Below are 71,772 nucleotides of genomic sequence, written 5' to 3' on the forward strand. Positions count from 1 at the left end.
TGAATGAACACACGAATGAACGAAATGGTGATATTTCAGGCCTTGGGTTGGAGAGAAAGTTGGGGGCAGCATGACCTCCTTCATGTAACTCAGAAAGCACCTGCCACGGAGGCAGCTTGGGGACGGTGGCCACTCCGCCCCCTGCCTCAGGCACAAAGTGTGCACACTCTGTTCGTGGCTTGATGAGAACCCCGGGGCCGCTCCCGGTGCTGGCCAGGCTGAGGCTCAGCAGCTTGTTGTCGGGGGAGGAGGAGCCCTCTCTCTCCCTTTTTCTTTTTCTTTTTTTTCTTTTTCTTTTTCTTTTTCTTTCTCTCCCACCCTCATTTCTCTTTTGTTCTTTTCTTTCTTTCTTTTTTCTTCTAAAATAGTAAGTAGGTTTGGGGGCTTAAGGAAAGCTTATGTCCTCAACAGCACTCCTGGGGAAGATGGGCAGGGAGAAGGCTTCGCTCCCTACTTTGCTGCCCTTCCTGCCACTAAAGCAGTCTTTTCCATGGCCCTATCCCTTTCCAGAAGTCCTGCCTTTCCATTACTCCAACCCAATAGAGAGAGAGGCTTGTTGAAGTGGCAAGGAAGGGGGTTGCCAGGGAGTGGTTACCTATTCCTATGCCATGTAAGAAAGCACCTTGAATTTGGTGGCTTAAAAACCCTGCCATCGAATGTGCTCGTGGTTCTGGGGTCAGGATTCTGGAAGGGCCCAGTGGGGGAAGCAAATCCCTACTCCATGGGTCTGCTGGATCAGCTGCACTTCGCGGGAGCCCGGCTGAGACAACAGGAGCCCCCCTACTCCATGGGGTCTCTCCAGCAGACTGGAGGGGCTTTCTACATGGCAGCTCAGGGCCCCCAGGGATATAAAATTGGAAGCTTCCAAGCTTAGGCTGGAGCTGGTAGAGGACCACTTCTGCTGGCTTTAACTGGTTAAAGTGGGTCCCAGGGCCTGCCAGAATCACAGGGGCGTGATTAGTGGGAGGCGTACTCCAGTGGGTGCCACTGGTGCAGCAGCCTATCCGCCACGAGCCAGGTCTAGGAAAAGAACAAGAAGGGGTATTCCAGGCCTGATAGGACTCATTTGTCTGAGTGCTGGACCCTGGAATTAGACAGATGCAGGCTCTTGTCCTGGCTTGGTCACTTCTCAGCTGCCTGATTTTCCTTGAGCTTTGGAGGTCCCCCTCACCCTGGCCTCTTGCCTCTCCGACCTCCAGTTCTGCTCTTGTCACCTGTATAGACAGGCAGGGAGCCCTAGGCTGGGGTGGATGCCTGCTCGGGAATGAGCTTCCTGTGTTTCTCTTCCTGCTCACTCTTCCTCTGTCCCAGGCTTGCCCCCCACCCCAGCCCTCTTGCCTGCCACCTTCCCCAGACACCCAGATCTGCTCCACCTCAGAGGCATTGCCGTTTACCCCTCATGTGTTCCATTTCCTTTTTTACATGTCCCTTCTGTCTCCTGCCACCTGAGTAGAAGCCGTTTGAGTGTAGGATCTGAGCCCAGAGCAGTTGGGAATGCCTGTTGAGGTGAACGAGGCAGGTTGGCATGGACAAAACCGGACAGATGGCCACTGTGGAGACCGCACCTTCCCAGCTGGGAGGCCCTGAGGTAGTGGTAACAATAGCCACTTAGGTCTCCTGCCAAAGAGGCTTCAATAGGCCAAGGAGTTGTTTGGTGAGGCAAGAAGCTAGAGAGTGAGGGAGGGGAGAGGCCTAAGGTAGGTAAGGTAGGGGCCGGGGGAGGGGTTCTCTTGGACCCTGTGCCTTGCAGACAACCATGTCCCTTGGTCTCCTTTTCTCCTTCCTCAGGGTCAGTTCAGGTCCCTTCACAGATAAAACCACAGGGTTGGAGAGTGGCACAGACCGGCTGGAAGTCCACCTGATGCCAAGGCCCATGCTTTCCCCCAGCCAGCACTGCCTTCATCAAGGCTGTCTGCACCTCCTTCACTGGCAGGAAGAGACATCACCTTTCCCGTTCCAGATGGAGGCGCCCCAAGGAACTGCCATGCCATAGCCTGGAAAGCAGGGTAGCTTGAATAGACAAAGGTGGTTCTGGAGGGCATGAGAAATGGCATTCTTTATTCATAAATAGAAACATAAAATTATCAGAAATAGTTTACATGGCCAAAAAGGGGCATCAAAAATAAAATGAAGCTGTCAAAAGCAAATCAAACCAAACCAAACCAAACCAAGAAACAACCCAGAGAAAAATAACTATGTACATAGTCTTCCAAATGCCAGTCTATCCAAAGCCAGCCTTGGCTGGAGGTTCCAGCTTTGCCTGCACTCTCAGCACAAGAGCGACCCCATTAGAAGCATCCACTGTACGGGGTGCACAGCCTCCTGCCATGGCAGCTCTGGCTCAGGAGAACTCAGGACCCACAGGGAAAGCCCTCTCCCAAAGCTGCTGCTCCATCAGCAAGAGGTGGCCCAGGCTTGGCTGGGACAAGAGCAGGGCAAGGAACAGAGGGTCAGCTAGTGTTTCTCAGGGGGCAGCTAACCCTCCCCAGGCCCTATAGAGCTCAGTGCCTATGGAGGCCAGAGTGCACCCAGCAGGAGTTAACCTGAATGACACAGCAGCCAGCAGACATATCCCCAGGGGGAGCCCTGAGAGTCTGGTCCTTGCAAGGCCAGGAGGCAGAGTCCCCTTCTCGGTGAGGTGGTCCTGGATGCTGCTCTGTCTTCGTAGGCAGCCCGAGCATTTTCAGGCCAGGCAGCCTTTGGAAGAGCAGAGCAGGTTCATCTGAGTGAGTGAGCAAGCATGCCAGCAGGAGCATTCAGAGCGAGGGGCAGCAGGCTCATGCTGGCTGGCCCTGGGCCAGGCCATATGCTCTGAAGCCCCTGACATCTGACTTCCCAGTCCCCGCTCAGCCTCTGTTGTTCAGAGCCTCCTTCCGGAAAGGCTGAGTTTGGCATGGTCCAGGAATAGTGAGGATGTTTTTCCATAGGGAAGGGAACAAAAGTCACATGGCGGTAAGATCACTAGGTTACAGGACCCTGTTGCACTCTGGTGCCACCGTGGGTCACCGTGGGGCCTTCAGTTGCCCCCTCCCGGGGTGGGGGGCATCCATGGGTTGGCCTTAGGCAAGGAGTCAGAGTCCTTGGTATGGTCACACCATGGTGGAGCACAGACCTTGCCCCTGAGTGTCTTCCCTTGGGCTTAGCACCCCAAGGTCTTAAGGGCAGGGCACTGGGCTTTTGGCTGCTCTTCAGGGGTGGGAGTAGTGGGGCATCTCCAGCCTGCGGAGGGAACAGCAACCCCTTTATCTCATGGCAGTCTCACTGGGAGAAAGGACTCCAACAAGGCACAGGCTGGTGGAAATAGAGGGAGTGAGGGCTGTGTGTAGGAGTGCTGACAATGCGGACTCTATCTTTGGCTCTCCATCTTGCTCGTGTTCACTCGATGACCTCCCCTGGCGCTATGTGTTCTGGGTCCCTTGGAGGTTAACGTGCATACCTCAGAAAGGCCTTCGCAGGCTGGGATTAAGGGAGGCTTGTTTTGGCCCCTCATGAATCTGTTAGAGAGAACATAGTCTTTCCTTTCCTGACACACAGGTGGTGCCACGGATCTAATTAAAGGTTAGCTGTCAATTAGGTGCAAGCAAGCCCTTTGAGGTGCACGCAAATCCTCTGATCTCACTATAATGCCCGTCTGTGTGTCCCCTAGCCTTATAGAATCTGTAGACTAAGGGCCTAGATTTTGTGGAGCATGTAGCATCTGGATCACCCTCCACCTGATTCTCCCTGTCAGTAAGTTATCCGGAATAAAACTCTGTGTAAGCTGTATGGAGTCACCTGCTTTGTTCTGGTCTCAAAGTGCCTTCCCAGTGGAAGGCTCATTTACCATCCCCTCTGCCGCCTTCTAACAGCGTGGCACAGGGAATGGGACGTCTTTGACTTGAGGGTCTGCACTGTGCCCAGTGGAGGGTGCTGCCCTCCAAGCAGGAAGGGGGCTTTAGCCTATCCATTTCAGGTCTAAATCTAGCCTATAACTAAGACCAATGGCCTGAAATTCCAGAAAAACTCCTCTGTCATGGACACAGCTTGACCCCAGGGAGCAGAAGGCAGAGCCAACTGCAGGGAAGATGGCCCTGCCCTTAGCCCCGACTCAGGGAGAGAGACTGTGGTGGCCCTCGAGGAATACGGGGGTGGGAGCAGGGCAGTGGCAGGGGGTGGAGGGTGACAAGCAGCAGCTCCCACTCCAGCTCTGGGTCCTGTAAGGACTGTGGTCAGGGAGGCAGAACCAGGGGGTTTGGCCTCAGACTGCTCAACACCCAGACTCTCTCATCCCTCCTACCTCAGTGAACCCCTCTCAGCAAGCAGGCATGAAGCTCAGGAATCCAGCAAGGCTTGGCTGTCCTAAGAAAGAACAACAGCTGTAGCTTGAGTCAAAAATAGAACATGGAACAGTTCTGGCTGCCTGCTAGATCTGGCTTGCTTCTGAAAAGACAAGAAAGAAAAAAAGAAAGAAGACCAAAAAAAAAAAAAAAAAAAATTTTTTTTTTTTTCCCTCTGAACCAAGCAACTAAGAAACTCCACCATTCTCTCTTCCTCCAGCTCGCACATCTTCAGAAGAGAAACCCCAGCCTCTCCCAAGCACTGGCCCAGCCCCCTGCAAACTGAAGCTCTCTGGATTCTTTACAGCTGGGGACTCCTGTGGGGCCCAGGCAGAGGGAGGCTAGCCAGGGGCCATGGGATGGTTCCTAAGGCTGCTCTGTGTCTCTTGTCCTTGCCTGGGGCTCTGGCCCACCACACTCCTGACCGGTAAGGAGTCTTGTGTGAGCTCAGTACTGGCAACCCCAAGGGGAAAGGGTGTGCCACGAAACTGAGCCACGGGCAAAGGAGGGAAATGTCAGATCATCCCTGAACATTTTAGTTGTATATAAATTATTCTGGATCCAGAAAAGGCTGGATTCTTGAGAAGAAAGAGAGTTCAGGGTAGCCACTGGCCAATTTAAACCAGGTGGAGAAACCCCTATCTCTAGCCCTAGGCGGAAAGATCCGGAGGCTCCCCTAGGGACATTTGTAAAGCCCCTCCCTGTGTCACAGCACCTTCAATCTTCCCCTCCCCGGGGCCTCAGTGTCTATGGCTTTAAGAAGAGTGGTCACTGAGGTCAAGGGCTACCAGCTGTCCAAGGGGTGGCCTGCCTCCAGTTAGCAGGGCCCCGCAGGGTCTGGCCATTACCACCTGACTCTGACTCCCTCTGGGCTTTGCTGAACCCAGACATGCCTGGGCTGCCCCAGATTTCTCCACACCAGAACCGAACCCCTACAGCTCTGAGGCCAGAGAAAAATAGCTCAGGTTATGACCCCGTCAGGTTCCAAGGTTTTTGATCATAGATGGCTTCTTTCGACTCTCAAGGCATCCCAGTGTGTCCAGGGGCAAAAAAATAAAAAAGCGGTTGTGGGAAGAAGCAGAAGGGAAGCTTCTGTCCTGGGGTGGCCATCGGCCAATACAGCAGTTACCACCATTCCTGGGAGAGGGTCTAGGGATTTTTTTTTTTTTTTTTTAAACAAAGGGCAGGGTTTAGAGATCTCTTCACCAAATGACGGAGATCCCTGGACCCATCTCTTAGGACAGCTAGAGGCCTGGCGGGCTGCAGGGATGGTAAGTGCTGGAATGTGGGCAAGGGCTGGCAAGATCCTGTAGCAGTCTTTCTTCTCCTCTCCCCTCCCCTGGAGAGTCTCAGGCCTGTGCCTCGGAGAAGGCCTCTCAGAGGCCTGAGTTACTGAGCAGGGGAGTGGGGAGAGGAGCCCTCCTTGACAGGCTCGGTACCTCTGCCTCCCAACGCCAGATCCCTCACCCCCCCCCCCCCCAGGGAGCCCCTCAGATCTCCGTGGCTATGATGTCCTCATAGGGGATGTCGGCCCCTTCAAGGTCAATTTCAAAGGCCTCCCCTGCACCGTCCTCGCGGGCCAGGTGCTGCAGAGCCTTCTCCAGGCGCTGGTTCCGCTGGTACATGGCCAGGTAGCTCTGCTGTAACTGCTTCTGGTACTGGATCACCTTCTCCTTCTCCTCCTTCCACACCAGCCGCTCGTGCTGGAAGCCCGAAGACATCTGGTCATGGCCTTGCCGCTCCTCCTTCAGCTCTGCACGCAGCCGCTCCAGCTCCCGCTGCAGGGCGGGGATGTCCTCAGAGAAGGCAGGCCCAGGCCCAGGCCCCAGCCCCGGCCCCAGAGACACGGCCTCTCGCTGTAGGGCCGCCTGGGCCCGCAGCTCCAGCAGCTCCTGCTCCAGCAGGTTCACCTTCTCTCGGAGAAGCTCAGACTCGTTTTTCTTGCGCTGTAGCTCGTTCTCGCAGACTTCCAGCTCTAGGCCCTTGGTGCGCAGAGCACTCTCCAAATCCTGCGTCTTCAGCTCCATGCCCTCCAGTTTGCCCCGGGTGTCCTTCAGCTGCGCCTTCAGGCTGAGGATCTCACTAGCCTTGGTATTGATCTCTGTCTGGGACTCCTTCAACTGCTGCTTCAGGAGAGAGATTTCACCTGACTTCTGGCACACCTGCCAAGGGTTGGGGAGGGGAGAAGACAGAGTGCTAAGAGGTAAGAAGAGGTCCTTACCTGGGCCAAGTCCCATCTTAACCGCCCAAAGAACTAGGCTGGTCCTGACCCAGTATCTCAAGAGCATGATGGTCTGGGTCTGACCCATGAAGGCACAGCCCCTCTCCGGGGTTCCTTTCATTCTGCAGCCTGACTCGGTCCATCCATAGGCCTGCCTCAGTCTCAAATCAGAGTCTAAATCTCAATCTGGACCCAAACCCACGGTTATATGTCAATCAGTGATCATTACTGGTAGATCCATCGTCCACACTTAACGTAAATGATACTATTTCCATGTCTGCCAGACTTCCACCATTCATGTTTGTGCCCACATCCTCTGACCTCATCCCTGCACACACCCAGCTCCTCTCCCTCCCTACCGGGATAAAGACTATTTTCGGTCATTAACTGCCGCACTCCGATGACTAGCAACACATTCAGAGTGTCCAATTCAGATCTGCCAAATGGAGAGCTATGTTCTCCCCCTGCCTCACCCCTCCACCCTCTCTATCCTCATTTCTCTTCAAAAGTTGGCCAGACAAAACCAAAGGCACTGATTCAGATCCATGTGATTCAGATCCCGTGTCTTCAGGGTCTTGACCATTTGGGGTCATGGGTGGCTCAAAAGAAGATCAAGACTAGTCTGGCCGACTGTGTCACAAGGGTGTTTCCTGCCAGCCTGTGGGAAAGCTGGACAGAATGAAGGTCAGGGCCTGGGCCTCTATAGAATGGATTCTTGGATCAAGACCAGAAGCCACCTAATTTCTCCTCACTTCTCCACTCACAGTACTAATCCGAACCCCTTGTTCTCATGAACCACTTATGAAGCAATGTAGAGCCCCACTTAAATGCTTGAGTGGGACCAAGAAATGCCTTCCTAAGACCAAGCCTATATTTGTTTCATGGAGGGAGCAACATAGACTTCTGGTTACGCATGGGCCTGCCTTTGAATCCTAGCTGGACAATGTATGATACGATCGGCTGGGCTGAATCCTGGTGATACACTACATTAGTCTTGTGGCAATAGGGAGTAGTAATTAAACACGTGAACTCTGGAGCCAAACTGTTAGGATCAAATCCTGGCTCTGATGCCTATTATGTGGTGACTTCATTTAAGTAGCTACTTGCTACTATAACCTTTCTGTGCCTCAGCTTCCTTTACTAAATTAAAGATTAGTAATAGCACCTACTTCATAGGGTTATTATAAGGATTAAATGGGAGAACTTAGGGCTTGAAAAATAAATTTATTATTAAAAAGATAAATAAATAAACACTCGATAAATTATTATTCTAGGGGATCCCTGGGTGGCGCAGCAGTTTGGCGCCTGCCTATGGCCCAGGGCGTGATCCTGGAGACCCGGGATTGAATCCCACATCGGGCTCCCAGTGCATGGAGCCTGCTTCTCCCTCTGCCTGTGTCTCTGCCTCTTTCTCTCTCTGTGGCTATCATAAATAAAAAAAAAAATTAAAAAAAAAAGTTATTATTCTAAATGTTTATAATGCATTTACGTGCTACTATAAATATTTATTTTATTTATTGTTTTGCTATATAGCCTGACTGGACAATCCGGGATGAGGTCACAGCAATGCCCGGCTTAGTTGGGGATTAGGCAGTAAGGATGGATGCTTAGTGCTGGGACTAGCCTGTGTCTCTGAGCCCTGGCTGAGAAACTATGGCTGGGGTGGGGTCTGCTGTGCCAACATCAGTGGGAAAGAAGAAAGGCACTGCTCCATGGCCAGCATCCCCTCCTCTTTGGGAGACTTGACCTACACAAGGGACCCTCTCCTCTCACGTGTGCAGTCCCCCCGTTCATCCCTGTCATAGAGAGGATCCTTTCCCTCTACTCCTGATAAGGCTTGTCACTCTAATTTCTAGAGTAAATACAGAACACTCCAGTGCAAATAGGCAGCGGTGCTACTGAGGATGGGTCACTCGGACCTGGGGCTGGCGAGGGTCTAACCAGATACAATGCCTCCTCAGTTCCTTTCCAGGGTGGGAGTCTTCTTTTGAGCCTCCTGCAAACAGATGAAGTGGGTTGGCACTCGGATTGCCCAGTGAGGCCTCTGTTTTCCTGGTACCAGCTTCTCAGTCAATGACTTAGTCAGTAAATTCAATTCTGGAGGCCAAGAGGCCCAGAGGTAGGAGAGAGTAGGAAACTCACACTAATTGTATCCCCAACATGGTTTACCATGGAGCTCCTTCTTTGGGTTCCAAGGCTGGTGCTTTGGCTCACTTTGCTTGGGCAATTTGTGTTCGCACACCATGGGCTAGGACCTAGAGAACCAGGGACTGGCATCAGACGCCTGACCACCCCAAGCCCACCCTGTAAAGCCTCACCTCCCACTGCGTCTCTTCCAGCGCGGGGGCGAAGCTAGTCTTCTCCTTCTCATAGGACCTGAGCTTGGTCTCCAGCAGGTCCTGCTCCTTCATGAGGCTCTCAAGTTCCTGCCGGAGCTGCCGCTTTTCCTGCTGGAGCTGGAGCACCTGGAGGTGCAGCACCTGCTGTGTGCGCTGGCTCTTCTGTGAGGTTTGCTTCAACTTGCTGCACTTCTGCTCCAGGCCCTCCAGCTCCTCCTTGCAGCGCCACGGCCGCTCTTCATAGGCCTGGCTGGACGCCAGCTCCTTCTCCTCAAGGCTGCGCTGCAGCTTCTGGAGCTCACCTTCTCTCTCCAGCAGCTTCTGCTCAAGCTCCTGGATGGTGCACTCGTCTGTGGAGATGGGGGAACGGACACATGAGGAACCCTTGTCTGCCTTGCTTGGGTGGGCCAGCTTGCTACCCCCATCAGAGAAAGACAGAGCCTTCAGGCTCATCATGTTGCTGTCCTGGAGGATGATGCCCTGGGTGATGTTGTGGGCTGAGCCCCCAAAACGGCTGGTGGGCCCCACCGGTGTAACCAGCGGGTCCAGCTGGTAGCTGCTGCTGGTGCTGTGTGTGGGCAGGCTGGACATGGAGTTCCGGCCAGAGTCAGACAGTGCTCCAGAGCACAGGCTGGGCTTTGGCTCCTGTTCCTTGGGCTTGTCTGGAGGGGCAGGGTGCAGCTGGTGGCTGGCGCTCTCAGGGGATGAGTGGAGGATGGCTCCTGACCGTGGCAGCACAGGCTTGAATGCCGTGGGCCTCACTGCACCCTTCTCTGAGCCCTGGTGAAGAAAACAGCCATATTGATCCCATATCTCCCTTCAACTCCCCTTTCACCTTCCCTTCCCTTGTCTGGGTATTTGTGCCTGCCAAAGGGCATCGTTCCTGGCCATAGTGATAGGCAGCCTCACCTGAAGCAGCCAAATATTAGGAGTCCCTCTTAAGAAGGAAACATTCCTTTGTGGCTAGGGCATATCCTAAAGGATCTCTGAGGCACTTTGTTTTATAAACTACCAACCAGTCATGAGCTTGTCCTGGCCCTCCTGAGATGATGAACAGCATTTTTAGGTTCAGTGGCTGAGATGAACCATGGCTGGGCCAGGGCTCTGACTCTGGGTCTCTGTGTGCTGTAGGGTAAGGACATTAGACTGGAAGAGCATGATGTCCTCAGAGAGGTCAATCCCTTCTTCACTTTCACTGTCCCTTCTGGTAGGCCACGAGCAAGAAAACTGGCTGTGACTAGTATCGAAGGGTTGTAAGGATCCCTTGAAATAACAATCCTTTTCTGAAAACTGTCATTTCACAGGGAGAGTACACTACAGTCTACAAGCCCTTTAATTTGAAAAACTTAAAGTTCTATGCAAACTAAGGGAGTCAGTTCCTAGTATCAAAAGCCATGGATTCATCCCCCCATCTGGGGGGAGAGGATTAACTAGGAAAATTGTTTTCAGGTCCACTCGTGTGACCCCTGAGAGCCTGAGGTGGCACAAGGGCTGGATTTCTGAGTCTGTCGGGCTCTTTTAACCTCATCCCTGCTAAACTGATTACAACAAACTCAGTTCTTATCCAGCCAAAGACATTTCCAAGGCCTGGCTTGTGAGTGAGGGAAAAGCCCACCTCTAGGAGACGGCTAGCAGAGAAGCTGCTCGCCCTCTCCAAGTGGACCCTCCATCTCTGGCTTTTCCAGAGATAACAGAGCTCCTTCCCCTTGCCATGCACGTGAAAATGCTGCTCTTGGTCCCGTTTTGACAATTCAGAGTTACATTCCAGTAGAGCTCAGAAAGGCTTCCATTGCCCCTTTGCTCTTTGCTTGGGGCTCACCCAAGGCTTCCAGATTAGGGGACTGACCAACACTTCAATTTCCTCATCCAGCCTTAGATCTCTGTAGTGTAACTACAGTAGTGTAGGGTAGTGCCCTCACCACCACTGCTCTGGCTTCTTGGAGGTTTGCATTTTAATATCATTGCCTCTATTCCCCTCCCTGCCTCCATTCTCTTCACCCCCATTTTGCTCTTCCTTGATTTTCCAACCCACCCACCCCTACCAGAGACCCTTTGCTTACCATTTCTAGCTGATTGGAGAAGGGCATAAGCGTGGGCGGGGTGGACGGGCCAAAGTCCACCCCAGCCTGGCCGCCTATGTCCCCACTAGACAGTGCAGTATAATCTGGGTGGTGGGAGCCCCGGGCTTTCTGGCTGACCTTGATGTAGAAGAAGTCTTCACTCTTTCCCATTTTGGAGCTGGACTTGCCATGGCCCGAGTCCTGGGAGAAGCCAAATCTCAGCAGCCCATCTGAATACCGATTGAGTTTCTTGAGATGGGAGGACTTGCCCAACTTGTACCGCGAAGCCCGGCAGTGCTTGCCGTGGAAGCTGTGGCCAGAGATGAGGCTACTGACGCTACCCATGCTGACTTGGGGCCAAGGACAGACAGGGCAGAGGAAGGACCTGATGTGGCTGTGGCAGCAAGGGGCAGTCCTGGTACCACGAGGAAACTGCTGTCATAGCAGAAGCCTCACAGAGCCTGGGAGAGCTGTACACCTGGAAGGGGACAGAAGGAAGAAGTCAGCCTGAGATGGGCCAATCACTGCATAGTCCTCGATGGTGACTTGGAGACGAGTTGGTTCTGACTGCTAGATCTGAGCAGTAGAGAAATATATGCTTCTCCTCACGAAAGCTTTGCCCTGTTACTGGACTCTTTGTTCATTCTTCCTTTGTCTGTGAATTCAACAAACATTCACTGAGACTCTCCTTTAGAAGGGCCCTCTTCTGAGTCTTGGGTTACAGAAGTACTAATAATGCTACAGTCCCTGCCCTTGTGGGGTTTGTGTTCAGTGTAGTGTGGACAGGCCATCAACAAATCAATGTCTACTATCCTTAGTGATAGATGTGCTATGGAGGAAAATAAAGCAGAGTGAGTAGCATAGGAGGTGGCTATTTTATACACGCAGCACAAGAGAGGCCTCTCTGTTGTGGTATCATTTGAAGAAGCCTCAAGAAAATGAGCGAGCAAGCCATGTGGAGATCTCAGGGGGAGAGAGAAGAAGCTCAGAAGCCCCTGAGCAAAAACCCTAAGTCCCAAGAGCAAAAGCCCTAAGTCTCTGTGGTGGAGTGTGCCTGGCATATGTAAGACCAGCCAAGAGACCAGCCTGGCTGGAGAATAGTTAGCAATGGGGATTGGCGGGGGGCGGGGGGGGGGCAGAAATCAGGATAGGCAGAAATCAATCTAACAGGTACCAGGAAACATAGAGCCTGATTGGCCATAGGGCTGGAATTTAACTCTGATTGAGATGAGGAGCCCCTACATGGCTTTACCCAGATGATTACTTGATCTGACTTAGGCTGCAGAGAGTCACTCTGGCTGCAGGGTGGAAAAGTGGCGCTGATGGGCCTGGAAACGGTGGGCCAATTACATTAGGTGAATGACTAACATGACTGGGCCAGGGTGGTAGCAGTAAATTATATTTTAGATGTAATTTTAAAGTCAAGCTCATAGAATTTGCTATAGGACTGGATGCAGGGAATGAGAGGAAGAGAGGAGTCAAGGATGACTCCAATATTTTTATCCAAGCAAGCAGAGGACATAAGTTGCCATTTATTGAGATATAAAGAAAGATATAAAGAAACCACAGAAAGAACCAGTTTAGGATGAGGTAGGGGTAGAAAATAGGAGTTTGGTTTAAGACATTGTTTGCAGAGCTTATTAGACATCCAAGGAGTGCTGTAAGGTAGGCAGCAGGATGGGTGGGGAGCTGCATGTAAAAGCTGTTTATTATAGAAGCCAGCTATTCGACTAGGTGACGTAACTACAGAAGTGAAGGCAAGTAGATAAGAAAAGTTCGAGGACTGGTTCGTGGAGGTCAGAAGGTGAGGAGGAACGAGGAAGAGAAACTGAGAAGGCTCTGACAGAGAAGACCTAAGAAAGAAAATGCTTCATAAGGATGGTGTCAAGTGCTGCTGCTGCTGCTGAGAGGTGATCAATGGATCTGGTCGTGTGGAGGTGGATTGTCACTGACCTTGAGGAGAGCAGTTTGGATAGAGGGATGGAAACAAAGGCCTGGCTGGAGAGGGTTCAGGAGAGTAAGAAGAGGCAAATAATTGTATCCTCGAATGTTGAGAAGTACCTTCAGTTTCACAAAGTAATTCTAAAATACACTTAAACTGTGTTTAAAAGTAATAGGAATGCACAATCCAAGAATTGCACGACTGGGTATTTACACTAAAAATACAACAATAGGGATTCCTGGGTGGCTCAGGAGTTTAGCACCTGCCTTTGGCCCAGGATGTGATCCTGGAGTCTCAGGATCGAGTCCCACATCAGGCTCCCTGCATGGAGCCTGCTTCTCCCTCTGTCTGTGTCTCTGCTTCTCTCTCTCTCTCTCTCGCTCTCTCTTTCTCTCTCTGTGTCTCTCATGAATAAATAAATAAAATCTCTAAAAAAAAATTTAAAAATTAAAAAAATAAAAATACAAAATACAACAATACTAGTTTAAAGGGATACATGCACCCAAAGTTTAATGCAGCATTATCTACAATAGCCAAACTATGGAAGCAGCCCAAGTGGGATGGATGGATCCATCTTTATGGATGGATAAAGAAGATGTGATACACACACACACACACACACACACACACACACACACATATGAGAGAAAAAGGCAAAACAAAAACCAGACTCTTAACTATAGACAACAAAATGATGGTCACCAGAGGGAGGTGGGTACAGGGATGGGTAAAATAGGTGATGGGTTTAAGGAGGGAACTTCTCAGTGATGAGCACCGGGTGATGTATGGAAGTGTTGAATCACTACTGTATGTTAACTATACTGGAATTAAAATACAAAACTTAAAAAAAAAAACAGTAATAGGAATGCATTTTGTAACCCATGCTGAAAATAACAACAACCTTGCCAGTCACCACACAGAGGAATACATTGGGATGTCAACACTGGCACATTTGCAAATTTGGATAAATCTCTAAGCGTAGGTCACATGACTTTCAAAGCTGGAAAAAACTACGTGGTTGTCATGCACTGTGAAGGAGTATTGCTTAGTCAAAAGATAGATGATAGAAAACTCTGAGTTTAATAAAATAGGAAATGCAGAAGAAATCCTGTATTCTTTATTCTGCTCTAAATTACACTGTCAATCCTACAGGTGTGAAAGAAGTCCCAGGTGGGTTATAGAGCATGTACATGCATAGTGGAAGAGAAGACTCTTCAGACTCTGAATATGAAGGCTGGAGTTCAATCTTGCATTGCTGGCCTGAACTATGAAGTAGTTATGTTACGAATAAACACATTCTATATTCCACTCATAGAGACGCAACACAACAAAACATCAGGGTGTAAGTGTAATGTATGGTTTCTTTGAAAAGCTATTATTATATTGGTGGCCTCTTAGACTCAAGAAAACACAGTTATGTCTACCTCATAAGATTGTTAAGAGAACTTTGTGAGACACCAAAATAAGCTAACAGTTCTGGTACGTTTACTGAAGGCCGAGTACCTAGTTGACACCCCAAAATTGCCAAGTATTTTCTTGGGTATCCATCATTGTTCTTCTGTAGCATTCTTCATCCTTATGCTATCTTCAATGCCTCACCTCATTTTCCAGAACTACTGCTCTCCATTCCATTGGCATGCAACTTTCCTGCATCCCGATCCCCAACGAAGTTACTTAGAAGTACAGAGTTCTTCTGTTAATTTACCAGTTGATGATGACAAAAGATGTGTTTTTCACTCCCTCCCCACATTATCCATTTCTTGCTTAGCTGGGCCTTCAGATCCTAAGAAGCAAAAATCCTACTGTTCTCCATATGTAGGGAAGTTATTTTTGGCCAGAAGCCTCTTCCTGCACTCTGCACATTGCACCACTTGGGCAACGGGTGACTTACTTTTTGCCTATCCGCTACACATTTATGAACATTTATATATACAATGATGTAGAGGTAAGACAGTTGGCTCTGGCATCAGACAGATATTTCAGAATTAACCTGACTGATGTTCCTTTGCTTATGAAATGGAAATAATAGCTATTTCACAGGATCAATATGAGTATGAAGCAAACTAACAAGTCAAGGGCTGTGCTGGGCACATGGTTAAGTGTTCTACAGATGTGTGTGTGTGTGTGTGTGTGTGTGTGTGTGTGTGTGATCAACAGAAGGCCAAGACGGGGGTATTGCCCTCAAGAAGCACAGCATATAATTGGAGTATAACTGTAGTATCTGGCAGACAGGCTACATGAATCCGTTCATGGCTCTCCAGTTCCAGTACCATCTCTCCTCACGTGATTTGTCCTCTCCTCCAGATTTGTCTTTCCCCAGTCTGTTCTTCCTAAGCACCTAAAGTGTCAGTGTCATTTCAGGCACTCCTTCAAAGCTTCTGTTCTAGAATAAGACCCTGGACAGGCCTTGGTTTCTGCCTACCGCTCCAATCTTTCTCACCCCATTCTTTCCTTGCTCACATCCACAAGTAGAGCCAGACTCCTCTCTCCTTTGTTGGTGAATACACCAAGGTTTTACCCACTGAGGAGCTTTCATACCTGCTGCTGCCTCTGCTGACAATGGTCTTTCCTCAGTTCTTCACCTATCTTTCTCATCCTTTAGTTCTCGACTCAAATATTACCTCTGCAAAATGACTTTCTAGGGTTACTCTTGAAAAAAATCCATGTCTCCCATTACCCTCTATTATACCGACCTATTTATTTCCTTTATAACAATTTCTTAACCTGAAACAATCTTATTTTTTAATTTGTTTATTGTGTGCATCTCTACCAGAATATAAGTTCTATGAAAGCAAAGGCTTCGAATCTATAGCTCCTAGACAAAAATGAAGAAGTAAGGCATGAGGTTACATGACGTGGTCTCTGTCATTTAACTGGCCAGTGGCTAAGCTGGGACTTGAACTTAGAACCATATTCTAGGGCCTCCATGCTATAGCACAAGGCTGGGGACTATAGGTAAGGCTCAGAGCCTTAACGAGGCTCATGTCCTGAATAGCCAAGTTATGTTTCCAGGGATGGGGAAGAGAAACCCTGGAGGAAAAGTAGGGTCCATGGCTTCAAGCCATAGCTTCATTTCCCTTTTGGGCAGATGACAGGGTTTTAGGGACAGGTAAGCTTCTTGGTTCACCTGAGCAGCAGCCTGGATGACCTGTGACACATGAACACTGTGTTAGGCTCTAGAGGATTGAGAGGAGGAAGACAAATGATGCCAGGGAGCACAGGAGAGGAGTGGGTGCAGGATAGGGCCTCTGGGCCTCTGAGTGCATTCCTGTCCTATAGCCCCAGATCCTCTGTTCTCTGCTTCCTAGATCCTGACACACAGAGGAGCTTTGAAGTTTGAGATTATCCCCAGATCCACTTAAAGCTGAATTAATTACCTTTAAGTGTCTAGACTTGTTCTGCTTTCAACTTGGAGAGAGCATCACAGAAAATGTGGCTATGATCCCACTGAGTTCCCAAACCCTAGGTCTTCCCATCCACCCACCCCTGCCAGGCTTGCTATCTACACACTCAGGAAGGACAAAGTAAAGGGGCACATTTATATTCCTGGGAACAAATCCCTACTGGCCCAGACTATTATACATACTTGGGGTGAAAATAAGTAATCACGCAGATCCTGGAGATTCAAGAAGGGAAAAAAAAAGAGAGAAGAGGACAAGAGAGGAAAAATGAAAGAGCCACAGAACCTCTCACTGTGTCATAATGACCTTCTCCTGCTTGTTTTCCTACTGACTTTCCAGAAAGAGTCAAGCGAGAATTAGACTCCAGGCTTAAGAGAAGGAAAGAAAAGAAAAGAATAACTAAAAACATCTGGTAGAAAAGGACACCCTAGCCTATATGTCTCAAAATTTGGCCCTAGAGAATTCAGGAGACTCCCCCCCAGTACCAGACCAGATCTCTCCATCCTCTACTTGACCCCACCCCCTGCCTGCCCTCAATCTAGCTGCTATGTACAACAGGACCAGAAAGACCTTAGAAGCTCTTAGATCTTAGAAATCTTAGATCTTAGAAAGACCTTAGAATCCTGGGAAGCTCTCCCTTTTGAGCTACTTCTACTCCCCAAACAGTTGCCCCTCCCTCACTCCATTTTGCACTCTCCTTCCCAAAGGAAACCAGGGCTCATGCCAGAGTGACAAATCTCTCCGATCCCCTTTATGGAATATGGAGGTCGAGACATGGAGTTGTAAAGCGGTCTCTCTGGTGACAAGGAACACTACTCACCCTCCTATCCCAAACCCCGAGGAAAAACATCTCTGGCGTTGCCTACACAAATCCAGACTTCTGGCCTGGGAAGAGAGAGGATCTACACCCTCCTATCCCTCTCCCCTCACCCTGTCTGGAGAAGTCACTCACAAGATCAGTGTGCTCAGCCTTCAGAAGGGTTATTTTCCCTCCTTCTCCCACCTTCTCTCCCTCCTTCACCCCTGCCTGCCTCTCCTCCCCTCCCAGTCACTGTCCAGGGAGTGGTCCTGCAGGAAGGCCCAGCAGGAACCCACTGCCCGGCTCTGGGGCATCTCCGCATGCTGCCTGGCACCCCCTGCTGAGATGCCAAAGCCCAGGGCTCACTGAAGACTGGGAAGGAACAAATAGTTTGGTCTTAAATTCCTGACTTAACTAATGACTCCTTGCTTCCCTTTAGGGTCTGGGGAGATGGGAGCAAGGAAAGGAAGTGAAACTATAGAAATTCTGTTATATCACCTCAGTGTACCCACCCTCCTCCACCTACCCTCCCACGCTCAGACTCCAGGGTCCTGCAACCCTGTTTCCTAAAACTTGAACAGTTCCGTCTTTGGAACTGCTTCAAAGAAGGTCATAAGGTGAAGGGCAGCAGGCACTGGAGAGGGCAGCCACCTGGATTGTGATGAACAAGGTTCCCCCCAGGCAAGGTTTCTCACCAGTGCTTGCTTGGGGACCTGACATGCCGCTCTTAGAGTCTTCTTCATCTATCTAACTTTAATTTCAATCCATTTGTAAAATACTGAAATACTATAAAAATAATCTAAGTAACGTGTTCAGAACTGACAATTGTTAAAATGCTACTTGCTTTAATAAAACATCTCAAAGTTAAAATCCCCATTACCTCTTCCTTTCTCCTCTCTCTCTCCCCAGGGGGATTCCCTAGCATGGATTTCATGTGTACATTTTTTAATCATTAAACATTCTTAACATATAATAATACTATATATGTACTGCTTTGCTTTTTCACTTTATACAAATGGCATCCTGCTGTATGTATCATTCTGCGAGCTTGATTATTTTATTTAACATGTTATATTTGGGACCAGTTCATGTTCCTTCTTTTACCTGCTGTGCGGAAGACTCTCACTGTATTTCATTCATTGCTCCCTACTCAGATGTTCCCATTTTGTTGATAAATCCTCTTGTATAAAACTACTTCTCCACATGGGTGGGAATTTTTCTAGGATTTCTTTTCTCTTAGATGTCTTGTTTTTAGGAGAGCTGACATCTGAGACACTTATTGGCCAATACATCACAAGAGGGTAGTAAGCGAGACACAGAGACCCTAAATCACACCTCACCATATTACCCTTGGGTGGGGGTGCATTGCTGTTACTATTTTTTTAAGATTTTATTTATTTGCTTGTGAGAGAGAGTGTGTGCACACTCGTGCATGAGTGGGTGTGGGGCGGAGGGCAGACGGCAGAGGGAGAGGGAGAAGCAGGCTCCCCATTGAGCAGGGAGCCCCATGCAGGGCCCAATCCCAGGACCCTGGGATCGTGACCTGAGCTGAAGGCAGATGCTTAACTGACTGAGCCACCCAGGTGTCTCACGTACTGCTGCTATTAATATGAGGGTGTCACTGGCAGAGCAGAGGTGAGAGGCAGCAACCCTGTGGCAGGGTGGGGTAAAGGAGTTTTGACCAAACAGAGAGATCATCCTGCTGCAGGTGATAAAGGGCCTCCCTGCTCTGAGGCAGTCTGATCAATGAGGGCAGCATCTTCCTTGGTCGAAATTCCATAATGCTGGAGATAGCAGGACCTCGAGATCCTCTACCCCAATTCTTTTACTACATAGCCTAGAGCAGGAAAGGGACTTGCCCAGGTCACATCACGAGTCCTGGACTCAAAACTAGTATCCTTTCCATTTTACCAATTGAATAGGGCCAACTGGGTTCCATTTTCCAGATTGGGGATGGGGCTCTGTTGGGTCCACATGTGTAAAGAGGGACTGTGGGGAGTGTATGTGTGTGTGCAAGGCTGCCTGGATCAAATGGGATTCCCACAGGATGGAATTCCACAGGTTGGCAGTGGTGCACCATTCAGAGATAATCATTTAGTGGGTACAGTGACTGAGAAGGCAGAGGAAACCACTCTAGGCTCCGCCTGGGCCCCAGCCACACATGAGAGAGCTGACCTACCTCCAGAATGGCTGCTGGCTGATGATCTGGGGCCTGAGCTCTGCTTGTACCTGCTTCCTTCCTTTTGGTGGGGTGTCACCAGTCTAGGATAAGTTTGAACCATGGTCTGCATCCTCATGTTCAGTTCCATCTGTGGAAGTTGCAGAGCTTCACACTACTACATTGTCCCTCAAGGTGGACCACATGCCAAGCATCGTGTTGGGTGCTGAGAAGAGGAGAGACAAGGCCTCTCACAAGGAAACTGACCTGGTAGTCAAACCACAGCTGCCTTTCAAAGGGACACGATGGCCCTCTTTCAGGCCTGACTGGTATGGCCCCACAGGAAGACCTGCAGACCACAAGCAGCCTCTACTGGGCCCACGGTTGCTACTCAGTGCTTAGCTCACTAGGCACTCGGCCTTCAAGGGCCAGTGAGAGCTCCTGCATTATTTAATCTTTCAGAGATGAACAGTTATCTTTAAACTTGCTTGAAGGCAGGATGAACTGAAGCTTCTTTGTATCCCACACGGTATTGAGCAGAGTGCTAAGAATACAGTAGGTGCTCAATACATGATTTTAATTAAAATCAGCTCACAGGGAACACAAGGATTTGCTGAGCGAGCTTGTGGAGGGGAAGGTGAAGCACGGGGAAGGTATGTGACTTAATCTGGGGTCCCACAACAGGTAGTAGGAAGCCAAGTCTATAAAAACAGAATCTGAATCTGGTTTCAATCCAAATTTCCACCTCTTGGACTTTAAGTCAACCAGTCACTTGGGGCAAAGCAAATTTACCCTATCCTTCACGTTCCCGTCCTGTTCAAAGTTTCTGGCCAAGACAAAGAACTATAAGGCAGTGCCTGTTTTTATGGATCCGGTTGAGAGACAAGACAGGTCCACCTAAATAAAAAGAATATAAAAAGCAGCACCGGTTTAACTGAAAACACAGGAGGGACTGGCAGGAGTTTGCTGAATTGGAACCAGCTCTCTCTACCCCTAGCACATGAGTGCTTTTTCTTTTTTTTCGTTTTTCTTTTGTATAGAAGTGAGGTAAAGGTTCTCAACTCTATCGTCTGCCTGTTACAGACTGAAGCTTTGTGTCCCCCATAAAAATCATGTTGAAGCCCTAACCCTCGATGTGACTGATGGTATTAGGAGGTAATTAGGTTTTGATGAGCATGAGGCTAGGGCCCGTATGATGGGATTGGTGCCCTCACAAGAAAAGACCAGAGAGCTTGCTCTGTGCATTTGTTCCCATTCTCTCTCTCTCTCCCCCTGCCAAGTGAGGATACAACAAGAAGGCAGCCATCGGCGAGCCAGAAAGAGAGCTCTCACCAGAGACCTAATCTGCCAGCACCTTGATCCTGGACTTCCCAGTCTCCAGAACTGTGGGAAATAAACATCTGTTGTAGCCCCCCAGTGTGTGGTGTGGTGTTTCGTTAGAGCAGCCTGAGCTAAGACACCCCCTCTACACACGCACACACCAGACACCTTGGCCGAAGATGCTGACTGGGCTGTCAGGTTACCCTGTTACTGGCATTGTCTGCATAGTCTTCTCTGTCTGCATGGTGTTGACAGTCCCCAAGTGTACAGAACTGCTGTTCTCAGGGAGAGTCCTATAATGGAAAGATGCTTGGTGGGAAGCCAGGAAAGCTTTCTACTTCTAGTTCTCCCTCACCCCAGCTCTGAGATACACAAACAGTTCACTTTCTGGACTTACCTGCTAGGACTTCCTTGCTCCTTTAAGCAAAGTCCTCAAAGACAGGACCTGTGCCTTCACAGTCATGGGTTCATAGGAGAAACCATCAGATAGCCCTCATTAGGCCCCCTACATGGTGTATGTTCTACTGGCATTATTGCATTAGGCCCTCAACAAAGGATCACAGATCAATGGGTCTGTTCCATCATCCAGCAGGAGACTTAACCTTTTGGCATCTCTATTTCCTTAGGTGTCAGATGAGCACAGTTGATACCTAACTCACAGAGCAGGTATTCACAGGATAAATGAAATTACATATTTGATAATGCTTGGCCCCAGTAAGAAAAATGGTATATATGGTATATATTTTTAAAGCAAGTGCTTGTGAAATTATAAGTCAGTATAGAAAGATGCTAGAACTAGAGCTCACATGTCTTGAAGTTAAAAGAGCAAGTCTTAAAAAAAAAAAAAAAAAGAACAAGTCTTTACCTATAAATACAGAGAACAAACTAAGGGTTGCCAGAGGGGAGAGGGGGATGGGCAAAATGGGCGAAGACATGGGCTTCCAGTTATGGAATGAATTAAGTCATGGGAATAAAAGGCACATCAGAAGGAATATAGTCAATGATATTATAATCGCAGTGTTTGGTGACAGATGGTAGCTATACTTGTGGTGAGGACAGATAAACTTGTCAAGTCGCTATACTGCACACCTGAAACTAATGTAACATTGTGTGTGAGCTACATTCAAATAAAAAAAAAAAAATTAAAAAGCAGGTCTTTAGGGAAAGATTACCACCCCCACTCCCACCCGCATCACCCTGTGGCAGGCACGGCTGGCTTCACAGGGACTTGCAGCAGCCAGACCTGCCTCCTGCCTCCAGGAAGGCAGCTGGGCCTTGCAGAGATGTGAGAGCAGCCCTGTGGCATCTGCCAGCTGGGGCTGGAGGGGGCGGAGGGGGGCGGGGGCTCCACCGGGCTGGTGGGTGGGCCCCTAGCCAGCATCCAGGCAGAGGTCTCTCTGGGGCTAAATGGGCCACGTGCCCAGAGTTAATTGACTCCCCTTTCAAGATGACTCTCCCCCTGACCCTCTGTTCCTCCCCCTAGTACACTGCCTGATTCAGCCTTTCTTATCTAGAATTCCAGTGTTTGTGTTCCTGTCCTTGACCTCTCCTCCCATTTGCTGCTCCAGGTGAGGGGCAGGGGCAGGGGCTGGGGCTGGGGCTGGGGCCGGTGCTGGGGCAGGTTAATCAGCTCAGCTCAGCCTGCAACCCACCCCCCCAAGTTTGGTTGGCTGATGCCTGGAGGGCTCCATGTGCAAAGCTCAGTACATATTTTCTGAGTGAAGGGGTGAATGAAAAGGAGGCGAGAATGGAGGAGGAAGAGGGTGGGGGAGTGTGGGCAGTGAGGAGCTGAGGTCTGAGGGGGAGCATGTGGCCCGAGGGTTGGGAGCAGAAGCCCACGCAGCTCTCAATTAAGTGCACTTGGGTCTGTGAAAAAGGCAGAAAGTGAAAGGGAAATCACTGGCGGGCTGAGTCATTCCACCGGGGTGAACAATCGGAAGCAATTCTGCTTCCCACTGCTCTGGAGGAATCAAAAGCCTTTCTCCCTGGCAGCCTTTTGTGTGCAGGTCGTCAGCTTTCAGCTGTGGCGGAGCCATCCTCCATCCCGGTGGGCAGCTTGTGTCTTAGCGCTGATGATTGACATTTCTCCTCAGGAACACGATTACCCACGGATCCCAACCTGCCCTTCTCTCTTCCAAAAATAAAGCCACAGTTACATGCAAAGCTCATGCAAATGTAACCCCACTGCTTTCAGTGCAGCAGCTGCTCCTCCGTGAGAAAGCAGAAGGCAGGCCTCATCCACATTCATGACTCAGGTGCCACTAGGCCCAAGGGCTTTTGTGAGCTGGGCAGCACCCAGGGAGGAGAGCCACTTCTCCTCCTGGTGAAGGGGGCAGCATCCAAAGGACAGTGACTCAGATCTTAAAGGAGAGAGTGGGTGGGATATACAAAGGAGGTCTGGGAGACTTCCTAGGCTCTTTCCCAACTCACCTGGTCAGACAGAAGGAACCCAGGACCACTTAGGACTTTGGAGACTAGAAAGCAGGAGTCAGGCAGCACCCCTTCCTGCCAAACCCTTACCACCCTAGAATGTACACTTGAGCTGGGCACCTCCCAGAAAGGTGGATTTGAAGATAGGTCTGGAGCAGCCCTGGTGGGTCCATGGTTTAGCCCTGCCTTCAGCCCAGGGCGTGATCCTGGAAACCCGGGATCGAGTCCCACATCGGGCTCCCTGCATGGAGCCTGCCTCTCTCTCTGCCTGTGTCTCTGCCTCTCTCTGTCTCTCATAAATAAATAAAATGCTTAAAAAAAAATAAAGCACTGAGACAAAAAATGAAGATAGGTCTGCATCTAAGGGACTGATGGGCAGAACCAATAGGGCCTTGGACAGTGATTTAAACAGGTTTTGCCTATTTGTCACCTTTATGGTTGCCTAAAGGTCAAGTTCAGGTTCAATAGGGAAGAATCTGTAATAAATTAGCAATGCGGGCCATGGTTTAAGAAAGGGGGTGTGTGGCAACACTGTTAGCTACATGACTTCCCTGGTCCAGGTACCAAAGTTGGCACCTGGTTAGCCTTTGGCAAATCAGACAATCTTGCATCTTGAATTGAATAGGAGAGGTTTCAAGTTCCCTCAGGATTTTGACTCTGTGGAATGCCTTTGTGGCTCCACCTCACCAAATATCTGACTCTTCCTATCCTCAGCTCCTTACTGTGGTTCTCTTCATTCTCCAGATCAAGTTCCTTGGTCAGAGGAAAATAAGACAAGGCGAGCTACCTCTATTTCATCCCAGGAGCCAGGGGGAGGGAAAGGGCCACCTGAACAATGAGAGGGCTTTAAGGGTAACATAGACAAGGTTCTAATTACTCTACCTATTCATGAAACCCATCCTAAGGGGGCAGGAGTTCCAGGGCAATCAGGATGAGAAACAAGTTGGTATCAGATCATAGGTGGAAGAGCAGAAGGGAAAAAAATGTTAAAGCCCTGGGGTGCTGCATCATTGTTCCACAGTAAGAGGCTACGGATGCCCAAAGAGGTTGGGTTATTTGTTCAAAGCCACACAGTAAGGCTGGGGCTAGACACTTGGCTTCCTGGCTCCCTAACTGGTATTTTTCCCACTTATATCTTTGTTAAACAGGAGAAAAGAAAGGGTTGGAGTGGAATTATTCTATGGTGAGAGAAACTCCTTCAAAATGCTCAGATCAAAAGAGTCAGACCAAAGATGAAATCAAATCCTCCACCCCATATACCAGCAAGCTGTGACTTCATGTAGCATCACCAGCCATAAACAGGAACTGAGGTCAGGTGATAAGCAGTATCTTTCCACAGAAAATCAGTAGAAAATTGGACTTCATGAGTTTGGTTGGTGTGAGGGTGTGACAAGAAACAGTGGGTAGCAAGACAGAGTAGAAAGAAGCAGTAAGTAGGAAGCCTGTTTCATATACAAGACCCCTGGGAGAGAGCACCATTTGGGGAATAGAACAGGAAGATTTTATAACAGAAGGCAATGACTCTTCCAGAAGGTAGGGAAGTATGAGAGAAGGATAGAGGGTGGATAAGGTGGGGGGAGCACGTGGTGAGTGCTTGTCCTAAAGAAGCTCCCCTTTCCTCCTCCCCTTTCCCCTCATCCCCACCACAGACTGGCTTTTATACCCAATGAGTATATCATATATGTATATAAGAGTGTGTAGTAGGGGGCAGGGAAGATACCTGGAAGGTTTTGGTACTCAGAAAGGGATCGGAATTGGGGAAGCCCTGGCAGAGGGTCAAGCTCAGATTCCTGACTCTGGATGCTAGAAATGACCTTGAGTGGCTTGATGAGTTCAACCTGGTCCTTTAACAACTGTGGCTTTGGGGATTTGGAGTTGCCCATGTGCACTTGAATGTGTTTGTATGTGCTCAACTGTCTGCCTGTTAGGATCTGTGTGCACAACATGGGAATCCTGTAACCATTCCCAAGGTAATGTTCTCCCAGCACCATCGGATATGTCTGGCTGGGGAATTTTGACTTCTGTGTCACCTCTGCCCTGACTTCTCACCCTCCCCACTTCCTGTTCCAGGGTGTGTTCCTGTCAGTGAACTTGAAGCCTCACATCTTGCAAAGAAGGCTCTGGTGAGCATCAGGCAATCTCTCTGCCCTCCTGGCGCCTGCTGTCCCCTCGGATCCTGAAAGTAAGATAATTAACCTCTCTCCAAAGCCTAGGGATTCTATAGGGTTGGCCCATGGCTTCCCCTAAGTCCCTCATTACTGTCCTCATCTACTATCTCTGAGGATTAAGAGAAAAATGCAAGTAGAGCACTTAGACTCAGCACCCAGCTTATCATAAGCACTCAATAACTGTCAGCTATCATCATTTAATGTCTTAAACCCTATTTATCTTTCAAAGCCCACCTCAAATGTTGCCTCCTCTGTAGAGCTTCCCACATAAATTGGAGGTATGCAAATCTCTACACCTTCTTTGGCAATGGTTCTCAAAGTGTGGCCCCCATATCACTAACAACAGCTCTATCAGGAACCTTGTCAGAAATGCACATTCTCAGGCCATTGCAACCTTGATGTCTGAGGACCAAAGATCTGTGTTTTAACGGCCTTCCAGAGGAAACTGAAGTTTGAGAACTGCTGTTGTGGTATTTTCTTTGTATTCTATCATTGTATTAATCATAGCCTGACCTGAATTATCACTGTAAGCTCCTTGAGGGTAGGAACATTGTTTTATATTCTGAAATGCTGGATAAGTCCTTGTGAATTTGAGTAGGTGAGCATTTTAATTATATTTCATCTGAATAATTTCTAATCTCCCATTTCTCCCAAACCCTGTCTCCTGATCCCATCAATCTTCCTATCTACCCAAGGCCCTTAGGAAAATCTTACCTGCCTTCAGTAAGAGAAAACTATCTTCCTGCCTTCATTCATGCTCCCTCTTTTGCTTCCTCCTCGACTTCCATCTTCTCAGCTTAGGGCTTATGAAATTAATGGTGAGTGTAGAGCAAGGGTAGAGGGCACTTCTGGAGTGTCAGAAAGTGCCAGATATTAAAAGGTTTGGGTCCAGAGTATAAAATGTTGTCTCTGTCCCAGTAATGTTGCAAAGACATCAAAAACCTTTTAGGTGCTTCTCAGGTTGAGCTGATCTCTCAAAATGCAAAACCAGAGCAAAGAAGACTAGCCCCAACCCCCTTATACACAGCATCCTTCAAGGACACTCCTGAGCAGCCTGCTTACTATAAAACATCACATTATAGCCCATGGAAGAGAGCAGAATGTATTAGAACTCCCTTTGATACTTACTCATCCTGCCATACTGGCTATAGGGCTCCTTTTCTCTGCCCTGTGGGTAGTATAACTAGAAGATGGAATGATTGTGGCCAGTAAGATACATATGTTGCATAAACATGTTATTTAGCCAACCTGCCACACAGATTTGGTTCTGTCTGTATCCAGCTAAAGCCACATAAGCTTTCCAGGGAACACAGAAACTGTGAACATAGTATAGGTTATAGTAGGGTGACCATATAACTTGGACACTTTTGAAAGTGAAAGGAGGTGCTAGTATCAATAATACCAGAACAGGAGACATACACTGAGGCATATGGTCACCCTATGTATCAGTCATTATTTCTTCCCACGAGGGCCAGGTTGTGGATGAGGATGTCAGAAAGGAAGTTTTGGTATCTCTTGGCCCCCATCCCCTCCTTCCAGCCACTTAGTGTTCATTAACTATAAGAAACAAGGAACAGGAAGCGACTAGGAAGTACTAAGTCCAGCTAAATGGACCACATACCAGGTGCTTTACCTACTGTGATACCTGGGTGCTATGAGACCTTACATGTCCATCCCCTTTGCATTGGATTCTTATCTCATCTGTGCTTACCAAAACCCTGGACAGGTATTATAAGCAGAGTTTTGGGGAGTTACAGCCAGAAAAAATGATTCTTGAACCCAAGACTCGGGTTTAAAGGTCAGAGCTCATCTATTGCCTCAGACAGCTTAGTCATGGGCCGGCATAGTGAAAGCAGGATTGAAATGCCTGATGGGGCAGGCTTGGCCAACTGTTACCTCCCAGTACACGTGTCAGCAGTATCTTTGACAGGTAGAGAGATCTGCCACTGTGGAGGTGAGCTGCTGGAAGTACCTGCGCCCCTGTCTGACATTCACAAGTATTTGGTGAGCATTTACTATGTGCAGTCACTATCGGGGCTCTCTGGACACAGCAGTGAGCAGAACAGACATGTAATGCAGAAATACAGAGGACATGCAATACAGAAAATGACAGGTCTGGCTTGCATTCAAGGTCCTGTGCAATGTAACCTCAATCTGCCTCTCACCTCACCTCCCACTATCACAAGCTTCACCAGCTAAGCACTCTTCCCAACTGGCCCCAGTACCCAGCGTCATGGACACTCGGGGTTGCATCTGACATCTAGAGTGACCTCCTTGCTAGCACCCCTGCCAGCTCTTAGGGGCCCATCTAGTTCTTCCCCTTCCCCATGCCTTTGCTTGTGCTGCTTCCTCTCTCCCTTTCCTGGATCCGGTCCTCCCCGTCTTCTTCTGTTTACTACTGTGTACTGCTGAGTAGTGATTTTTGTCAACTAAATGGATGACAAACTCCTTCTGAGCCTGGATTCTAATGTCCACACTAAAGAATCAAGATCTCCCAGAAAACTGGGGCTTTTATTGGTGTCTTTTGTTTTTCTCAAGTCTCATCTGTTAAACCTTCTCCAATGTGTAAGCCCTGTACCACCTCTGCATCTTACTCCCTGAAGGCAACTTCATCTCTATAATAGAGAGAAAAGTAGAAGCACTGGGAGCAAACTCCCTCAATTCCCTGAACTCATAAGCTTACCTGCAAGTGAAGTGATTTTTGCCTCTTTTGAGCCTGTCACAATGGAATATTTTCACATCAGGCTAATCCTTCTAGCCATGGCATGATTCTATCAACTCCAACCTTCTCCGGTTCCGATTCCAGAATTGGTTTCTCACTAAGAATTATGTTCTATTCCTTCTATTTCTCCAAGTTTTGATTTTCCATAATTCCCTCTCATGAGCATTTAAACACACACAAGTCTGCCAACTCAAAAGCAATACACACAGCAGCCCCTGAACTCCATTTTCTCTCTAGGAATTACTGCCTTTTCCCCAGTTCACAAATAGCTTCTTGAAAGAGAAAGCCATACTCACTCTTGCCACGTGCTCATTTCCCACTTGTCCTCGGTCTACAGAAGCCTGGCAACTGCCCCTGATAATACACTAGAGATGCTCTCCAGGGATGTTGGTAAATCCAACCCACACTTTTTAACAGTTTCAAACTTGACCTCTCAGTCTCTCCATATTTGTTTGTTCATTTTTCTCCACTCCATTCTTTTTGAAACACTTTTTCCTCAGCTTACGTGATACTATGATCTCCTAGCTTTCCTCCTATCCCCTTGGCCTTTCCCTCCATCACCTTTTCCTCTTTCAACCTGAAATATTGGTGTTCTTCAGGTTCCATCCTGGACCCTATGCTCTGTTCCTGGTTGGCCCATCCTTTCTCATGGCTATAGCTGTATCCACATGGTAATGATTTTTGGATTTGTGTCCATAGCCAAACCTCTTTCCTGAGCTCTTAACCTCAAAATCCAACTGCCTGCTGGCCATCTTCACTGGGATGGGCCAACACATCTCAAAATCAATATATTCAAAACGGAGTTCACCATTCTCTCTTCCTTGTCTTTACCCACCTTCCCCTAGCATGTCATGTCCCTCCTTCTAGGTTCCTAGTCTTGGAGAATAGTGCAACTGTGACCAAGCCAGAAATCTGACCCCAAGAAATTTGATCAAGTCTGGAACCCTTTATTCCTTCTTCTCACCCCTATACCTGACCAATCACCAGGTCCTGTCTTATTATTGATTTTGCTTAAAACCAGCATTTCCCTCCAATTCCACTGCTATTGTCTTAGTCTAAGTTTCTGTCATAGTTCCCTTGGGATAATAATAGGCCTGTTATTTGCTCTTTTCCAACCATTCCCAAGGCTTCTATATTGCCCAAAGAATAAAATCAGAATTTCTCAAATGGCAGAGAAGGCCTTCACGAGAATGGTCTATCTTTGGGACACCTGGGTGGCTCAGTCAGTTAAGCGTCTGCCTTCAGCTCTGGTCATGATTCCAGAATCAAGCCCTGGGTGGGGCTCCCTGCTCAGTGGAGAGCCTGCTTCTCCCTCTCCCTTTGCCCCACCTCTTACGCATGCTAGCTTGTTTGCTCACTCTGTCAAATAAATAAAAGTCTTTTTTTTTTTTTTAAATAATCATTTATCTTTGTATCTCCATATTATATAGCACTGCTGCCTTCTTTCCCCTTCCCCTTCCCCTCTCCCTTTTGACTGACTTGAGATCTGTAAATGTGTAATATTTTTCCACGTACTGCTCCCTAGGCCTAAGTCCCTGAGACTTTCCTCAGACAGGGCTTCCACTAGGAGGCCTTCCTATGTCTTTAATGCATCCTCTCCTTGTTCTTAAAACAGAGTTAATCACACTGTAGTACAGGTCCTCTGTATTCATACCCCTTTCTCAACAGTTTACAAGACTATTTTATATACTGTTCTCTCGGCCCAGAGCTCAATAAATGCTTGTTGAATAAATGGATAAGCATGTGTTTAAAAATATCCTAAAAAAAGAAAATAAAAATTGTATTCTATTTTATGATTCATGAGTTCCGTGAGCTACCCTTTTCTAGCTGGGACACCATAAAACACTACACAGTGGTAAAGTTTTTCATCCCCAATCTATCCCCCAGGAGGCTTCATAGAGCACACAAGGTAGCCTGAAACACAGCTGTGACAATTTTGGCTCCATCATGCTTTAGAGAAGGCTTCTCTGTGTGGCACTTGTGCCTCGGTGTTCCCCTAATTTGGTCCAGGGCTCTGGGTGTGTTGGAATTAGTAAGCTTGTGTTAGACCTTCCTCACCGGGTAAAGAGTACAGCTGAATGACAAAACCTGCTGGGGCCAAGAATACGCACTGGATTCGACATCTTTATTGGTGCTGTGTTTTTCTAAGTCATCTGCACTCTGAGTTCCATTCTGCGAAGAGACCAATTGTGCTAATTTGACTGGGGCTGTGGAAATTCCTGGGACAGCAGACTTAATATAATAACAGGGAGTCTCAGTAAAACCCAGATGGCTCGGTGGCCTTATCTAGTCAGGAAATTGGGATTAGCACAAAAGAAAATTGAATTAGTCCTTAGTAACACCTTGACTTGGCCTTTGGCTCCTCACTGGGCAGCTCCCTGGGCTGACATTGACAGAAAACAAAGAATGGCTGCATGTGTGGGTCTCAAATGGTTTGCCACTCAGGGGTGTGATCTTGGGCTTGTGGAGGGAAGTGTTTGGTGGGCTACAGTGGAGTGCAAAGAACATGTGTAGAGGAGATGGTGAGTTAATTTGTGGGGTGGAGGTGAGGAAGGAATGAAAGAATTGAGAATATCGGTTAGCTCCTATCTTTACTCCTCAATTCCCTGCTCTCCTGCAGACCCCAAAAAAGAGGTGAGCAGGGAGTGAGGCAAGGGCCTTAGCAGGGGGAGGAGGTCTAAGAGGACGTGGGAGGGGAGGGGTCCATGGGGGTGAAAAGAAACCTGGAGGGAAGGGAAGAGAATGGACGAGTGAGGAAGAAGGAGGAAAGATGGAGAGTGGATTGCTGCCAGAGGAGGGGAAAGGGCTTTCATTGTGATAAAAATGCAGTGATTGGGAAGTGGGGCGGGAACAGCGTGAGGGAGGAGGAGGGTACTGTGTAGAAACTCAAGTGGAGATGAAGGCAAAGATTATATCATAGCTGTTGGTCATGGAGATCTGATTTCTTTTGTGCAGGCGTCACATGCCGAGTGAGCTGTTATTAACCAAAAGAAGTCAGTGCTTAGTAGCAAGGAGGTTTGTGGTTGAGTGCATTCTAGCATGGTAGAAGAAATCATGGACTGGAGCACATTTTAAGGGAAGAATAGTTTTTACAGCTACTAGCCACCTATACCTTACCCCATGACCATGATCCAAAACAAAACAAAACAAAACAGCGTAAGATGCCTGCCGGCTATCAAGAATTAATATAATCCTGGGATGGATTTGCCTTGTTTTATACATTTTAACACACAATGAAGGTGTCCCCAGAATCAGGTACGAGGACTGAAGGTGATTTTAAGGCTGGTATTTATTTTAACAGAACAAAACAAAACAAAAAGTGTTTTAAAAGCTTGGCTTTTATCTGGGGATTTTCACTCTGAAGGTCCCACTCTGGAGGATTTTCACTCAGAGAGCTGAAGGATGGAGGGAGAGTGATAGAAAACTCCAGCAACCCCAGAAGGGAAAACTGTCCAAAAAGCACCCCTTTCTCCATTTCTACCCACCACAGAGGTTAGAATCTTGTGCAAGATCCAAAACAACAGGACTTGTCAGCATCCTGGAAATTTCCCAGGAGGTTTGCAGTCTATTGCCAATTCTGGCTTGATGAAAAGTTGGGGAATTCTGGGACTTCTGGGACCAGAGGGAAGCTGGCAACAGGAGAATATGTGTGAAAACCCCTCCATGCAACCAGGACTGACCTGGTGTGCCTTTGGAAGAAGTGTAGAAATAGTATCATCAATTGTGCATCCCTTGAAATGTCTTACTTGCCACTCTATCAGTTGACACGGTACCTGGTACACAGTTGGGACTCAGTAAATGCTTGCTGAATGAATGAATGAATGAATGAGTGAACTTCCTGCCTTAGGTATTCCTCTAGCTCAAATTGGTCTTCCACACTGCAGCAGCTAGACATTACCTTAAAATATAGACCTGATCAGTTCATGTTGAAGTCCTTTTCAGCTTCTGCCCTTGGGAAAATTCCCTCAGAGAAATATACTCCCATTAATGACTATATGACCTGAGCCCCAGCCCCCATTTCCAGTTCTATTCCCCACTTCTCCTCCACTGGTTCCTCACCATTTCCTCCAAATATCTCTAAATACATAATGCCCTCAGAGCCTTGCTTGGCTCCATTTAGAATTTCCTTGACAACTTGCACCTATGACCCAAGCCTTCAGCCTGTTGATAACCCACTTTTCAGGGCCCCACACAAATATCACTTCCTCCATGAAGCCTTCCTGTCTTTCTTGCTTCTTTGCCTGTGGTTTCACAAGAGAAGCCCTGAAGCTATGGCAGCACTGATTTCATGTTATCTCTTAAGTCACTTGTTCTTTACCTGTCTACCACTCCACTAGGCTCTGGGCTTCTCAAAGACTCACACTTTGATTTGTCTCCACATATTCAGCTAAATGACTGTTAAATGAAGGAGTGAGGGAAGCCAGAGAGACTCAAAGAGGTTGGAAGAAGAAATATTAGTGAGATAATACTGGGAAAATATAAAATTGCAGGTACCTAGCTGTTTGCCTCAGAAACTGTGTAATCAGCCCTGAGCTTCCTGTTTCCCAGCTTCCAGCCCAAGGAGTAGTAGAACTTCTATTGACCACAGGAGGAGAAGGAAAGGTCCTTTGGCCAGGGAAGATGTTCTCGTTCCCTTAGGCACACCATACCCCACCAAATGTCGTCACAGTAAAGATAGGCTGAAGTCCCCTACTTTTCTCAGTCCTTTCCTTCTATGATCTTCTTAGGGCATCTCACACTAAGGGTGTGCCCTCCCTCCTGCTTTAATCTGCCCGGTAATAGTGCTAATTGAAGGGACTTCAGCTCCTTCTGCAGCCTTGTTTTGTCAGGCATAAAAGTCCTCTCTAATTTTCTGGATGTGGATACCATTCCCGTTGGCACCCTTCCTTTGGAGTTCAATTGTCACTCGGGCCTCATGAAAGGCCCCTTACAACTCACTCATTCACTGTACCTCATTGTCCCTGTTCATTCATTGACATTCACTGGGATAATTCCTCCTGCTGCCACATGCACAGAGACGCGTGCACATGTGTTCAGACCCCACATCCCATTAACGGTGAGGGCACTTGAAATAAAGAGCAGCACTGCCTGAATGTGGGCCTGCCCTCCTCCTCTAATAGCTGGGGAGTCTACCGCGCTAATGTTGTTTTAAGAAGTATCAGGAGAACTGACGACCTCTGCAGAGCAGGAAGGGAGGAAGGGGTGGGGGTGTTCCTGGCAGCTCCTGTCATTAAACACCATCAGCTACATCACTCCAGACAGATACTGCTCCCCACCCCTCTCCCCCTGCTTTCATTCTTCCCAGAGCCAGCTAGTTCCAGAGATCCAGTCTCTGCCTTCCTGTTAGGCATTAGTCTGTCCTTCAAGGCTCTCCAGAAGACAAGCACCTTCCACCTGGCTTATGTGCTATGTCCTAGAATTGAATTCTACATCTATCATATCAACCAGGTCTGCTCCTATGATCTTTAGCTCATGCTTTGCTTATATATTCTCATCACTGCTTAGGGGCCAGCTGCTTTCAATGGCATGGAGAGTCCATTATTCTACCTCAGAAACTCAGCAAAAACAGGGTCTTTTCAACATTTTTTAAGCTAATGGTTAATAAGATGGTTATTAGGACTATGAAGAAAGCCGTAGAGGAAGCAGAGCAAAAGTAAGACTATGAAGTAAGAGACACAAAAGAAGAGAGTCAGTGGAATGGTGGTCTTTTGTTATGGTCTACAGCCTACCCACCAAAACACAGCGCCCCGTCCAGCCTGGCCTCAGAGCAGGCTCATTTCTCCCTGGTGTTAGGATCCCAGTTCTCCCCTTAGTACTGATACCCAACTACCAGGCCTTCCAAGACCTACTCTAGCCCTGCCCTTCTATGAGGGAGATATTCCTTGATCCCCACCAGGGCCCACAGTTCTTCTGATGCCCATGAGCTTCTTGGTAATACCGTGAACTGGCACCCGAAAGGCTTCTGCATCTGCATATGCCATACCTACTCAAATGAGATCCCAGATTTCTGGTCTCATACCTGTAACCCCCCAGATCAATCTGGGAGGCGGGGAGTCTGCACTTTAACAACTTCTCCCTAAGCTCACTGGGCTTCTAGGCAGGCAGATGCAAATTGCTTGCCTAGTCAGAGACAGTGATTTGTTCTTTCCCAGGACAGAAAGGATCTGGTGGGCAGTTGCTTTAGAAAGGGGGCATTTTGTAACTAAAAGGACAGATGTGGACTACAGCAGAGCTCAGCCACTGACTACCCGTGAGAGCTGTGGGGATGCTACATCGCTACTTTGACCCCAGATTTTCTTTTTGCATTTGAAAATTTAGGTTGGGCTTCTCATCCTTAGTGTTATTGATAGATTGGACTAGATAATTCTGTATTGTAAGAAGGTATATATACATATGGATACATACCAGATATGTATGTGTGTGTGTGAGGGGGGTGGATAGATAGATAGATAGATAGATAGATAGATACCAGATACCAATTAAACACACTCTCTGCCCCCCTCCTCTGCCCAACTGTGACAATTAAAAATGTCATAGACATTGCTGAATGTTAAAATCGGGGTGGGGGGGGTTACAGAGGTATGTAAGGGGGTGGGTAAAATCATTCCCAGTTGAAAACCACTGAAAAATACCTTGGGATTATTCTAAAGATTAATGTGATAGCATATGTAAAGCATCTGACAGCATCTAGCATATAATAAGGACTCAATAAATGTTAGTTTCATCAAATATTTTAGGTAGAATTTGGCAGTTACCTTTCTTTTCCTTTTTTTTTAAAGATTTATTTATTTATTTATGATAGACATAGAGAGAGAGAGAGAGGCAGAGACACAGGCAGAGGGAGAAGCAGGCTCCATGCCGGGAGCCTGACGTGGGACTCGATCCCTGGACTCCAGGATCGCGCCCTGGGCCAAAGACAGGCGCTAAACCGCTGCGCCACCCAGGGATCCCGGCAGTTACCTTTCTATCTTCACCCACCATGAAGCGTCCCTGGGGCCTCAAAAGGTGGGTGGTGTGGGGATGACTCTAGAAAGGAAGTTTGATAGAAGGTGATCTCTCCAGTATGTTCAGTGGCCTCAGAGGAGACATTTCTTGGATATTCATGTATGTCTTAGAAGTGTCTCAGGGTAAAGGGGTGATGTAGTTGGAGGCCCAGAGAGACATGGTTCAATAGTCTCCACAGAGAGCCTTTTGTAAGCATGTTGCCCATTTGTGCTTCAATTCCACCTCCCTATCTGGTTGTTCTGGGGAGATACATGGCCCATTCCAGATGAGGGATATGGCTTCTGTAGAGAAGCAGTTTGTATCAGCAAAGAGAGGATGTGGGAGATATTGCTGAGACACTAGCTGGGCTGGGGCACAGGAAGGATGGACTCAGAGGAAGCTGGCTATAACTGTAGACCCCAGAGGATAGCCTTCCTGCCCACCTTGCCCTTGTGCATCTGATCTTTGCAGCTGCCACACTCTGCTGCCCAGATCTAGGCTTCTCTACTGGGGTGGGAAGACAGAGGAAGGAGAGAAGTCTCCAGAGGTAGTATTTCATTCAGGCCTAGGATATATGGAAATCTTCCAAGTCCACAACTGGCTTCTGTGAGAGGCAAAACTGACCCACTATAAGGAATTTCAGAGTTGTCCAAGCTATAGACACCTCGACTAATTTTTTTTTTTTTTTTTTTAATGATAGAAAAGAAAGGACAATGGACTAGGGCCTTGAATTGCTCCTCTGGGCCACTGGCTGGTTGTGTGGTCTTGAGTGAGTCATTCTCTCTGGGCTCCCCTTCATCATCTGCTTTTGGGCAGCACTGCAACTGTTCCAGCGCAGACACTTTAAGAGGCTCTGGTGAGGTCAGCAACTAAACATGCTTTGAGAAGAGAGAAAGAATTATTGGTGCACGCCCACCACCAACTTCAGCCTCAGTCTGAGAGAGAGCAGGCTGCACCAAAGCCATTTCAAAGGGAGTCACTGGCTGAAAGGACTGAGCTCCCAGCATGAGGACAAACCAAGGTAGACCACCTCTGGGGGGCCAGGGTGGAGCTATCCCCTGGAGGTTACTAAGGTCAGTGTGTAATAGGAGCTGGCAAAGGTGGTCTAGCAGAACAGGTGAGGAAGAAATAATTCATTGTTTGTTTTGATTTGATTTCGGTTTTAATCATGAGATTAGCCAAGAAAGGGTAAACACATGCCCATGTGTCACTCTTTTTTAAGTGGGGAGTTGAGATCCAAAAGCCCCAAAGGAGCATTCCTCAGCTGTATGTGTTGCTCATGGGGAGCTGTGACCTGACACAGTGGGTACATGGTACACTATGGTTATTTCCTCTGCATTTGCTCTCCCTTCCCTCCCCGAGGGCCTTCATCATCTCATGCCTAACATGTGGTGACAAACTTCAAGATGGCCTGCCTCCTCTTCCCATTAAGCCATCCTGCACAAAGGTCTTCTAAACACAGATTTCAACACTTGCCTCACTTATCTTCCTGATAACCTTTTCCTGCTCCCAAGGCCTAACTCAACAGGACCAAGGCTACCATGTGATAGTGTTAGAAACCTCCACACTAAGTAATAATGTCAAAAAAGGCATGTGCTTGAAACCTATCTTACCTGGACTTCCTCAGGGAGGGAACTTGGTCAAGCCCTTAACTCTTTGAGCCCCCTTCCTTATCTCTGAAAATGGCATAAAGACCTGACATGTGGTGATTTCATAGGAGTGAAATGATAGTCAATGACACAGTGGATATAGAAAGGCTTTACAAACTAAAAAGTGCAGCACTAACATTAGAATCCATTCAGAGCTCTTGGATATCTCTCAAAGTTCATTCAAGATGGTTTTCTTGTTCTCCTGTTGTTTCTCTCCATAGGGATCTTCCCTCCTTTAATTGGCCAGGTAAATCCTTTCTCCAGAGCTCAATAACCTTCCTATTCTGATGTTTTCCTTCACTATGAACATCCTTAGTACTGAGTTGCTGACCTGCCTCAGTTCTTCTGCACACAGATCAGAGTTAGTGAGCCCCCACCAACAAAAGTATGTAGGGTTTACTCATGATCTCATTTAATCCTTGCAATAAATTTAGCAAAGTCTCTGGATACAATGTCAGTATACAAAAACCAATTGCACTTCTCCATAGTAGCAACAAATAAATAGAAAAAGAAATGTTAAAAACATACCATTTTAAAAATGTGCATTTTAAAAATAACTGAAGTCATATTACGCATGAAATGCATTGAAAGTACATTGAAAACTGGAAAGTATTATTCAAATTGTTATTTTATTAAATTATATATTACATTAAATTATTATTTAAAGTATGGTGATAAAGACAATCTAAACAAATGCAGACATATAGCAGATTTATGCATTAGAAGACTCAATATTCTAAGGATTTGAATCGTCTTCAAATCTATCGATCTAGTCAATATGCTATCAGTCAAAATCCCAGCAGCTTATACATTGAAATGCAAACGTCCAAGAATAAACAAAACCACCTTGAGAAAAACAAAGCTGGAAGGCATATGTTACTAGATTTAAAAACAGAAGAAGTAGCAATAATCAAGACAATGTGCTATTGACATAAAGGTAGACAGACTGACCAGTGGAAGAGAATAGAGCCCAGAATAGAGTCCCACACATACATAATCACTCGATTTGTGACAAAGGGAACAGTGCAGAGCTATAAGAAAATAAGAGCTATTTTTATTAATTGCTGCTGGGTCCACTGGTATCCATTTATAAAAAAGTTATCTTGACTCCAACTTCACACCACATACAAATAATTTCTGATGAATTGCAGCTATAAATGCAAAAGGTTAAACACTAAAGCTCCTATCTAGAAGAAAACAAAGGAAAACAACTTCTTGGTCTTTGAATAGGCAGAAATTTCTCAATCAGGACATTAAAAAGGAAAAATACTGAAAAGTTAAGAATTTCTCTTCATCAAATGTCTCCACTGAGAGTAAAAAGACAAGCCAGAGAGTGGAAGAAGATATTTTACATATCTGACAAAAGACGCTCAACAGAATACATAAAAGAACTTTTGTAAATCTCTAATAGACAGAAACCAAATTAAAAATGAACAAAAGATTTTAATTAGTCACTTCATAAAATAAAATATGCAAATGGCCAAAATGTATAAACAGGTGTTCATGATGATTGGTCATCAGGGAAATGCATATTAAAACCATAATTAGGGACACTTGGGTGGCTCAGTGGTTGAGTGTCTATCTTTGGGTCAGGTTGTGCATGGTCCTGGGGTCCTGGGATCCAGTCCCGCACCAGGGTCCTCAGAGGGAGCCTGCTTCTCCCTCTGCCTGTGTCTCTGCCTCTCTGGGTCTCTCATGAATAAATAAATAAAATCTTTAAAAACAACAACAAAAAAACATAACACAACCACAACAATGACAAAATGAAAAAGCCAGATAACCAAGTGCTGGTGAGGATGTGAAGATATGCTCAGCCACACTAGGAAAATGGCAGTTATCTACTCAAGTTGGACATATACACACCATTTGACCCAGCAATTCACTCCTAGATGCACACCCACTAGAAATGTTACCATGTATTTACTAAAAGACTAGCAGCATTATGCGTAAGAGTCCCAAAGTGGAAATGCCTGGAAACCTAAGTCCTATCCACAGTAGAACGAGCCACGGTATATTTATATAGTAGAAGATTATGGGGTAAAGAGATCCATGGAGCTACTGTTACACAGAGCAGCATAGCTCAGTCTCTCACAAAAGGATGCATGCTATATGGTCCTATTAATAAGATGTTGATAAAGAGGGCAAAGTTATAGTGTCAGGATGAGGGACAGAATTATAGAGGATAGGGGAACCAGAGGGGTTTCAGGGGGTACTTTTAATGCTCTGTCTTTTGCCTTGGGTTCTATTGATTAAAAAATTTTGAAAATTCATCAGTTTGGTCATCCATGCTTTGTGCACATTTCTGTATGTATATTATATACTTGAATACAATTTTCACTTAAAAAAGTTCTCACAATGACCCAGGAAGTGATTCTTTCTCCCAATTTTCCAATGGCTAAGAGGCTCAGTGGGAACAAAGAAGTGGTCAGATGTCAGATGGGGATGAGGTATTCAAACCCACCCTGTGTGGGTTCCTCACTGGGGCTTTGTGCCTTCAGAAGCAGAGACTCTGAGTCCTACCTTGTATTCCCTTTGCTGCCTGCCCATGGCTGGACACGGCAACCCAACAGATGTTCAGTTACGGATTGAAAGTTTTTGTCCCCCAAAATCTACATATTGAAGCCCCAACCCCCAATGTGATGGTATTTGGAGGTAGGGTCTTTGGGAGACAACTAAGTTTAGATGCGGTCATAATGTGTAGGGCCCCTACAATGTGATTATTTTTCTTTTTTCTAAAAGATTTTATTTGTTTATTCATGAGAGAGAGAGAGAGAGAGAGAGAGAGAGAGAGAGAAAGATCGGGGTCCCTGTAAGGAGCCTGATGTGGGACTCGATCCCAGACCTCAGGATCATGCCCTGGGCCAAAGGCAGACGCTCAACCACTGAGCCACTCAGGCGTCCCTAATATCCTTGTAAGAAGAGTAACAGACCAGAACCCTTTCTCTACCACATGAAGACACAGCAAGAAGGTAGCTGTCTGCAAGCCAGGAAGTGGCCTCCACCAGACACCAAATCTTCCAGCACCTCAGTCTTAGATTTCCCAGCCCTCAGAACTGTGAGAAATGAATGGTTATTAATTCAAGCTACCAGGTACTTTGTTATAGTAGCTCAAGCTAAGACATTCAGTAGGAAGAAGAAGGCCAGAAGCTAAATCTACAAACTCGCCCACCTACCCTTTTCCTCTCCCTGCCTACCTTCTATTGTCTTTTCCTTCCTAGCTCTAAAGAGTGTTCCTGAGCTTGCCTGGCTCTTGACTCTGTCCCCCTACTTGGCAGAGTGCTGCTACCTTTAGGATGGGGATAACAGGGTGGTTTCAGCAAAGTGGCTTCAGCGGTGCTCCCAGAATGTGGTGCAGAGGTGGAACAGGAGAGGTGTCCTGATGCCCTCCTCTCCCTTAGGCTACCTGCACTGGGCCACCACCCAGAACAGTGGGGTTTCTTCAACTTAGCTACTCCTAGAAAGATCCTCAGGGGTGAGGGGGAACCAGACTGGTATGGAACCAGACTTGTATGGCTCAGCTCCTAACTCTCTCTGCCACCAGGGCTTGGTCTTGACTCCACTTCCACGTCAGCCTTGAAGTTCTTTTCTCCTCCTGCAGAGGAGGGATTGAAATGGTCCCTGTTGGCAGATCCCTGACCAGAGCTTCCTCCCCAACACAATGGGGGACTCTTCAGTCTCTACATCATTGAAGAATAGGATCTGGATGCTGTCAGAAGCCTCCTCTGGAAGGCTGAGGGCCAGCCTCCCATGGCTAAATAAGGAGGTCACCACTGCCCAGGAAAGGCTGTGGAGAGAGTTTACCAACTTTCTCATTGCCTCTGGCCAGAAGTATATGCCCAAGCTGAAATAGCAGAATCCAGTCCCCTTGGATGTCAATCTGGGGGACACAGTCCCTCTTAAGCTCCCATCTGCTGAGTGTTTCCTTAGGTTTGGATGAAGGACTATACATACCTGATATGGAGCAAGCTATACCCCAACACTGAGGGGGAACACCATCATTATTCTCATACAACAGATGCAGAAAATGAGGTCCCAGGTTTTACATCTAATAAGGGGCAATGCCGAGCTTTGAATCTAGGCTGTAGTCAACAGTGCTTTAGCCATACACACCACCTGTTTACCTCTAGTGGTATCAGGTGCTCTGCAGTCCTCACACCAGCCAGTGCCCCCCACCCCTTTGCCCAACCCTCTCCTCACAGGCATGGCTGCTCCTCTAGAACTCCCCCTAACTCTGTCCCATGACCCCCACCCTGCACTCCGGCTCCAGTCCATAATCCTTTTTAGTCCTTTGCACCTCTAGTCTTGGGCCACCACTGCAGCCTCTCCAAACCTCCAATCGTGTCTATAAAGTGGAGCTAACAGTAGTACCTACCTCGCAGGTTTCTGTATGTATTGAGTGAAGTTTTATTTGTAAAGGAACTGCGATATAATTAAGAGCTTAGTGAATGGCAGTTAGGTTTTATCTTTGTTTTTTAACACATGGAACTTGGTGACTCAAAGCATCTCTGGGCTCTAATTTCCTTTCATTATCTAAAGAATTGGGGACATTTCCATTTGGGGGCTTTAGAGATTAGATTTCTAAAAAATATCAGTAATCATCTATCCATTTTTTTGGTAGAAATTGCTCTTCAAGTATTTAGAAACCACTAGTCTAACAAATAGTAAACTCCCCGAGGATGCCAAATACCCTTGGGGTCTAGCACAGAGCTGGGCCCAGCAGAACTCAGGACATTCAAAGGAACAGACAGTCAGCAGCACAAGTTTGAATAGTGGGGAACAGTCCTGGCCTCTTAAGCTAGTAGTCCCCATCCTTTAGAGGGCTAGAGGATGGGTGTTTTTAGCTAGAGACATCTCCTCATTCCCCCTGCATGTGCTCTGAGTCATGGCCAGCTAATAACAGGTCAGCCCCAGGGTGTAGATGAGATCAGACACCTCTGTCTTCCCCAGAGGCATTTCTGTGGGTCTCTGGCCCTATAGTCCCCTTGGGCTGAGGCAGGCGATGTTGGACTACTCCTGTCTCTTGCTGCTAATGTTCAGCCCACACTCTCTGCCACCACCTCCTTGAGGAAAACTAAGCAGGAGCATAGGTAAAAAGTCCTTTTCACCTGAGTCCACGGAGGGCAGGGTTGGATAGAGTGAGGGAACCCAAGAGATCATATCACTTCAGTGGCTTGGAGCAGAGGGAAGCAGCCCAGGGGCTGGTTTGCACCAAGCAATGCCAGGTCTTGCACCGGATCTGGTACATACTGAACACCCCGTGGTGTTCTGGCAAGAGAAACCTTCACAGTCACCAGTCTTAGAAACCAGACTCTTCCTTCTGCTGGCACCCTCCTGTGCTTCAATGTGGAAACATATTTGTCTGCAAAGAATGAGATCCTAAAAGCCTCTTCTGGTCCACAGGAGAAGTGGCGGATCCCTGAGGTCCTCCCACCACCGTGCCCCTGCAGACACATCCTGGCTGCCTTAGGAGTGCTGTGCAGCCAGCACAAGTCTGGGCAAGGCCGGGAGACACTGCTGCAATTAGACCAGATCCCAGAAACCCCACCTGCCTCCCTGTCCCCGTGCCTGAGCTGCTCCAGGGCCAGGCAATGGGGCAGGGTTCTCAGTCGCTGACAGAAAAGGTGTGAGGAGGGAAGAAAGAAGAGACGAGCTCTTGGTTTGTGTTCAGTCCCTTCATCCTGTTTTCCTGTCCTGGGACACGCCTCTCTAGAGCCTTACCGGGTTGGAGGCATCTTAAGCAAGGGCCTCAACATAGCACTGTAGTTTCTGACCCTTGGCAGGCTTCCCTGAAACCACTTTATGCTGATGAAAGTAAGGCCTAATTCTGGGCTGCCTTGTGTTTCTCTTACAGGTTCCACATGTCCCATCAGCCTCTGAATCCATGAAGTGCAGTCAAATGGGAGTTTATAGCTGCTGTCCCAGGGACTGTGCAGAGGGCAGTCCTTTGAACTCTGTCTTCCTCTGCTGGTGGGAGGTTCCCACCATTACCTAATGGGGGAGGGCAGAGGCTGCTGGAGGGAAGTCCCATGGCTGCCTCTGTTCCCCCACAGCTCTTTAAGATCTCTGCAAGCTGTCCTGGCTCTAAGATCAGCCCTGAAACTGAACGAACATCCCCTCTCACAGATGTCCCTAAAAGCCATGAGGGCCTCGTGTTGCTGGAGGCACTGTCTTCTCCCCGACAGATACCAACATGCTAGAATCGAGAAACTGCCAGACTCTGAAGATGCAGGTTCTAATGTCACATCAGAGACTAACAGCTGTGTGCTGTGTGCCATGGAAGACACCACCTCAGCTGTCTAGGCCATGCCTAGTGGAAAAGTTTCCTTCACAAAAAAAAAAAAAAAAAAAAAAAAAAAAGCACAGAGGGAGGTGAGAAGGCTGGTGGACGGTGCATGACTGATGCCAGACTGCTCATTTCACGTGGGAGAATTCGTGTATGTGTCCCTGGTATAGAATGTGCATCAAAACAGGAGCAACTTCTCCTCGGTCCACCCAGGCTGCCTGGCCCCATCTTGTTTAATGCCATTTAGGCAGAATAATATTCCCCTAATTTCCCAAGGCAGAAGTCGACTCTTCTGCCTTCTTTATTCTCCTCCGTGAGACTCGACCAGATGTGGGCCTCCTTGCGTCTATGCATCTCTCATAAGCTAAGTGCAGAGAGAAGTTTCATTTTATTTGTTTTTATTTCTCCCCTTTTCCTAACCTTATGTGTTACATAATCCAGAAAATGATGCAGATGAGAAAGGCATTGGCAGGAGGGGGAAAAAAAAAAAAGAAAGGGGTGCTGTGTGAAACACCTTGTATCCAGGTGTTCACCTTGGGGAGAAATCTTCCTCCCCTTACTCCGTTCCACACATGTTCCAGATGGCCTTGTGGGGTTTTCCTGAGGCTAGACCTTCAGGGTCTCTGAGCCCTCCCCTCTCCTGCATTCTGTCCTCCACACATTTGGTGAAAGACAATGTGAGCAAGAGATCTACTTTCAACACCGAGTCTCCACCTCATCTGTCCTTCAGTGATGGACATTCAACGATGCCACACTCATCTGTCCTACGTAATTTTATCAGTCCATTTTAATTTAGTCAAATTGACAATGTAGATGGAGATCCAGAGTGACAAAGGTGGAAGTGTTTCCTCCCATATTGTTTTCAGTTACAACTGTTTCCCCTGCCAGAGTAAGCAGATAAGAGAGTAGTTGTCAGGCAATAATGCCTGACCCCAAAATTTCCCTTCCCTGATACTCTGGACATGTCCTACACCAAGGGCTCATGACCTTCCTACACAGACATCTTAGTCTCATGCCTGCTTTCCTTCCATTGGAGCTGATGGGGAGGGGATGAGGGTAACATGAAAATAGAGCTCCTATTACATTTCACACGCCTTTACTTATATTGGGTCATGTAATGTTCATAAAAATTCTCCCTGGGACACAATGCATTTTATAGATGAGAAAACAGGCTCAGAGATGCTAAGTGACTTGCCGTACAGCTATTAGGTAGCAGAGCCACACACCGATCTATCTGATGCCAAAAATCATATTCTTTCTGTTCTCCACTCCCAAACTTGCCTGGAAGGGTTGACAAGCATGAAAGAGCCCACGCCTCACCTTTATGGCTCACCTGTTCTCTCTACCAGGGCTGTAGGCTGCTGTCCAGGTGAGGATGAACTTCTCTGGGAGACTGAGGGAGCATGGCCTGAGCTGAAATGTTTCCTGAGCAAAGCCTTGTCTCCAGGGGTCACCCCACTGGAGATGTCACAGGACACTGCCATGGCCTTGCCCTCGGCTACTCAGGTTTTTAGCAAACACAAGGGAAGTTCCGAGGCAGGTAGAGGAAGATGATGTTCTAAGATCTTTTTAGATTCTGTGGGCAGGAGGACCCCTGGCACCCTGTTCTTCCGAGATCGAAGGAGGTCCCTATTTGACCGGACCTGCCTCTCCTGGGATGCACACTTGCCTCCTGGCTGGGAATCTTTCCCAATGTGGCATCAGCTCTCTAAGTGGTTAGCATAGCTCACTGGCACCTACAACTTTCCATTTTGTTCAGGTTTGGTTTAAATTGAGCACATATGGGACAGAGGCAGTAAACTTGATTTTCATTTTGGAAAGGTGATAATTGGTCACAACTGTGACTGTGATAGTAAACCTTCACTATCACATTAGATGGGAGCTTCTCAGAACTCTTAGAACAAAGCAGAGGGCAGAGGAAAGGAAGGAAATCAAACATCTGAAGATTCCAGAGAAACAAGAAGGAAGGCAGGACAGAAAAATGGAGGCTGTGAGTATCACCTGTCACCAAAGTCCAGGGCCTCCCTTGCCCTGGGGGGAGAAAGCCACAAAGACTGCGAACTTTCCATTATTGACTAGTTCTCCTATGTCCTCTCAGGCAAATCTGTCTGACACTAAAGGTGAGAGGATCTGATGAGTTCTACTGGCCCTGCTGTCTTTGTCCACAAATAGCAGTGGGCTAGTAAGGGTCTGAAGTGGTAACACCAGTCCTGGTACTGCCACTAATCAGCTGTGTGTGGGGGGGAGGGGGACACTGAGCAAGTTCCTCCCCAGTGTGAGCTTCTGTGTCTTCATCTGTTTAAAAAAAAAAAAAAAAGCCCCCTGTGATTCCATCCAGGTCCAAAGTGGTGCAAAGCAAGGTGTTACCCGTGTATCCTATTATAAATAAGTCTCTAAACCCCACACATTGACACCTGACCTTGGATGATAGACTAGGAACTTTCCTCTCCTTGAAGCTTTGGCTACCCTATGTTTCCAGGCTGTGTGAGATCTCCCGGACCATGTGCTATCAACCAGGAGACAGGAAGGGGGATAGAAAGTCATTCTAATAAATAATCTGATTTGGAGAAAGGAGTCTCTCCAGCCTCAAATCTATTCTATTCACCATTGCTAGATTAACTTCCTAAAACCAAGGTCTACTATAAACCACTCCTCGACCTATCACATCGGTCACTTCCCACTGCCTGCCAAATAACAAGCAAAGTCCCGAGGGATGTACTAAGCCCTTCTCAATCTGATTCGCCTTGCTTTTGTTTCTACCACTGATTGTGCCCTATCTTTGCCACCCCTCCCTCTAACTCTTAAAAGTCACACCCAGACCACAGGGTGCTTATCATGTTCTATATCTCCCATGAAGACTTTTTCGACCAATTCAGCTTTGTAGAGTGATATTTTCTAATGCATCTGCTGTCTCCCCCAATTCCAAGCCTGTCTGGAACAGTGTCTGTCTCTCTCTCTCTCTCTCTCTTTTTTTTTTTTTTTCTCCTCTCAGGTTCTGGTAGAGTGCCTGATACGGACCTGGCATTCCCTGACTTGAAGAAGAATGTAACTAAGATAGAAAGAACTAGGTACCAGGGGTCCAGAGCAAGAGTACTTGGAAGTGAGTAAAGACAACAAGTTGGAGAAGAAGAGTTTTGGGGGATGTGGGAGGAATGCAGAAAATAGAATTTAAGGGCCCTTTCAACTCTGAGATTTTGTGTTTCTATGCTGAGTACTGGACATTTCTTCAACACAGGCTCCTTAGTTTCCTGATAAGCCTTGGAACCCTGGACTTGGAGGTCCTGTGTGTAGCTCCAGCATAGAAGTGACTCCAGTCAAGAGGAGTTTTTAAATCCTGGGGGAGGCTGAATGCCTGGTGGTCCTGGTAAATGAGGAAATGTCTCAGGAAAGACCAAACATCCTGCCCATGGTCACTCCCTGCTAGTGCGTGTCTCTGAGCAGGGCCGCTGCAGGCCCACGGAGGGGAGGAGCGGGCGGCTGTGAGCACTCCTTCCGTGCAGCGCTGCCTTTTTAGTGCAGGTGGAGGCTGGGGCTCTGCCTCCTGGCTCTTGCTTTCCCCACCTGCCTGCAGTTCAGTTTCCCTGCTGGTGCCACCACTGAGGCACTGGGGCTGGGGAGGGTTGTCTTCTCAAGATGTGAGCACATTCTAATCCTTCCTAGCCTCCTCTGCGTGTGCACGGTTGAGATACCCTTCAATGGGAAGGAGGAGAGAGCCAAAGCTGGAGTGTCTGAAGGTTGCAATAAATAAGGGAAGTGCTCTGAGTGCTTAAAGTGTCCTGAAACCCTGCCATCCCTGGCCTGGCTGCTGAGGTGACGAGGGCAGACTCAGCACAGGCATCCTCCAGACACACTGGTCAGACTGCCTCTTAACAGTTAGCAGAAGGTCAAGAGCAACCTCAGGGCTCATTCCCCTAGACTTCTATCCCTTGCCATGCTCTGCGAATTCCCCATTGTCCCTAGTTGTGTGGTGGTTTCTATTCTCAGGGTTTTCTCATTATCTTCCTTGAGAAGAGGGTCAGAGGACAGGAACCTGGGTTGGGAGGTCCATTGGGTTCCAGGCCAGGTTGTGTTGGTACTGTTTTCCCCTTCCAACCCTTTCTTAGGAGACCAAACAAAAGTTATCAGTGGTTCAGAGAACCTCCTGTCAAGGTCACCCTGTTCCATCTGATGCTGTCTGACATGAGAACCAACTGTGTTCTTCACCTCCTACCAGCCCCAGTGCAATCCTGGGTGCTAGATGAGCTAGGAAAGAGTACCCCATCTGTTGGCTGGAGATCACTTGCAGCCTCTATGCCACAACAGAAAGTCTCTAAGTTTCTACCTCCCTAGCTGGCCTGTTCCTGTGTGGCATAACCCTTCCCTCCCTAAAGCTTCCTCACTGAGATAATAGACCCAGCCTCGAATATTCCCCTGTTATTCCTTTTCTTCTTGCCTGCCTGTGTTCCCAGACCCTGTGGCCCTTGGACAGCCCAGGGAGATCTGAAATGGCTGAGAAGGAAGGGCCACCATAGGCCTGATCACAATTACCTTCAGCACTTTGGGGCTGAGCCCTGTGTCCAGAGCCTGTGTCACCTGAAACATGACACATTTTCCTTTCAAGAGATTTATAATCTAGACAGGGAGGAAGGACAGAGAAGCTAAATGCTAATACATGGGAATAGATGCTCAATGGGTGTGACAGTACATGTTGCAGAATTTAAGCAACAGGGAGCTGATGGGGGGGGGTGTCTTTCTCTCCTCACAGAGGATGTCCTTTCTTCCTTCCAGGTAGGTGCAACCCCTCTGTAGTGAGTGTACCTCTCTCACCCTAGAATTCTGTGTCTCCTCCTATTGAGCCAGGACACTCACCTATGGGACACCACCCAACTGTCCAGAATTATTGGAGTTAGGAGGGAAAGGTGCTGGCAGATCCAAGCTTTGTTTCCCTGCCTGCTTAGCTTTCCCTTACCTCCTTCCCTTGCATGCCTATACTCAATTCTCTCTTCAGCAGGAATATAATGTTCAGCTGCTTTACACCCACTCTGTGAATGCTGCCAGCGAATAATGACTAAGGTAGTGGGTGGAAGTACAGCAAGTTGAGACCAATTTAGCAGTCCAGGGTGCCAGGAGGAGGGTGATTTAGCAGCAAATGGCTTTGCAACAGCAAGGAGGGTGAAGATGCCCCCAAAGCCAACAGGCCAGTGAGCCGAGTGCACAGCCCTGCCCTGGTGCCTCAGGCGGGGATTGCCTCAGCCACCTGGCAGTCTATGCATTGCAGTTATATTCATGCACAGGGCAGGGTTCATCCCTAAACAGCAACTGATTTTCAAAGCAATGCCTACCCTCACCCCTGATCTCAGCTCTACTTTGGCACTTTTGAGGGCCTGTGTCCTTGGGTATGCCTTAGCCTGAGAGTCTTACCTAGATTGGGCTCTCCTTCTAGTAGATGCTGTGGCCTGGGAGCTTCTGAAGCTCTGAAGAACTAATGGTAATTCAAAAGACTGCTCTGGGCATGGCAGAAATTGAGGTTCTGTGCCATCGAGGAGGGGGGCAATCCAAGCACACTTTAGATCATGCCACAGAAAGACCAACCCAAGTAGGCATAGGGTGTGGATCTTCCAGGTCCTGCCATCTGGGAATGTCTGAGGATTCACGTTATGGGATATGACTGCGAGTGTGGATATCAGAGGAGAGCATGCCTCAGTGAAAGAGATGAATGGATGAATTCGGGTGTGCACGTGTGTGTGTGTGTGTGTGTGTGTGTGTGTGTCTGCTGGCTGTCATTCTGAAGGCATTTATCCTCTCCCACAGTGATTAACTGACATGGAAGCTAATCTATGGGTGATCTGGATAGGGCAACTTTTTACTGCCTTTGTTCCAGGTACTGGACAAAACCCATATCACATCTATTTAGACACCAATTTGGCCTATCACTTAGCAAGAAAAATCACCAGTCTACTGGATTGATTAGAACAATTAATTTTAGCTTTTAGCTAACACATACACACGCTCATATTCTATTTGCTAATTAATGAGGCCTGCCAATTGGGTGATAATAGCAATGAATTGGGAGTCAGGACAGCTGGGTTCAAATCCCAGCATTCCACTTAAAATCTGGGGTGAGGGATCCCTGGGTGGCGCAGCAGTTTAGCGCCTGCCTTTGGCCCAGGGCGCGATCCTGGAGACCCGAGATCGAATCCCACGTCGGGCTCCCGGTGCATGGAGCCTGCTTCTCCCTCTGCCTATGTCTCTGCCTCTCTCTCTGTGTGTGACTATCATAAAAAAAAGAAAAAAAAGAAAGTTAAAAAAAAAATCTGGGGTGAACCCCTTCACCCCCAGTAGGTTCCTTCAGTTTTCTCATATGCCAAATTGTGGAAGATACTTTCTCACAGGGTTGATAATGATACTAACAATAACAACAATAGCAGCAACAATAATAATATCCTTTTTAACATGTAAAGTCCTGTACAAATAAAAAAGGCTATTAAAATTATTATTACAGGCAGCCTAGAGATGGTGGTAGACTGTCAGGTGGAAGTCGATGTCTGGCAGGAAGCAGGATGGAGATTGCAGATACAGAGGCAGCATTGCCAATCGGCAGCTAGCCCGAAGCCCAACGCAACCATGCCTGATTTTGACACATCTCCACCCACTTCTCTAAATCCTTGGAGAAGGGGATCCAGAGCCAATCTGCACACTCATTTTGCTGGAGGCAGTTGTTAGAGGTGAGTTACTTCACATCCTTCATTTCCCAGCTCTGTCTGGTCTGGGTGCCTTGCTGAGCTACATGGAAGGAGGAAACATTTCCTACCTGGGTTCCCTTTGGAAGAAAAAGCTCCATTTCCTCAGGTCTCAGCTTGCATCTTGGAACTATGACCTCGCTGCTGCTATGTCTACTTTTTATACTTTCCTGAGGTTTGACTTCAAGGTTTAGTTCATGACCACTTCTTCCCTGGTGTCTTTGAGCTCCCCTCCCTCATGCTGAGCAGCTGCTGTGTTCAAAGTTAGTACAATCCAATTTTCAATGTACTTGTCATTGATTTATGTATATGCTGGTTCCTCTTCTCAATTCTCATCACAAATTTTAGTCTCAAGCCATTATTGAACCATTTTTTTTAAATCCCCCATCTCTGTGGCACCTTGAAAACCTTCAATAAATAGTGATGTACAGTTCTAGGGAAACTAAAATAATCACAAACCCCTGAGAAGGCACGTGGCAACCCTGCTATGAGAAATAATGGGGTGGTGTAAACGGCATGAGACGGGAGTCACCAAACTGTAACCATGTGACCTTGGGGGAATCATGGCCAGACTGCCTCCCTAAACATGGTAGCAATTCACACTCCCAACAACAGCGTAAGTGTCTATTTTAGATCAGCAATTTTCAGACTGCAGCAGCATAAAGATCTATTCAAAAGGAAACTCAAAGAACTACCACTTAAAGTGCCTAAAGATCCCCCAGACAGCTGGCTACTTTTTTGTTAGCAAACCCCTAGAAACACCTCATCACTGCCTTGGAACCTGTGCCTTCCCGGGGTTCCAACTGCACAATTTTTAAGACCTTAATTCTAGATCATACCTACCACTTCCCACTAGTGTATATCCATTGGTTGACTGACCCCGAGATAGAGTGCCTAGGTTGGCAGGGTGGGTAGGAGCTAGGTTTTCCTTGTGTTCCCAAACTGGAGTTAGGAACTGAGACGAAGGAACCCTGTCTAGGCAGAGGCCCTGAAAGAGATGACCCAATAACAGGGGCAGGAAAGCCAGAGGCCATGCAGGAATCTGTGCTGGGAAAATGTTCCTTGCCAACAGTCCCCGATATCTCTTCTTCCCATTGCTTTATTAAGCAACCATTTACTAAGGGCCTACTCATAGTAGCCAAATAGTATACTATGAGTTGGGCATTCATGACATCATCTCTGCCTCTAAGAACCATTTGGGCTCTTCAGGATCAGTGGGTAAATGTCAGAATAGTGTGGAATGATGGTAGGAACTCAGAGAAAGGCATGTAACCCAGACATAGGGAAAGAAGAGGGGAAGATTTCTTGGATGGGTTGATTCTCATGGTTAAGACCAGAAGCGCAAGTGGGAGCTTGTTTGGTGGAGGTAGAGAGACAGGGTAAGAATATTTGATAGAGAAGAAACATGTATTTCTCTTTTCAAAGTTAGTAGAAGAACATGGAAAGAGCCAGAGCTGAGCTGAGTGGAGTTCAAACCCCTGCTCCTCCATCCTCTACCCTAACTACATTATTTAACTCTCCTCATCTAATAATCATACACACCCTGCAGGGCTGCGCTGAGAATTAAATGAGATAATGAATAACAAGTACTGGGCACATAGTGTACTTAGTGAACAGTATTAGGTGTTGCTAAGTATTACCCATGACACCAGTCTATAAGCTGATCAACCACAGGTTTGCCCTCATTACCTTATGCATCTTCATAGTCTAATGAGGCTACGCCTGGCCCAGAGCTTTGCATTTTGTAGGTACCCAATGAATATTTATTAAGTGAATGTTGAATAAGTGCAAAGGCATATACATAACTTTTTAGAATTAGGAAGCCATTTTTATATGGTTGGAACCCATCTACCTCCTTGCCCACACAGGCACAAACGTGGCTTCTCAAAACTGCACGGCGGATCTTTCCCTCATGCACTCCCAAAGCATTGGCTCTCCCGGACAACACACTGCACAGCGGCACACTTTAGACGGCAGCCACCTCAACACACATCTACTGGGATGCACATGGCAAGACAGGAGGCTCCTCGACAGACACACAAATGCATAAGCTGAATTGTTAAAGCAGGTTTTACTTTGTGAGGTAGGTGCACAGAGGCTGCCATAAATGTTAAGTAACAACCATCTCGAACATCCCATCCTCCTTTTTGCTTACACATACACACTCCTGAAAGACTATCCTTTTTCTCCACCTGTTTTTTTTTTTCTCACTTCATGAAGAGTGAATGTCCACACACCCATCTGCTCAGATGCTGAGACCTCGTACTTGAACTTCCACTTGCTAAACTTAACTCTGCTCCTATTAGCTGTGGACCTTAGGGAAAGCCCGGCCCCCGTTCTTCACTGGTAGAACACAGAGAATGAACCATGCTTCATGCCAACCTGGTAGTTACATTGTGAGGATAAAGGAGATAACAAATGAGATAACGTCTGTGATGTGGAGAAAGCACCTCAGAAGAAAGGCACTGGATAAATATAAGGTGTAAATGCCAGACCTGATTAGTGTGTATGCCCCTGCCCACAGATTTCCACCCACACACTCTGCTCTTCTCACCCTTGAACACAAACACCCTTCCCACCTGTAAAAGCTGTCTCTAATACCCATTTTCGTGTGTGTGTATGTGTGTGTGTGTGTATGCTTTAGCACCTATATGTTCCCCAGTATACCCACAGAAAATTGTTTTTGGACTTAGAGGAAGCTCAGGTTACAAGCACTGTCTAGTCCCTACCCACAGAGTCTTCTCAGGGTCGTTGGTTCTGGAAGACTTGCCAAGCACACACACAGCTCATCTCTCTCTGGCTAGACTTCTCTGCTCCTCTGGTTGCCACTAGGCTGCACTTCCAGCAGAGCAGGAGACCCTTTATCTGGCACAGCTCCTGCCAAGAGCTCTCCAGAACTCAGTCCCTCCATGCTAGTCTGCCCAGCACCTAAGACCGAAGACCAGGGTTGATGGTTGCAGGAGGGTGTGGATGGAATGGGAGAGGGGGGGGGATCCAGGAAATCTAGATGCTCAGATCCCTAAGCACTCTTTTTGTTCTTAGGGAACCGAGGGCTCTGAAGCTAACAAGTCCCAAGCACTTTCCTAGGCCTGACATTCTTGTGGGCAAGCAGAACATTCATTTGCTCCAGAGTTCACTCCTTTCCATTTCGAGCAGAAGGAGAAAGATCACCTGGCCTGTGGTGTTTTGATGCCTGTTGCTGCTGAGTTTTATGCTCTGAAAGCTGGAGTTCAGCATGTTGAAGAGTGTGTGTGTGTGTGTGTGTGTGTGTGTAGGGGTGGGGAGGGAGTCAGGGGCTGGCTGCCTTTGGCCGGTGAGAGAAAGAAGTGAACGTGGTGTGTGTGTAGGTGTGGGGCTGTGTGTGTGTTAATCTGGCTGAATGGCAAGTCTACGACTGATCCTTGTTGACCCACAACTCCAGGGGGCCACTTTCCACGTTCAAGGAGCCCCTCTCTATCCAGCTCAGCCCCCGTGACACATTCCTTCAGTGAGACGTCCCAAACCTCTAACTGCACCAGTGTCCCTGCCACCCCGTGAGCACGGACACGGCCCATCTCCAGGGTTCAGACGGCCAAGCGCAGGGTCCAGACTCCAGCTGTCACACCCTCCGTCTGGGGCCAGGGACCCTCTGGGCTCACGCACACTTCCCCTTTTGCTCATCTCAGACATCAGTGTCACCCAACACTTCGTGTCCAGCAAGATCAGATTCGGGGCTGGAAGCAGATGCAGCCAGGGTGCAGGAGACGGAGACAAAGCCGCGAGGACGGGCGCAGCATCCCTTCCTCCAGGCTGGGTCCCGAGCAGCAGCACCCACCCCGGCGAAGGGGGCAAAGAAAGACCCTGACAGTTACGTGCAGAGACAAAGACACCCAGACGGACGCCGACACAGACAAAGACCGACGGACGCCCGGACGCCCGGGACGCGGCGGGGAGCGCGGGTGCCCCCGAGCCCGAGCGCCCGGGGCGCGGCGGAGGAGGACCCCGTGCAGCGCACCTTACCTGCCCCCTGCGCCTCCGGCTGACTCGGGCATCGCTTCCTGGGGGGGGCCGGGGGGCTGCAGTGAGGTCCCGGCCGTCTCCGCAGGGCTGCGGGCTCGCGGCGCCGGCTCGCCGGACCGGGCGGCGGGAGAAAGTTTCGGCCTCCGCGCGCGTCCGCAGCCCGCCCGCCCGCTCCCGGCGCGCCGGCCTCCGCGCGGGGTCCGGGAGCCGAGGGCGGGGCGGGGCGCGGGGCGGGGCGGGGCGGGGCGGGCGGGGCGGGGCGGGGCGGGGCGAGCGCCGGCGCCGCTCATTGGCCGGGCGCGGCTCGCAGCCTCTCGCTTGCTGCTCGGCGGCCTTTGTTCCCGGCTGACAGCTGGGGCTGCCCCGCACTTGGGGTCGGCGGCCGCCGGGCCCCGTCTCTCCGCTCCCACCTCGGGCGGCCCTGAGCCTCTCTCCCTGCCCGCCGCCCTCCCCCTCCTGCGACTCTTCCCGTCGTGGTCCTGTCCCTGCCTTCCCAGGAACGCGCGCTCCGTCCTTCCTCCTTCGCGTTCCCCAGGTTCATCCCTTGGCTTTCTCCTTTTCCCCTGGATCCTTCTCTTCCTTCATCCCCCCTGCTCCCCGCCCCATCTCCTTACTCACCAGTTTGCTTTCCCCAGCCCCATCCCTGCAGCCCCTAGGTCTGGATTTCCAGGTGAAAGACGGGACCAGCAGCCTAGGGATGGGCATTGCCTCACGTGCTGGAGCCCGGAACACTGGCACCCCCACTCCCAAGACATTTCTTGTGCTTTTTCTTTTTTAAAATTTTATTTATTCATTCATGAGAAACACGGAGAAAGCGAGGCAGAGACACAGGCAGAGGGAGAAGCAGGCTCCCTGCAGGGAGCCCGATGTTGGGACTCGACCCCGGGTCTCCAGGATCACTCCCTGGGCCCAAGGCAGACGCTTAACTGCTGAGCCACCCAAGCGTTCCAAGACATTTCAAAGGCAAACTTTTCCAGCTCCCTCCGGGGGGGGGGGGGGACTAGGTTTCGGGGGAAAGAATGAGTGGGAAATATCAGAAAGGGAGACAGAACATGAGAGACTCCTAACTCTGGGAAAGGAACTAGGGGTGGGGGAAGGGGAGGAGGGCGGGGGTGGGGTGGGGGGGTGACTGGGGGACGGGCACTGACGGGGGCACTTGATGGGATGAGCACTGGGTGTTATGCTATATGTTGGCAAATTGAACACCAATAAAAAATAAGTTTATGTATAAAAAAAAGGAAAGCTGAGTCGTGTTCCAAGTTGATAGCTATAAATCTCACCCAGTGCCTTTTTAATGCCATCATTGTCTCCACCACCCTCATTTTTAACTTCTAGCAGTTGGGCTAGGAAGGAAACCAAGTTTACAGGCTTTGGGAGGACAAAAGGCCAGTTAAATGGGGTGCTGGGTGTGGCATGAGGCTCTGGTCCTGGGTTCACCCAGGTTAATTAATTCACTAAAACCGGGCACGGCTCTACCCAGGGAATGTCAGCCTCAGCCAAGTGGAGGAGGGAACACTGAGGTGGCTGATCTCTGACTAAAAGTGGAATGAGGGATCCCTGGGTGGCGCAGCGGTTTGGCGCCTGCCTTTGGCCCAGGGCGCGATCCTGGAGACCCGGGATTGAATCCCACGTCGGGCTCCCGGTGCATGGAGCCTGCTTCTCCCTCTGCCTGTGTCTCTGGCTCTCTCTCTCTCTCTGTAACTATCATAAATAAATAAAAGTTAAAAAAAAAAAGTGGAATGAGGGAAGACAGCCCAAACAGAAGCAACACCATGTTGTTTCAGCCACCCTGTTGCTCTCAATCTTGTAAAATATCCTTACCATTTCCAGATCTGGACTCTGAGAACTTCAACTCTCAATTCTAAGCTTTCTGGAAGGAAACACAACAGACTTCCAGAGCAGAGACAGGCTCTGCTAATTATCATCTGTGTGACCCTGAGCCAAGGCCATAACTTCCTTATATCTCAGGGTTTTTGTTTTTTGTTGGTTTTTGGTTTTTTTTTTGGTGGTGATATTGTCATTTATATATATTTTTCCCCTTTATGAAATGGGGAAACAATTCCTGGAATGTAAACTTCCTGAGGGCAAGGACTTGTTCAGTTTTCTTCATAGCTGAGGGACCTGATCTGTTCTGTTCACAGATGTACCCTTAGCACCTAGAACTTGGCTGGTATATCATAGTCATTCTATAACTACTTGTAAATGAAGCAATCCCTACTTTATAGGTTCGCTATGAGGATTAAATAAGAATCCTTGGCATGGGGTAAGTACATACACATGGTAGCTATTACAAGGAACATTACAACTTCTCTGTATCAACTCCAAAGGCCATTTCAGCCTTCTCTGAAGATCACCTCTTCTTTTCCACCTTTGCATATTTTTGTCCCTCAGTTTCAAAGGCTTTTCTCTACCTGTCAAAATTTGAGACCTAAAATGCTTTCCTTATTCACACCATCTTTGATCATCTCAGCCAAAATGACAATTCCTTTTTCTAGAGCTCCACGTCTCTTGTCCCATTCATATGTATGCTTGCTTGCGTGGTGACTGTGACTGCAGGTCTGTCTTTCCCTAGACTATGAGCTATCTACAGTCAGACACTGGACTCTACATCTCCAGAGACAGATGTGGTGCCTCACAGGTGGGAATGTCTCAGAAACACTTGCCGAATGGATTAATATAAATCTAACATCTCAGCACTTAAAAAAAAAAAAGTAGAATCTTGGAAGGTAGAATAAAGGATTATGGGATGCTGGGTGGCTCAGTGGTTGAGCATCTGCCTTCAGCTCAGGACGTGATCCTGGGATCCGGGGATTGAGTCCCGTATCAGGATCCTCGTGGGGAGCTTGCTTCTCCTTCTGCTTATGTCTCCGCCTCTCTCTCTCTCTCTCTGTATGTCTCTCATGGATAAACAAATAAAATATTAAAAAAAATAAAGAATCAGGTGGACTTCTGATTTCAGTCAAACTCATTTTTCTGTTTTTAGATGTGGAATTCCATGGAAGGAGAAGAATACTAATCCTGAAAACCTGTTCCTCATTTTGGCCCTTCCACTACTACTTAAATGCTCTTGGATAAGCCATGTCCCTGGCCAGGCCTCCGTTTCTATATCTGCAAAGTGGGTAGTTTGAGTGAGACTCTTTAAGGGTATGCATCCAGCACTGACATATTACGGTTCTCTGTCAGAAGCATTCTAGGTAGCATATAAAGCATGACATGTAGCTCTCTTATAATGACTGAGTTAGGCAAAGGATGCGGGCAATGCATTGGTGTGTATGCAAGGGGTGGAACCAAGATAGAGTATGAAACAACAGAAGCACCCTGTGCAAGGGATGCTTCAGAGATAAAGTGGGGTGCATTGAAAGTGGGGGTGGAAGTAAGGAAGCAGAATAAGGGGAGAAGAGCTGCCATGGTACAGCGTGGTGTGTGTGTGTGTGTGTGTGTGTGTGTGCGCGTGTGTGTGCATGAAATCCTCAGGAATGTGGACTCCAGAAGTAGAAAGCCATAATTAGCTCCCTGATTCAGCTGTTGAGTATGGTAATGCAATGACTGGGTGTGTCTGCTCCTAACACCCCTGGTGGGATTCTCAATGTGGCTCCTCTTCCTTTGTCTGTTCAAGGAGTGCTGCCCTGACTGGGCCCTAGGTATCCCATAGGAATCTCTGCCAGACTTTCCTTTGCCTGAGCTGAGTCTGGAAAGCTGGGTCAAAAAGCATGTTTTTGTAAAAAAATTCCCTGCCTTCCTCATCTGTTCACCAACAAAGATTCAAGTAGTTAACTATTCTGGCTTATCATTTTGTCCTTCATCTCTAGGGCCTTAGATTGGCCACATAGGACTAGGCCCATGGACCAGTTAACACTTTCTCTGGATTAGAAGCGCCTCTGCCTTTCTCAGTGTGCTTTCACCTATTACAATGTAAATAATTGCCCATCTTCTTGTTTGTGTGTTCAACTTTTCTGTAAGCTTCTTACTCAGAGACCACATCTTTCTTGTTCAACACTGAACGCCCAGCACAGTTGATATACAGAAAGCACTCAAACAATATTTGAAAGAATTATATTGAGAAGAGAAAGATGATGTTTTAGAGAGAGATATGAACTCAAATACAGAAGATTCACATTTCTTCTCACTTCAAATTTGTGGTCTTGTCACAATATTTCTGAGACTCCATTTGCTCATTGTAAAATGGGCCTATTAACATTTGCTCTACCTGTCTTATGGCAATGATGCAAAGATGAAGAAAATTAATCAAGTTGAAGATGGTAAGAAAAGTAAAAAATGTCAAATAATTGTTTAACATTATTTCAAGTCTAAAAAAATGCAGATACTTTTGTTAGATGATAATAAAACTTGACTATAGGGGCGTGCCTGGCTGGCTCATTGGTGAAACATGTGACTCTTGATCTCAAGGTTATGAATTCAAGCCCATGTTGGGTGTGGAGATTACTTTAAAAAAATTAAAAATCTTAAAAAAATAAAAAAGCTGACTATATTTAACTGAGGCTGTGTATAAATAAATTAAAAAAAATTAAAAAAAAAAATAAAAGGGATCCCTGGGTGGCGCAGCGGTTTGGCGCCTGCCTTTGGCCCAGGGCCCGATCCTGGAGACCCGGGATCGAATCCCATGTCGGGCTCCCGGTGTATGGAGCCTGCTTCTCCCTCTGCCTGTGTCTCTGCCTCTCTCTCACTGTGTGCCTATCATAAATAAATTTAAAAAATTTAAAAAAAAATAAAAAAAAACCTGAGGCTGTGTAATCTCCAAAAGCAGGTAAGAAAATATAGTGATAGATCACTTAACTGCTACTCCATCTGTCTCCAAGCTACCCTAGGAAAGTATAAAAAGGCTGATTTTCCTGAAGGTCAACCTAATGCCTCTTGACCTTAAAGAATGCCCCACCAGTGTCCTGTCTCCCTCCAGGATAAACAAAAACAAAAACAATCAAACAAACAACAACAACAACAAAAAAAACAGTTCTCCTGGAGTTTCCCCGGATGTGCAGTTTTTATAACCAGAATTTACATTGCTTACCTGAATGCAGCTCTTATCCCTGAAGTTTACTAAACTCTTCTTTACATTGGGAGGAACATCTCTTCTTTGACTTCTCTGAGCACTAGGAAGACAAATAGGATAAAATGCAAGTAATGTTTTTCTTTCCTAGAAAGTACTAACTGACTCCAAGGAATTGTTAATCATTATCATCAGGAGGATTATCATCCGGAACTTCGTTTAGAGTACTTAATCTATATTCAGGAAAGGAGAGGGCAGTTGTAGAGGAAACAAAACACCTTTAGGAGCTCTAGAGAGAACTTGCTGACATCAGAATTCCTATTCAATGACTACTCATTCACACTAACATGCTCAAGTTGCCTTAAGAAGTATATCCACTCCACTCTTTCGTTTAAAGGAAAACTGAGTCAAAGAGCGAGGTGAGAAATTTGCCCAGCTTTACTGGAGTTGGCACCCCAGGGTTTTGAGGCATGTACCCTCTAACTGCCTCAGAAACCTTGAGACTGATACAGTGCTTAAATGTGGTTTAGTGTAGACCACTGGCAGGCGGCCTTCCTCTGAGCAGAGAGCAGTGAAGCAGCCACCTTGGCAATACAAAACCAGGGCTCAAATGGCACTCATTGGCTTCTAGTCTGAATAGGCTTTGTTCAGCCATCAGCTGACAAGGGTCATGTGATAACCGTTTAGCAAACTCTTCAATGTAAATGCAGGGTTGAACTAGATTACAGAGAAATAAGGAGGAAGTATTGTGATTTGACATGTCTTGCTCCACCCCAAATACCATTTTCAGTAGCATACAATAGGCTATTTCTAATTCAACATCCTAGCTGTGAATGGGCCTGGCCTTTCATCTGTTCTGGAATCTATCTCTTCTGTTGTTTTAACTAGTTTGCATCAAACTGTGAATTAGGAGGATGTTTCTACTTACAAGAAACAGCAACAACAAAAAAAACTGAATTAAATTGGCTTAAACAATAGGTAACAAAAATCTCATGAATTAATACATAAATAAATCAGCCTCCAGGTTATTTCATACCATGGCCTCATAATGTCATCACAGATCAAGCCTTTGCATCTCTCTTTCTGCCATTCTTGAACTATGGGCTTTGCCCTCATGGTGCTTGCTCCATGACTTTGGTTGGATCTGCCAGTCGAGTTGTCACACCCAGAACCGGGGACCTTTGTTCCTGCATCTCTTTCTTAAGATCAAGGAAACTTTTCCTGAAAGGCTCTCAGTTGACAGTAGACAGGACTAGAGGCATCATCTAACAATCATTGGCAAACTGAAGGAGACTATCATCACTGGCTTTGACCGATTGGTTGGATAGTGGGACATACCCATACATTTCACCTTTTTCTTCAAGGGTGAATAGGGAAGCCATGGAGAAAAACAGTCATTGCTTGCCTATTATGTACCTCATCTTTGCTGGACATTTTATCCAGAGTATTTTACTTAATAACCATAGAAATCATTATCTGAGCAGAGATAAAGAAATCTCAGCTCAACGTGATTAAGTAATGTACCCCAAATCCACCACTAGTAAGGGGAGGATAAAGGACTGGAATGCAGGTTCATCCAAAGCCTTTTCTCTCTCTACTGTTCCAAGCTGTCTTATTAGAATTGACTCTTCTCAGGTCTACCCAAAGCTAGAGATGCCCCAAATGAATTGAAACCTTCCAGGAACCACTGTATGCACAAGAGATAAATAGCTTTGTAGTGTCTCCAGCACCTCCATAGTGTTGCCCCCTTCCTTAGCTATTCACCTCAGTTTCTCCTTCCCTCAGTTCTATACTGCCTCTTCACCTTCACCAAGGCCACATTCACCTCTCAGCTCTTTGTCTTCTTCAAACCATAATAGAAGCCTTTCAAGGATCTCCCTAAGCCCTGACCTAGTCCTCCTGAATCCCCCCTTCACACTCCACTGAAGTCCTATCAAATAGAGCATCCATATCCTGCTATTCTTTGATTCCTTGTGCACTTTGTAACTTGTGTTTTATTGTTTCAGGTGAATGCATCTCATTTTCCTAGTACATGTTTCAGTGCTCAGCCCAATGCTTGGCACATGATAGGCACTCAACAAATATTTAGTGACTAAATGATGGCAGGGACCACCTCTTATTTTTCTATATCTCTAATAACATTCAGCCTGCTGCTGAGCACATAGGTGGTAACTAATAGACTGATTGACTTTGGGCTAATTTCTCCCCAGGGCTGAGGAATGGCATACAGATGAAGAAGTTGACATGACCTTTGTCAGTTCTGAGGGAGGTCTTTGGCAAATGGACCCTGTCAAGCTCACATTTACTTGTAGCCCTGAACTCATTTAAACAAATAGAACATATGAGACCATGACTTCTGGGAAATCATTTAGTTCCCCTATGGGGAATGCTGACATGATCATTTCCTTTCCTCCAGGGTGGAGAAAAAAAATATCAGAGGCTTTTGAGATCCTGTGTGCTGAAATTTAATTTATGCATTTACTCAGTCATTTCTCAAGAAGCTGCTGGGCGAAAGGGATCCTAGACAGAAAGGCCGATGCTATGCCCTAAGAATTGGTAGGATCAAGAACTGGTCTTCTGGGGTGAGAGGTTACCCTGGGCTTGGACTCCTACTGACCTGCCTGAATTTCTATTTGAATCTTCCAGGTCACTACATGTCTCAACAAGCATTGCCATTCTCCCCTGAGGTCTTCTGGAGTTAACCTCACTCTCTGTACTTTGTGCGTCAAAGTGTCTACATGTTGACTACATATTTTGCTTTATTCCCATTACTGACTCTAGTCACCATGAGAAAGCTTCAATCTTATTGCCTCCAAAAAGAGAGGAGCTAGAGAAAGGGACAGAGGAGTGGAAGTGGTGGATGGCTGTCCCAGGTATTCTCTGAGGTTCATTTCAGCATTCTCTGACTCTTTTTAACTAAGTTTACTGGAAACAACAAAGAAGGACTGTTGCGGCAGTCAGGTGAGCATTCCATCCAGAAGAGGCTTTTGGTAAACTTTGAGGGGTTTTGCCTTCATGGAATAATCATGGCAAAATGCCAAATAGCATCAGTTTCCTGGATGTTTTCTAGTACTAGTGCCTACTCCACTATGCTTATCACAGCACCTGTCATACAGGAAACCCCTTTAATTATTATTTTCTTTGCCCCCCCCCCCAATCAGAAACTCAGCTAGGTGACCTTGGCCAAGTCTTTTGCCCATATCCTCAGTTTCTGGCACTTGTGAGTGGTATTGACAATATAATTCCACAGGGAGGGACACACACATACACAAATATAGAGCAGATTCAAATGCGTTTACTAAAGTTTTGGGGGATACTGTAATTGCTATAAAATGGAACACGGACACTAACAGCTTTCTATTGCTTCCTTCCCAGCTCCACTTCCCACTCTCTTTCCAAAAATCTTTGAATTCTATCAAAGAATATAATCTAATGAATGAGGCAAGAGTAAACTTTCTAGCACTATCAGTGGATAGAGGAGGCACTTGGGAGGGCAATAAGACTTCATCTATCCTTGAGTTTCCAAGGTCAGGTTCCCAGCAAAGCTGGAAAGTTGAGAACGAAAGAGCTAGCTGGAGGTTAAGGGGGAGGCAGCCAGAGGACCCTGTCCAGAATGGCAGCTTGAGAGGAAGTAGCCGGCAGCCTGTTCTGGAACCTCTCAGAGCAGTGTTTAGAATGTTCTCTCTCATTAATCCTATTTAAAGCTGAGAGGGGAGGCGGGAGTCCTGTTTCAACTTGCAGTGGTGAGGTTCCCTGCTGCCACTGCTGCAGGGCTAAAGCCCAGTGCTGGGAGGGGGAAGGGGCTTTCTGGGGACACCTTGGGCTGGCTCACAGCTTCTTAAAGAGTTTCTTAGATTCCCCCCACCCGTAGACCTGATTTTACTGGCCAGCCCCTGGCCCTAATCTGTGTTGAGGAAGAGGATGCTTGGTGAGAAGGCGGAAGGTGTAGGCTGGCAGGCTGGCTGGCCGGCTGTTCTGGTAATGAAGGAGTGTTGGGAGAAAGGTGAGGAACTCTCCATTGAGGTGTAGGTGGGGGAGGGAGTAACAAAAAAGAAGGGGCTCTTGTGCAAGAGTGTTTTCTGGGAAAGTGCCTCTCCCTCTGGGCATGGGGAGATCTCTAGCTGGTTTAAAAACACATTCTGTCTTTGGGGTTCTTATAAAAAAGCCAGGTCTAGGGAAAAGGGGGCCTCCTTGGTCTTGACGAGGGAAGGTGTGAATGAACTTACCCTTAATAATGTAAGGTCAGCCTTATGCAGAAGGAGTGGACAGTGCTTTCCTCTATAGTATTATTTCTGGGAGACCAAAAGAGACTTCTTTTCCTAAATATATTCATGTAAGTGAAAATCAATACTCGAGATTCACTTACAGGTGAGACAAAATCTTCTAGTGTTGTCTGAAGATCAGAATTCATAGGTAGCTCTAATGTTTACTAGCTACATGATCATGGATGTCATTTAAGTTGATTATTTGTGAGGTGCAGAGAGCACCCTCCCACCCCACGCACATCTGTCATATATATCTCACTGGATTGTCACCAAAACCAAATCAGGTGACAATATCAAAGTTATTTTAAACCTTATGTTGGGCAGCCCAGGTGGCTCAGCAGTTTAGTGCCACCTTCGGCCCAGGGCCTGATCCTGGAGACCCGGAATCGAGTCCCACATCGGGCTCCCTGCATGGAGCCTGCTTCTCCCTCTGCCTGTGTCTTTGCCTCTCTGTGTGTGTGTGTGTGTGTGTGTGTGTGTGTGTGTGTGTCTCATGAATAAATAAATAAAATCTTAAAAAAAAAACCTCACGTCACTATACATATGGCAGATGCATACCTTTTATTCAGCCCCTCCCACTAATGTAGTCTTTAAGCCTCTAGTATTTACTTGTTCCTCAAAATTCTGACAAACTTTAAGGGCCAAACACTAAAATTTCACAAGGACAAGTTTTCTCTCCTAGTTATTTCCTCTTGTCCTGAGGATCCTTTCTTAGCCTGGGCCTCTCTTAGGTTGTCTAGAAACATGCCATGATAAAAGTCAGAGCCTTTCCTAGCAAGACCAGCCAATGGTTGAAAGATCTTCATGCCACGCCATAAGAGTGAATTGGAAGTACAATCAACCCAAGGGAAAGGCAGGATCATCTAATGTCTAATGGTTTCTAAAGGCTTGGTAGTAAGAGTAATGCACCAATAGGAAGCCAAATTTTTAAGCTCAGGTCTAGCATCAGCCACATGACTTTATAAAAGCACTTAATTGTTTTGTATTTTCATTTTTCCTCTCAGTAAAATGGGGATAATAAAACCCATCTTGTATTTCCCTTTGGCTTGCATGAAGGTGATGGGGGATTGTGAAGGAAAGGCTGCAAATGTGAGGTAATTTAGACTCCTGGGGCTGTCAGGCATCCTTGATAAACGCCCATTTGGCAGTGCTCTTGTTATCTTGAAGCACAGCCAACTTAACTATGATTTGCGTTAAACTCCCACAATGCCAGGCACCATCATTATTGCCTTGAAAGCAGTAAAGCAGTAGGGTTGAATATGCTATTTTAGGACTTAAAACTGAAAAGCAAAAAAAAAAAAAATCAATGTGAGCATAAAGAGATAATTTAACAGAATTGTACTCATGAGGAAAGGGAAGACATTATATATTAACTTCTAGTCAAGTGGAACTTGACATTTAAGTAGCAAGTGAACTCACCACAACTAAAAAACAAGTTAGCAGCCCTATTATTCCCAGGCAGGGAGAGAGAGAGGGAGAGAACGAGAGAGAGAGAGAGAGAGAGAGAGAGATGAAAACTATCTCTAAGATGTCTAGGGGGATTTGAGGAAAAACAGTCTTGCTTTAGAACGACAGAATCTTGGCCTGGACATCAGAAGACATGGTCCTTCATGATTTCTTTTTCTTCCTCCAGAGAAGAGATTTAATATATTTGTAGAGCACTTTATACTTTTGAAGTGCAAACATTATCTCATTTGATCTTTACCAATCTGTTAAAGTAGGAAGAGCAGGTATTATTAACCCCACTTAACAGATGAGAAAACTGAGGCTTGGCAAGACTAAGTTGTATACTTAACAAACCACAGAATAAAAACAGAAGCCACTTCTTTCTTTGGTTCACATTCTTGACATCAAAACTGAAAAACACCCTGTAATTAGAATTTCATAGAATTTGATGGGGATAAAAATTATCTTGTCCAACTTCTCACCCAACGTAAGACTCATAACTACAACACACAAAGTACGTAGTTAATGAAATCTGCTTGTTGATTTATTTTATCAGAAAGCTCACAGATCATTCTATTTTTGATAAGCCATTCTATTTTTGACACCTGTAAATGTTGGGGGAATTTGGTGAAATTAAAATAAAAATCTCTCTCCCGGAATTTCTGCCTATCATTTAATGGTTCATTAAATGTTGAAGCTTGAATAGAGCTTAGAAATGATGAAATGAGGGATGCCTGGGTGGCTCAGTCGATTGAGCATCCCACTCCTGATTTCAGCTCAGGTAGTGATCATAGGGTTGTGAGATCAAGCTTCACATAGGACTCCATGCTCAGCACAGAGTCTACTTGAGATTCTCTCCTTTGCCCTCTGCCCTCTACCCACCCTCCACTCATGTTCTCTATCTAAATAAATAAAAATATTTCTTTGAAAAGAAGAAGAAGAAATGATGGAAAGATGGCTCCAGTGTAAGCAACAAGTCTACCATGAGTTGGAGAGTGAGCTCTGGCTCTGATGGCTAGTCTGGTTTTCTTATCACCAACACCATGCTAATTCTGCTCACTTGAGGCCTTAATAATCCTATTCCCTCTTCCACATGAAAATCTTGCAGGTATTTGAAAACCACAATCTAGTGTAAGGAGTCCACAATCTAATGGAAAGGAGTTTCCTCCTTTCCAAATTTAAGGTTCCCATTTTACTTTACCATTGCTCATACGATGTGATTTTCTGATTTATTCAAGAAACATTTCAAAAATATTTCAAGTATTTCTTTTTTTAAAGATTTATTTCTTAAGGAGAGAGGGTGTGGGGGGGAGGGTCAGAGGGAGAGAATCTCAAGTAGACTCCCCACAGAGCATGGAGCTCCACACATGGGTCTCATGAGCCATGTGATTATGAACTGACTGAGCCACCCAGGTGCCCTTTAAGTATTTCAACCATTCTCATCACTGTGCTAGGTACTAGGGACAGAGCATTGGACAAGACAGATATGTTCTTGTCCTCTAAAGCTTCAAGTTCAATGGGAACTATGGTCCTTGAACAAATAAAATAAGATGTAGCAAGGTGCTATAGGAGGTACATGGATGTCTAGGAACTATGTTGAAAAGGACACCTAACCTGTGCTGCTGCTAGCCATGCTTGTTGCTGTGTGCCCACATGTCTAGGTAAGATCTCTATAAACTGCAGAGCCCTGGAGAGCCACACTAATCCAAGAATTTATTCCAGGCAGAGTGCAGCAATTCTCCTCTCTCTCTCTCTCTCTCTCTGTGTGTGTGTGTGTGTGAATGTACTAAACATCTGTTAAAGAAGGTAAGATTGAGTTTGCTTTTACCAGATGCACTGAATTGAGGTCTCTTCAAGTCTATATGATCTACTGTCTAGTCAGATCTGGTTAATTTTTTAAATTGAAGCAAAGCAATTCACAATTTACTTGTATTACATTTCATCTTCCTAGTTTGAGTCCAGGATCATAATCTATAATAGTCTCTTCTTGTCCCTATTTCTATTAACAAAGATATGTTTGCAAGAGCTAGAGACTTGTTCAGGTTATCCTCGTTTATGAGAGTTTACTGTAAGGATAAGAATAGCTTCTGCAGACTCCCAGCAAGGGCTTTCAGAGGAGGGAAGAGGAGGTGACCAGAGCAGCCACAGACGGAGAACAACCCTGGGGACCCATCTGCCACATAAGTATTCGCACTCCCCTACCTCTTCTTCCTATTCTACTCTCTATTCTTTTCCTTCTTATTTCTGCCTGTGGTTTCTTTTTATTTTTGATTTCTTCCTGTTGCCTTTTCTCTCTGTCTTTCCACTTCTACCCTATTTGTCAACTACATTTGCTGCTTTTGGACACCCAGAAGATCTGATTGAGGCAGTCATCCCTCTCAAGAATCAAGTGTCCATATGACCCCGGTTATTTGGATCAGGTTCTGTCCCTGACCTAATCATCTATAGGCAGGATTGTGGCATTGTGTAGGAACAAGCACTCTTAGCTACACATAAGCAATCCCTCAGAAGAGGGATGTAGATATGCAGACCCCAGAGCACAGTCTCTTAAAGGCACTAAAGGTGTCTGAGTGCTTCACAATTATTTCCTTACCTATACAAGGAATTAATTCTCTAAAATATTTGTTTTCTGTTTTCTGAGTTTTATCCATTCATGTCTCAATTTCAGACCTGGTACCTCCTTTACAAAATGAGCAATTTCACTTTTCCTCTTCACGTGTGTGCTGAAAGCAAGAATCATGACCCCAACCACCTGTCACTTGAACCAGAAGAGATTTATTATTTTTAATCTAAATGATGCCTGTTATAACAGGAATGTCTTATGCATCAACAAAGATACCATCCGAACTTATGGGAGAACTGGCAGGCATTTGGTTTCTCTTCTTGTCACTGAATCCAACCTTTGATGGACAACTGGGAAGGGATACTCAGAGGCTGGCTCTCTGAAGAGATGGAGACACGTACAACTTTCATCCCTGTGGTTAGCTATTCCAACACTCTGTTTGGGAGAGCTTTATAGTTTCTGCAAAACTTGAAGACTGCCATTAAAAATGGTAGTTGGCCAAGTGTTCATTGGCTGCCTACTTTGAATGTGGAATACAATTACTCTTCCAGTTGCTAGCAAGGAAAGAATGAAGTTCTTCATAAAATCTGAATGTGGTTACATACATTATGATATATGTTAAGGTCAATAGGGCAAGAAAAGTCCTTCAGATATGAAATTAAAATATCCAAATATAAGTGTGTCTGCGGAGTATCAATATACTCCTATTGTGTGTCCTATTATCTTCAACATGTGAGAATTTCCTAGGAATGCAAATTCCCAGGCTAGTGCCATCTATTGAAGGAGGTCCCACTTACTGAATCAGAAACTCTGCTCTGGAGGCCACCAATTTGTTTTATTTATTTATTTTTAAAGATTTTATTTATTTATTCATGAGAGACACACATAGAGAAAGAGAGAGGCAAAGACACAGGCAGAGGGAGAAGCAGGCTCCACGCAGGGAGCCCGACGTGGGACTCGATCCTGGGTCTCCAGGATCTTGCCCTGGGCCGAAGGCAGGTGCCCAACAGCTGAGCCACTCAGGGATCCCCCCAATTTATGTTTTAACAGGTGGTTTTCATGCATGCTCGGTCTGAGAATCACTGCTTTTAATCTGAGAATCAGGGCCCCTTTTATTTTTGCAAATATTGCTAATCAGGGCAAAAGTCAAATAGATGTACATTCGAGATGTTTACAATGGCAAATGACAAAACTGTGTGTGTGTGTATATATCTATGGTATGTGTATATATATGTTAATACAGTATATTTATATGTATATATTTCACATATAATTCTTTTTTTAAGATTTATTTTTATTTATTCATGAGAGACACAGAGAGAGAGGCAGAGACATAGGCAGAGGGAAAAGCAGGCCCCATGCAGGGATCCCGATGTGGGACTCGATCCTGGGACCCTGGGATCATGCCCTGAGCTGAAGTAGGCACTCAACCACTGAGCCATCCAGATGTCCCTATATTTCATATATAATTCTTATGTATATTTCATATACAGTTGACCTTGAACAACATGAGAGTTAGAGGTGCCAACCCCTGTGCAGTTGAAAATCCATGTGTAACTTTGACTCCCCAGAACTTAACTACTAATAGACAACTGTTGACCAGAAGCCTTACTGATAACATAAACAGTCAAATAACATATATTTTGTATGTTATACAATATTAATTATATACTGTATTCTTACAATAATACCTAACTTTAATTTTTTTCCAGTATTTCTAGGTTATGCAGTTTATCTGCAGGTTTTTTTCAAATTGTTGCAAATCCCCCCCAAATTTTTCTACTATGCTTATTGAAAAAAAATTGTGTATAAGTGGACCCAGGTAATTCAAACCCGCTTTATTCAAGGGACAACTGTATACATTTCATTATGAAATTATTTTTCATAATATGTGGAAATATATTATAAAATATAAAATGTATTTTCCCTTATAATATTTATAAAATTATATTTTGTATATCACACACACATGTGATATATGGATATGTGAAATAAGCTTTGTAAACTACCTTGCAATTTGAAGATGATATTCTTTGGGGGTTTGAATAGCACCATTCTTTTCTACTCTGCATCATACCCAGTTGTCAATAAGACAAAGAAAGAGTAGCTGTGGCTGAAAATTGACACACCACCTATATTACTAACGAAGACCAGATTGGAGAATGTGGATTGGGTCAGTGGTCAAATGTAATTCTTAATATACAAAGAAACCCTTCTGTGGGGACATGAAAATCAGGAATGCCACCCTTCACATTAAAAGAAACACCAAGAATGAGGATGAAGCATTTCTCCCCAACAACTCTAGATGTTCAGCCGTTAAGTTGAGTCAACGAAGAATATGGCCCTCTTTGAGTCTGGAGATCAGCACTAAATCAGGGCAGTTGTGTGTCCCCTCAATCCCCACTTCCCAGGGACCAGCTAAGGCTTCTTTGAGGATCTTCCTGGGAACCTCTTCAGGTTAGTTTAGTTGATCCCTGAAGGCTCTGAAATGGGTGAAAACAGCCTCCTTGTTAAATAAAGCCAAGACTACTTGGTACTCACAGATGAAAACTGACTCCTTTTCCTATTCCAAATTATATCTAACCACGTTTTCCAACATAGTATATCAGGTTTTTCAATGAAATTAAATGACTCACTAAGATCTTCCAATTACAAACTGTATAAAGACAATTCAATAATAAAATGTCAGCTATTCAGGAATGTCTCAGATTTGAATATAAATATCCCTTATTATCAAATTCCCAGAGGGAATTTAAAGTTCAAAGACTAAATTTCCTTGCCAAGTCAAAGTTCAAAGAAACTAATCTCCATAATCAAATTTACTTGCTTTTATGAGTTAAAGTTCAAGGAAATAAAAGTCTAAAATTCATCAACTTCAATTTCTTATTGTGCTTTGACTCAGCCAGAGAACTTCCTGATGGTTGGATCAAACTAAGATTCCTTAAGCAGCTATACCCTCACTACAATTCCTTCAGGGCCTCAGGAGTTTTCTTAATCCAGCGTCAAGCCTCACATACCTCACTTTTAAAGAGCTTGATTGTTTGATAGAACAATTAATTATTACAGTACAGACTTTCTGTATCCCCAAGCTCCAGACAAATATTCTCTCCTTGACCAATCTCTGTTCAGGGTCCTCTGAGCTCTTTTCAACTAAGCTTGGTCCTTGGGCATGTTTTCAAGAGTTCAGATTTAGCAAGAATCCTGCTAGTCAGTTTATCCAGAATCCCTCATCCTTGATATCTGATCTCTCACTCCTGATATTTATTCAGGGTTTCATCCTATATTACCGTCAGGTGACATCTGATCATCCTGGCCAGACTTCAGCAAGAATCCTGTTAGGATGATTTACAAAATCTCCTCTTATCCCTGATGTTTCCTGTTAGTAACGTTCCAACTGTTGGCCTCTATTCCGCTCCTTGGCTATTATTAATCCTCACTTTTTCTTGTATTTAGAATTGAGCCCAATCTCTCTCTCCTATGGCAAAACCCCATTGTAGTAATCCCTGCACCTGTAATAAACTTCTTTAATAAAGTTCCCTACCATTCTTTGACAAGTACCAGAATGAATTTTTTTTTTCCTCAATACCTTGGCCCCACCAAAAGACTTCATACATGCCATTTTGTTCTGAAAACTCAATGTCCTGCCCTATGCACCAAATAATGAAGTCCCTCGTTGGACTCAATCCATGGTATCACTCCTGATGCAGATAAGGGCAAAGTCATAAGAACGGCTCACATTTGTGGGCAAGTGAGTTTTCTAATTTCCTGAATTATGAACACATACCCAACTAGTAACAGAAAATTTCAGTCTGAGTGAGGACTCCTCACCACTCTCCTCTTTCTCTCCAAGACATAAAACCTAGCATGGAATAGAAGAGAACTGCAATTCCCCGTAGGCAGCTGATTCTTGAGAGGACAAAAGGAAGAAATGAGCTGAGCATTCTTAGTTTACTATCTTTAATTTCACTAACACAATTAAATTATACCTCTTCCCCTGGGAAGTGAAAGGTAGGGAGAGAGAGTAGGAGTATCACACTTCTCTGTGGAAGAAGCATCTAAAATGAGGAGGAATCATCCACTATCCATGTGAGAGAAGTTATATTACATAGGATTATAGGAGTGGTGTTTGATAAATCTACTATGCAATCTAGTTCCTAAACAGAGTCCATTCCTTCTTTCTTTAGCTTTTGCTCTAGAAATATGTTAAAAATGAACAAACCAACAAACCCTTTACATTGTTATGCTTGCTTTTTTATGAGCTATCCAGTTTATTCTACCTCTAAACCTTCTGCCATTCTTACCACTGCATAATTCATCTCTGAAATAGTTAACCATCAGAATGTTTTCCCTTAAATCTAACAATACCTATGGCTACCTCACATCTCATAGAGTATCTTGTCCTTTTCAGTTATGCAACCTGCTTCTCAAACAAGATGGTAAACTGGGCAATTGATTTTCCACATGGTGCCAAAGCATTAAGTGAGAGAAATAATAGTGTTTTCAACAAGTGTTGCTGGAATAATTGGATATCCACATGCAAAAAAATGAATTTGGACCCCTATCTCATATCATACCAAGAAAAGGAACTCAAAAGTGATGATAAATTTAAACATACAAAATGCAGGAGGTGCCTGGGTGGCTCAGTTGGTTAAACCTCTGCGTTCAGATCAGGTCATGATCTCAGGGTCCTGGACTGAGCTGTATGCGGGGTTCCCTGCTCAGCAGGGAGCCTGCTTCTCTGTCTCCCTCTATCCCTCCCTCCAGCTTGTGCTCTCTCTCTCAAGTAAATAAATAAAAACTTTAAATAAATAAATAAATGTACAAAATATAGTGATCTGAAGGGGAACCTGCACCCCAATGCTTAGAGCACCAATGTCCACAATAGCCAAACTGTGGAAAGAACCCAGATGTTCATCAACAGATGATCTTGCCATTTACAATGGTGTGGATGGATCTAGAGGGTATTATGCTAAGTAAAATAAG

The 71,772-nt window shown here is 46.5% G+C and overlaps 1 protein-coding gene across 1 annotated transcript; it reads right to left on the minus strand.

Annotated features, from left to right (window-relative positions):
* Positions 1–2,032: 2,032 nt before the first annotated feature.
* Positions 2,033–53,659, minus strand: LZTS1 (leucine zipper tumor suppressor 1). Its single transcript, XM_041764939.1, has 4 exons — positions 53,511–53,659; positions 10,937–11,414; positions 8,856–9,656; positions 2,033–6,478 (listed from the first exon to the last, which is right to left on the minus strand). Exons 2-4 carry the CDS (start codon positions 11,279–11,281, stop codon positions 5,807–5,809), a joined length of 1,818 nt encoding a protein of 605 aa, XP_041620873.1. The 5' UTR covers positions 11,282–11,414; positions 53,511–53,659; the 3' UTR covers positions 2,033–5,806.
* Between the last annotated feature and the right edge of the window lie 18,113 nt (positions 53,660–71,772).

The sequence above is a fragment of the Vulpes lagopus genome, chromosome 8 (assembly GCF_018345385.1).
Source record: "Vulpes lagopus strain Blue_001 chromosome 8, ASM1834538v1, whole genome shotgun sequence".
In the NCBI taxonomy this organism is placed as follows: Eukaryota; Metazoa; Chordata; class Mammalia; order Carnivora; family Canidae; genus Vulpes; species Vulpes lagopus.

Excerpts from the sequence above, each read along its gene's own strand:
- LZTS1 (XM_041764939.1), bottom strand. The coding sequence starts at position 11,281 with ATGGGTAGCGTCAGTAGCCTCATCTCTGGCCACAGCTTCCACGGCAAG. Across the intron at positions 9,657-10,936 it reads TCTCCAATCAGCTAGAAATG|GGCTCAGAGAAGGGTGCAGT; the intron begins GTAAGCAAAGGG and ends TTTCTTCACCAG. Across the intron at positions 6,479-8,855 it reads TGGAAGAGACGCAGTGGGAG|GTGTGCCAGAAGTCAGGTGA; the intron begins GTGAGGCTTTAC and ends AACCCTTGGCAG.